The sequence below is a fragment of the Eleutherodactylus coqui genome, chromosome 1 (genome assembly GCF_035609145.1).
Source record: "Eleutherodactylus coqui strain aEleCoq1 chromosome 1, aEleCoq1.hap1, whole genome shotgun sequence".
Taxonomy (NCBI): domain Eukaryota; kingdom Metazoa; phylum Chordata; class Amphibia; order Anura; family Eleutherodactylidae; genus Eleutherodactylus; species Eleutherodactylus coqui.
In genome coordinates this window covers 475,501,758-475,573,846 of record NC_089837.1, presented here as the reverse complement: position 1 = coordinate 475,573,846, position 72,089 = coordinate 475,501,758, and the positions used below count along the sequence as shown (strand labels likewise).

The following is a 72,089-nucleotide window of genomic DNA, read 5'->3' as shown; positions in this document are numbered from 1 at the left end:
GGGATGATTTAGTGATCCTGCACTGAGCAGGGGGTTGGATACAATGACCCTGGAGGTCCCTTCCAACTCTACCATTCTATCCTGGCGATCTGTCCGTGCAGATGTAACAGGCTAGTGGTACGTATCCAGGTTCAGGATGGCACGGCGCTGAGAGACGGAGGCAGAGGCGACACAGTTTTACAAAAATATAACTTTTACTGAACTTTTGCATATATACAATAATTATTCTTGAAGGGAGAGTTCATGTATTTTTAATGTTGCATAATAAACTGGTAGCATAAACTCTTTCTTAAAGCGACAGTACTCTAATATTTAAACTATATGTTCTGATTAACTGGAATAAACTCATCCCTCAACAACAATTACTTCTTAGGAATAACTCCACCTTTCTTAGCAGCGGTAAGTCACGTGACGCTCCATGTTTGTCCAACATCACTATAAACGTCCTATACAACCTCTATTCTATGCAGCATTACCGTTACATTACAATATCATTACGGCCGAAGCCCTGACCTCAGATGCTCCATATGAGCAGCGTCCTTTACGCAGAACACAATTCACACGATGGATATCACTAATGTCCAGAGGTCATCACGCTTTATACATCACTAGCGGCTTAACTCCCTCGCTACATCCAGGTATACATGTCACATGCCGCTCAACATTTACTCTTTCTCTACTATGTGCCTTACTGTGCCATTACACCATCATCATCATCATCATCCACATGTGCATCACACATCAGCAAACACATTTTACATAACATTACGCAACAATAAAAGTCACTCTTCATAACGTCTGTTTAGCCATTAACCCTTTAACCACTGCAAGGCATTGTGTTATCTCAAACATGGCACCATAATCCCAATAACTATGTCTCAGTCCCGTGAGCCTGTTTACCCCAACCATGGCCAGAGATTTAACCTTTTGCAATGTATGGGGTAGTAGTCTACACATGCAAGTCCGAAATGCCTCTTGCTGCTCGTTTTCACTTCTTTCATTGGCACGGTCCGTAGTGATTCAGAGAGGAAGACTCCCTCTCCTCCAGCGCTCTGTGGGGCGCTTCACCCCAGGAGTCTGAATGGTCCATCTGGTACCCCATCGCGCTGCTTTGTTGCCCCTAATAAATGGTTGCTGCCATGATGCTCTATCCTCTTCTCCTTATCTGAATGTGCTCATTCTCTTTATCTTGTGTTCAATGGTGCCAAAAACTCCAATATTTGTAGGGAAAGTGGCGGGGGACCTAGGACCACCTGCTCCATTCTGTCATCACTGCTCCATTCTGTAGGGAGGATCATTGGGCAGTGCTGCCCCATTACATAGAGGTTCGCTTCTGTGCACCTCTTGCTGTCATTCGAGTTTGTTGCTGTTCTCCCAACCACTGCGACACGCAATACTGAACACATATCAGCCTACGGACGTAGCGATCTGCTGCAGTGATAAACCTCGGTCTCTAAGCTCAAGGATTCTGTTAGAAGTGGCAATTACTACCACGTCACCAAACAGAAGGCATCGCACAATCATACCACAAGACTTTATCTGATTTTTGTCTGGCTTTTATAACACTGAAGCTCCTCCCACATGCCACAGATTGGCGCTAGGTGTTTGAAAATTTTAATATTTGCATATTTTAATGACCCCTTTGGCCTTCTTGATTTGCATAACCTTATGACTTTTCCTTCTTGGTGTTGCAATTTCAATGTTGAGGCCGGTATATACACATTGTGGGGGTGGGGGTTGGAGTGGAGTTAAAAGCAGCTTAACATACTCTGGTCGTAATGCGACAAGTGTACTGAGAGATGCAAGAGTCTTAATACATTGAATCTTGGGATGTCCATGTGCCAGAAACTGGGCTCTATGTCAGCTGTCAGCTAGAGTAGATTCCAGGTATGTCCACTTCTTAAAAAGAGGTGCACATGGCATATAATTTAAAAAAGTCTCAAAGTTTTGTGCAAATGTAATATAGACCAAAATTTCCAACTTTTTTACACCAGTTTTGTGGTGCAGTACTTTGATAAAGTCCCTCCACCAACTCCACATCCATCGCTTTCAGTCATCACAGTTTCGTAGCTGTGCTTCCTCTGTGTCCCTTGGGTCTATTCTCACAGTTCTCCTCACTGTAGCGCACTTTTGGGGGAATCTCCTTGCATTACCTGCACATAGTAGGTTAGGTAAACATAAAACATCAAGATATGCAGAGATTGTGTACACACTGACTGCAGATCTGAGACTAGTGTAAGTGCAGGAATCTGAGTCTGTGAAGACATCTTATATACCAGAGAAGCCAAATGCCTAATAACAGGCAGTGGATTACAGAGAGACTGGAAGGGAAAGCCCTAGTGAAAGGCTCTTCAAACTTGATTTACAGTGGTAAAACAAAAAATGTGTTAATGAAAGTACAATATATGTTACAAGATCGAGGAGACATACAAGCTAGTACATGAGCAGAAGTTGTCTGAAAAGTTAGTGTGCCCTTAAAGGGGTTGTCTCGCGCCGAAACGTTTTGTTTTTTTTCCATAGGCCCCCCGTTCGGCGCAGGACAACCCCGAAGGGATGTGTTAAAAAAAAATAAAAAATACATATTACTTACCTGAATCCCCGCTCTGCGACGTCTTCCTTCTTCCTTCTTCTTCCTTCACCAAGATGGCCGCCGGGATCTTCACCCACGATGCACCGCAGGTTCTTTCCCATGGTGCACCATGGGCTCTGTGCGGTCCATTGCCGATTCCAGCCTCCTGATTGGCTGGAATCAGCACACGTGACGGGGCGGAGCTACGCGATGACGCGTAGAAGGGGGCGGAGCCAGAACGCCGCTCGTGCCGGACCGAGCAGAAGGGGAGAAGACCGCACAGCGCAAGCGCGTCTAAAAAAGCAAGAAGACATCAGAATTAGACGGATCCATGGAGACGGGGACGCCAGCAACGGAGCAGGTAAGTGAATAACTTCTGTATGGCCAATATTTAATGCACGATGTATATTACAAAGTGCATTAATATGGCCATACAGAAGTGTATAACCCCACTTGCTTTCGCGAGACAACCCCTTTAAATAAGAACGTCAACTAGTAGATAGAAGACAGACTTTCCCTGGAAGCAGCGACATACACAAGGTAAACCTTGTCTTTAATGCTTCTGCTTAATTCCAGTACTACACACCATGTGGTCATCAGGACCGTTGTAGGATTAGCAAAGTAATATGTCATAAGGATAGCCGCTCATTACCTGCGTGCCTTGGTGACGTATAATGTTACCCTCAAGAGTGTGGCAGAAACACATGCCGATTTGCCGATGCAGTGTTTGTTGCAGTTTTTGCAGTACTCCAACTACCCCATCTAAATACAGTCAAATGAATGGAATGCTATGAATCAAACCCTGGGTCATGCTATATTAAGCCGCTCTCACGCAGCCGAGTGCGAGATTTGTGCTTTGCAAGATGCATAAATCCTGCATGAATATAAACCCAATTCTTTCATTAAGAAGTCACGGTATGTCCTATCTTTGGGCGGAACGACATGCTCATTGTTTTCGATGGGGCTGAAAACCACATTTCACAGGACTTGCACGCGAGTGTGATGCAGGGTTTCCCTATTGAGAACAATGGGAAACACTTGGCGATCCTCTGCCGCACCGGAGGATCACAACTTCCTAAAAGTGATGGCAGGTGTTTTTGACATAAAAACGCTTTGCCTCTGTGGGGACATCGCTGGTGCTTGAGCGCAATTTCAAGCCGAAGTTTAGGGCCCAATATCACGCTCGGCCCCTGTGAAATTAGGTGTACATGTGCAGCACAGAGGCTCCTTCCCAATTGTTCCCTACAGAGCAGTATGGCTATTAAGGATGAGCGGATATACTCGCCTTAGACGAGTATCTTCCTGCTTGTCCATAAAGATTCGGGGACCGCTGCGGAGCGGAGAGCTGCGGGGAGCAGGGGAGAGCGGGGGGGGAGAGAGGGAGAGAGAGATCTCCCCTCCGTTCCTCCCCGCTCTCCCCCGCAGCTCCCCGCTCCGCGGCGGCCCCCGAATCTTTAAGGACAAGCAGGGAGATACTCGTCTAAGGCACATTACTCGGACGAGTAGTGCCTTAGCGAGTATACTCGCTCATCCTTAATGGCTATCCATGTGCTGGACAGGTGAGACAGCTGCATTTCTCTGCACACCGACTGGACAGGAGGAGTTCTGTGTGTAGAAAATTCTGAAAGGATTTTGACTCCTTCATTTCTGTGATTGGTGGGGGTCTCTGCGGTCATACCCCGGGGATTAATAAAGGATATACTTATGATATGCCTTCTCTTGTTACAACAGGAATTCCTTTCAACCGTTTCCAATCCAATTTTGGATTCAGGGTTTCCTAAAAGGCTTTCTCTTTTTGCTGTTATACAACGGTGCCATCTGCTGGCTAAAGCCAGTGTGTATGTGCACAAGAGAGGCTCCAACAGCGGAGTGGCTGGCAATAGACAGTAAGAATACCCTGGCGGATGTCTTCTGATATTGAAGCTGTACAAGCTTCATTTGGAATGTAGGAAGACGTCAGACTGTGAATTGGAAAGGGTTAAAAGCCGCTACGGAAGGTGACTGTAAGGATAGGGCAGTAATACAATCTGCAGGGCTCATCTGTGCTGGGACGAGCTTACTTACCGTGAAGTCTACGGAGAGCAAAAGTCAAAAAGCTCTTCTAAACTTTTGTGAAGCCTTAGGGTGCCCACCCACTAGCGTTTTTTTACTGCGAAATTCGCAGCGTTTTTTTTTTTTCTGCAGGGGTCTTTGGGCTATGGGACATGCAAAGCTAAAATCGCGATCGCGCAAAATCGCGATATCGCGGTAAATCGCGATTTTGCGCGATCGCGATTTTTACATTACAAGTCCCATAGACCCCCTGCAGAAAAAAAAAACCTGCGAATTTCACAGTGAAAAAAAACGCCAGTGGGTGGGCGCCCTTAGGGTGACTACCCACTACAGTTTTTTTTTTCCCTGCGAAATTCGCAGCATTTTTTTTCTGCAGGGGTCTATGGGACTTGTAATGTTAAAATCGCAATAGCGCAAAATCGCAATTTCGTGGTAAATTGCGATTTTGCGTGATCGCAATTTTAACATTACAAGTCCCATAGACCCCTGCAGAAAAAAAATGCTGCGAATTTCGCAGGGAAAAAAAAACTGTAGGGGGTAGTCACCCTTAAGCGGTAACGCACCCATTATTCTAAATATTCTTGAGGAAAAGTCCAATGAACAAATGAGATCGATGTGTTAATAAAACTGTGGGGAACGGTACAAAGTACCTTGCGCTTAAGTAAACAGAGTTATTGCAGGGTAAGGTACGCATTATATTACCAACCTTATCCAACAAGCACGCCTTTAACACTACGCATTTATGGCCAAGGTTATTAATGAGGGTTTTTGCCATTTTATACTATTAATACCAACCCTTATGATTGGGTATCGATTGTCCAATCAGCAGGGGTTCGCCGTTCTGGATCCCCGCTGATCATCCGGCCCACTATTAGCGATTTCCATGGGAGTGAAGCTGTCTATTACACTTCTGGGCCTGACCACCGAAGCAGTAGTCTGGCCGGCTGTCAATGGGGATCCAGATCCAAATCCGCACTGTTGTGCTACTAGTGACCGATCCTGAGGATAGGCCATCGAAAGCAAAACCCCTTTAAAGGGGTGGTCTCGCGAAACAAAGTGGGTCTATACACTTCCGTATGGCCATATTAATGCACTTTGTAATATACATCGTGCATTAAATATGAGCCATACAGAAGTTATTCCACTTACCTGCTCCGTTGCTAGCGTCCTCGTCTCCATGGTTCCGTCTAAATTCGCCGGCAGCTTGCTTTTTTAGACGCGCTTGCGCAGTCCGGTCTTCTCCATTCAGCACGAGCCGCTTCAGTGTGCTCCCCGCTACAGCTCTTCTGCGCATGCGCAGAAGAGCTGTCACTGCTCGGGAGCGCGCTGGAGCGGCCAGCGGAGAAGCCCAGCCCAGCCCAGCCCAGCAGCCCCGAGAAGCGTCCCAGGTAAGTGATGGGTCGGGGGGGGGGGCTGCCGCTGCGCCGGGCTGCGCCGGGGGGGGGGGGGGCTGGCGCCGGGGGAACTAGCGCTGCGCCGGGGGGGCTGCCGCTGTGATGGGGGAACTAGCGCTAGGCCGGGGGGGGGCTGTCGCTGCGCCGGGGGGGGCTGCGCCGGTTACCTTCTGCCTGGCGGTGGGTGACTGGTCGGCGGCTGCGGGGCGTCCGGTCGGCGGCTGCTTGGCGTCCGGTTGCCATGGAGACACAGCTGGCAGCGTCTCGGGCGCGCGCACGTTGGGCTGCAGCGAGCGACGGGGAAAGAGCCGGCGGCCATCTTGGGGAAACTTTTATAAGTTGCTGAAACGCTGGAACGGTAAGTAGAAACCAGCTAGAAAAGTAATTTACAGGGGTAATTAGTAATGTATGTTTAATTAGGGGGACTGGGCAAAAAAAAAAAATCACTGCTTCCTCGAGACATCTCCTTTAAGTATTCCCCTCTCATGGATTGGCTGCTTACTATTATCAGACTTTATGAGCTATATTGCATATACAGTCTAAATAACGAATTACTTTGATAAATCGGACTTTTACAGACGCAGGGATTCCAAATATTTTTTTATTTTGATTTTTTTTAATTAGAAATATGGGAAAGGGGTTTTATTAACTTTGATTACCTTTTATTTATTTTGCTGCAATACAGTAAAAGTGTCGTATAATGTGAGTCTTAAAATTCTATTCAGTCACATTGGGCAGATTTATGGTAAACTGAAAATGCCCCAGAAAACTGTATTAAGGGGTTTGCACAACATTTGAGATGTTTTGATACTTTTTTTTGTCATGTCCAATAAAAGGGGTGTGGCCAAAATGCCACATCATATGCAAAAACTGGCATAAAGTAAGCCAACTAATAGTTGGTATAAAGTCAGACAAAGGTGTCTAAAGATGCACCCAATTATCCAGCATGAGGTACTGTAATAACTCTGGTGCATTTTAAGACTATCTCATCTATGTTTGGACTGTTGGAGAGTATTGGTAAACCTGCCCGCTTCTATGAAGAACTCTCTCATGCCATGAGAGTACCTGGCCTTGAAGGGGCAGTTCGGGACCAATAACTGGCATTTATCCATTATAGAAAATGTTAATGGTAACTAATAAAAATATGTTGTGTTCCATCAATCAACTTGATGGTCATGTGCCAGGAATGTCAAATCTGTTGACCTCACATACACAATCCATGAGTCTTGGTGGCTGTATATGAGTACATCATCAGCGATGAACTTTGCATGCGCCAACATTCTTCCAAGTGCAAGCGCAGTTTACGGTCAGTGATGCAAGTGTGGCGTACACACGGAGCTGGGAAGCCTCATGGGGCTGTTCATGTCATCAATGGAAGTTCAGTAAATTTGACAATTTAGACAGTTGACCATGAAGCGTATTGGGACATTAAAAGTACCGTATAAACTCAAGTATAAGCCAACTTTTTCAGCACATTTTTTATGCTGAAAAAGCCCCCCTCGGCTTATACTTCAGTGGGAGACTAGGTAAAAAAAATAAGCCACATTGTCTGTGTCCCCGGCGGTGCAGCAAGCTGCTTTGTAATCCTCCCCGCTATCATCTCTAAGCTCGGCTTTGAATTGCCACGTCGTCGGCAAGTAAGCACTGTGATTGCATCGAGCGACAGCCAATCACAGCCAGCGCTCGATCATTCACAGCCATTCAGTGAATTACTTGCTGACGGCGGGGAAATTCAAAGCCAAGCGAGAGAGGACAGCGGAAAGGATTACAGAGCAGCTTGCCACACCGCCGGGGAGACAGACGCCGGCTGCATAGTGAGTATCGCAGGGTTTTTTTCCATCCTCTTACCTAGTCTAGCTAGGCTTATACTCGAGGGACCTAGGAACTGAGCTCCCGCCCCCCCTCTCTGCCCCTCTGCACTATTTGCAATGGGGAGAGGCAGAGCAGGGGCGGGGCTAATCTCAGCACTTAGCCCCACCCCCATCCAGCCTCCTTTCATTGCAAATAGTGCAAAGGGGCGGAGAGGGGGCGGGAGCTCAGTTCCTGCTCCTGGCTCTTCCATCCTCCCCTTCCCCTGCAGATGAGGACGACGTATATCGGCTCGGCGTGAAAACCGAGCCGATATACGTTCGTGGGAATGCACCCTAAGGGCTCCTTTACACAGAGCAATTATTGTTCAGATTGTTGTTTGTATTCTTCACTGACTTTTCTGAGCGATTGTTTGAACGTTTTTGCACAGAGTGAAGATTTGTTCACCAGCTGTTTGCTGAGATACTGTCCATAGAGGGGCTCTCCATGCAAATTAGTTTGTGAGTCGTCAAATACAAATGACTGAAACTTTACACCGGATGACTTTTTATTGACCAGCGACTATTTTTAGGCGAGCTGAAATTAAATGGCTAGCGAGCGAATTATCGGTCGTCACGCTCTTTGCACTTGATCTTTCACGCAATTATACAGAGGATAGCCCTGTGCAAAGCCATCCTAACACTTGTGTGCAACTAGGCTTTGTCAACAAGAAAAGCTTCATTTATGGAGCAAACAGATCATAAATACCCGGAGGAACCCAAATAGGGTATATTAGAAAATAGCTGAATTTACTATTTAGACAACCATTAAGGTTTATTTGCATAACAGTTAATCCCATGTAAGGGAAACCTGTAGCAGACTGGGTTTTCTAGTGTTAAATCATATTTTTTTTTACCCATGTGCAGCACTGTGCAAAAGTTTTAGGCAGGAGTGAAAAAACCGCTGCAAAGTTAGAATGCTTTCAAAAATAGAAGTGTTAATAGATTATTAGTATCAATTAACAAGATGCAAAGAGAAATCTAAGTCACATCACTATTTGGTGCGGTCGCCCTTTGCCTTCCACGACTCCATCAGTTCTTCCAGGTACACTTGCATGCAGTTTTTGAAATAACTCGGCAGGGAAGTTGTTACAGACATCTTGGAGAACTAAGCACAGATCTTCTGTGGATGGTGACTTGCTCAAATCCTTCTGTCTCTTCATGTAATTCCAGGCTGACTGGATAAGGAGATCAGGGCTCCGTGGGGCCAAACTATCACTTCAAGGACTCCTTGTTCTTCTTCATGATAAAGATAGTTGGTAATGACATCGGCTGTGTGTTTGGGGTTGTTGTTCCGCTACAGAATAAACTTGAAGTCTGACTCGTATATCATCCGGAATTTCGCCTCCGCAAATCCACCTACGGCCGCTAATCCAAGGATTAGCCAGCCATGTGGACGAGATTTCTCAGAAATCTCATCCACACGGGACGGCAAATCCGTCGTGGGAAAGCAGTCACTGCGGCGCGGATTAGCCGGCCACAGCATACGCATTCTTTTTCTTCCTTCGCTGCGGCCGCGCTCCCCTCTATGGGAGCGCCAGCCGCAGCAGAAGAGCAAGCGCTTGGGCCGCTTCAAAACCCGCGGCTAAGTGCCGCGGGTTTTGAAGCAGCGCTTCTTCGGCGTAAATCTCGCGGTTTTTCGCTGCAGCCAAACTACGAGATTTCCACCGGGATTCCGCTGTGTGGGAACCCAGGCTTACACAGTACTGTATCTGCATAGGGTTTTGTAATTAAGACTACATCCTTGCAATGACTGCAGGCTGTTCTCTAACGGCAACCAAGATAATAGCCGTGACAATCGACAACTCGGTGCTCAGGTTTTAGTGTAAGATAGGAGGTGCTGTAGGTGAATCTAGAGCTCCCCTTAAATGATGAAAGCATTCTTACACCTCTCTTCACCTCGCCCCTGTTCTGTCACTGGTTGCCTGCAAATCTGGCGGTTGCTGCATGGAGCAAAACTACAGAGCCGGTGCGCACATAATAAAGAGGCCAATGAGCCCATTACTTTAGGCGGCTCGGCAGGAGAGGAGTCCTTTATAGAGAATCTGTCACCTGCCTAAAGCAGCATAGACTAACCTATGGTGTTGTTGGGGCAGGCGACAGGGAGCAGATCTGACTCTTTTCAGAGTTCCAAGTGCGCACTGTCCTAAACAGGTTTATGGAAGAGCGCACACAGGACTGCAAAGAGTCCGTTTATGGTGCTTAAGACCTCATGTCCACGAGACGCACAAATTCTAAGTGCAGAATCAGTCTATGCGCAATGCATTTAAAAAAAAAAAAAATCTCCTGGGTTCCCGGCGCGTCAACAGTGACCACTGCGGGTGTGCTGCAGATCGGTTGTCTTCCATTGACTTCAATGGAAGTCGTCTGTGTGGTAATCCGCAGAAAATAGAGCATGCTGCAATTTTGCTCTGCATGCCAAGAAAAAATAAATAAAAAAGAAATTAAAAATCACATCCGCATGCTTTTAATTGTTTTGTGGATGCTAATGCATCTCTATGAGTGGCTTGATTTGTGGATTTCCGGCAAATCAAATCCGCCTGTGGACATTGGGCCTTAGGCAGGTGACAGGGCTGTCACTAAGGGGTTAAAGGGAACCTATCGTAAAACTATGTCCTGCTGTTGCAGGACGTGTATGGAGGGAGGTAGCGGCGCTATCTCCCTCCATACAGCGCGGGCATCAGCTGTTTATTACAGCTGATACCCGCGGGCAATAGCTGCGCTCGGCCGATCGCGGCTATTAACCCTTTAAATGCCGCTGTCAATTCTGACAGCGGCATTTAAATACCCCGAACGCTGTTCGGGGGTCCCACACGGCCCCCCCCCCCCCCCCGCGGTGAGATCGGGGGATCCGTGCAGGTGTCATGGCAGCCGGGGGCCTAATGAATGGCCCCAGGGCTGCCTTAGCAGACTGCCTATCAAGCCATCCACACAGGGTGGCTTGAAAGACTGCCTGTAAAAAAGCAGTATGACGTAATGCTATAGCTTTACGTCATACTGCAGGAGCGATCAAAGCATCGCATGTTAAAGTCCCCCAGGGGGACTTCAAAGTAATTTAAAAAAAATAAATCAATAAAGTTTTTTTAAATTGTTAAAAAAAAAAAAAAAAAGTTATGAAAAGTTTAAAATCACCCCCCTTTTGCCATATCCATTATTAAAAAATCAAAATCATAAAATAAAAATATGTATTTGGTATCGCCGCGTCCGTAAAAGTCCGATCTATCAAAGTAGCGCATTACTTTTCCCCGCACGGTGAACGTTGTCTGAAAAAAAAAAAAAAAATAAAGAACGCCAGAAATACACTTTTTTAGTTACCCTGTCTCCCAGAAAAAACACAATAAAAAGCAATCAAAAAGTCTTATGTATTCCAAATTGATACTATCGGAAACTACAGGACATCTCGCAAAAAATGAGCCCTTGCTCAACTACGGTCGACGAAAAAATAAAAAAGTTATCGCGCGCACAAAATGACCGCAGAAAATAATTGAAAAAAATTAAATATCTTAAAAAAAAATAAATAAAACTACTACAGCAAAAAAAATACTATACAAGTTTGGTATCATAGCAATCGTACTGACCCATAGAATAAAAATATCAGGTCGTTTTTGTTGCAATTTGTGTGCTGTAGAAACAGGACGCACCGAAAGATGGTGGAATGTCGTTTTTTTTTCCATTTCTCTCCGCTAAGAATTTTTTAAAAGTTTTTCAGTAAATTATATGGTACAATAAATAGTGCCATTGAAAAATACAACTCGTCCCGCAAAAAACAACAAGCCCTCATACAGCGACGTCAATGGATAAATAAAGGAGCTACGATTTTTTAAAAGGGAGGAGGAAAAAACAAAAATGGAAAAAAGCAAAAAAGCTCCGTCACTAAGGGGTTAAATGAACTTTAAGCAAATGCCTTAAAGTTTTTCTCCATGTTGGAAGTTGTGCAGTATTTATTTATTTATTTTTTTAAACATATCAAAAGGCAAAGCAAGCTTGGCCCAAGCCAGAGACACATCTAGAAAAGCTTTTTCTGTGCTCAAAACTTCATTTTGGCATCCTTTCTGAAAGTTATATTTATATACTTCTAGATACTAGTAGAGATGAGTGAGCATACTCGCTATGGCAAATCACTCGAGCGAGTATTGCCTTTTGCGAGTACCTGCCTGCTAGTCTCTAAAGATTCGGGTGCCGGCGGGGGTGACAGGTGAGTTGCGGAAGTGAACAGGGGGAGGGGGGAGAGAGATCTCCCCCCGTTCCCCCCCAGCTCTCACCCGACGCTCCCCGCCCCCTGCCGGCACCGGAATCTTTTAAGACAAGTGGGCAGGTACTCGCAAAAGGCAATACTCTCTCTAGTAATTTGCCATAGCGAGTACACTCACTCATCTCTAGATGCTATCCAAAACTTGATCATCAGACCCCACTGGTGCTGCATTAGAGGAACCGACTAACTCTTATCTGTCTTTTTGGGAAGCTAAAAATTAAAACAGATCTTCAAAATAAAAAGCATTTTTGTAAACAAACAATTCTCTTTAATAAAATATTTTACATTAACTCCACACAAACGTGTTGCTTTATGAAAGATAGATCATCTTAAAGACAAATTAAAAAAAACAAAAAAACACTCCTAGCAAAGAGGAGACACTTGTACTTTCATTCCCAAATGACCATTTCTTGGCTTAAAATTAACATTGTGCAACATTGACATTAAAAGATTTCCAGGAAACAACATTGATGACCCATCTATAGGTCACCGCCAAGGCAACCATGTCTGCTGCCTCAGATTAACTCCACCTTCATGGTGCCGACGTACGCTACCAGGCACCAACCACAAGGCTGCAGAGAATGGGCTGTGGTATTCCAACACGTTCTGCTGATGGGTAGTAGCTCTAAATATTGGACCCTCAGCATTCACATATTGATGACCGATTCTAATGATAGACCATTGATGTTATTTTGTGGAAAACCCTTATAGTCTGGAACCGCACATATATTGTCTGTGTCAGTTTCAATATATAGGACTGATACTTCCCTTAGCTCCTGTGTTTGAGGTTGAAATCACACAAGAAGTTTTTTGGCATTTTTTTTAAAGTCAGAGTCTAAAGCCCCATTTACACGCAAAGATGATCGCTCAAAATGTGTTAAAAAAAATAAGGTGATTGACAGTTTGAGCGATCATTTTGCATAAGCTGGTAATGGGTACTGATGCCCATTAGTAGCTTATTAGCTTCATTTGTATGTAAATGAGCCTCTCTTCGCTGTATGCAGAGAACAGCAGGTGGACTGCAGCTGAATACAATGTTATCAGGGCTCCTGTGGAGAATCACAGTGTGCCGTCCATGCTATCAGCTCTCCGGATTAACGATGGATTTTAAACTCAACTAAAAATCATCGTTCGGCCGAAAAGCCAACGGTAGCATTTACACACAACGATTATCACTCAAAAGACAGTGGTTTGAGTGAATTTTGAGTGATAATCGTCCCGTGTAAATGGGGCTTAACTCCATTTTGTGGCTGAATTTCTTTACACATCATCATTTAGTTTTGCTGTTCAAGGACATAAAGAACATAAAGTTACATCCAATGTGGACAGTAAGAGTATTTTCACATATATGGCTGAAAAAGTAAGAAAAGCAAGCAAAATTCTGAAAAAGTCTAGAAAAAAGCCTCAGACTTTAGAGTGAGTTCTTGCCAGGTTCATTTCAATTGTAATTCACAGTTGAAGTTAGAAAATTAACGGACGTGTAGCGAAACTCCGCACACATCACAAACAAAGTGAAAGTATAAAAAAAAAAAAAAAACCATGTAGCAGTCGTAACCTAGCAGTAAAGTTAGACATAAAAGGGATTTTCCAAGTCATTGAACAAATGGGCAAATAGCAGAAACCGGTTAAACATAAAAAAAACTAAGTTCTAGCCACTGTTCCGAACCCCCACGGGTCCAGCGCTGCCATACTTGTCCTCATCTTTATTTACTAGAGATGAGCGAGTATACTCGGTAAAGGCAATTGCTCGAGCGAGCATTGCCTTTAGCGAGTACCTGCCCGCTCGGGACGAAAGGTTCGGGTGCCGGCGGCAGGCAGGGAGCTGCGGGGAGGAACGGAGGGGAGATCTCTCTCTCCCTCTCTCCCCCCGGCTCCCTCCTGCCGACAGCCGCTACTCACCGCTCCCCCGCGCCAGCACCCGAACCTTTCATCTCGAGCGGGCAGGTACTCGATAAAGGCAATGCTCGCTCGAGCAATTGCCATTACCGAGTATACTCACTCATCTCTATTATTTACCTTAGCTGAAGCAGTGGCGTTCCATATACACTTGTCACTACAGCAGCTATTCACTGGCCTCCGTTGTATACGGCTCGAGGTGGCGGAGGCCAGTGGCTAACTGTAGTGGTCACGTGTCTAAATACAGACCACCACCACAGCAGTTAGAGTATACAGAGAGTGGCGGTAAGGATGAAGGCGAGTCGTTGGACCAGAGCAGTCAGTATAGATGTAACTTAAAGGGGTTGTACCAAGATTAGGTTATCGCCTACCCACTATAGTAGTGTTTCCCAACTCCAGTCCTCAAGGCACCCCAACAGGTCAGGTTTTCAGGATTTCCCCAGTATTGCACAGGTGATGTAACTATTGTCGGTGCCTCAGACATTGCCACAGGTGTTCTTGCTATAGAATATCCTAAAAAACATGACCTGTTGGGGGTCCCTGAGGACTGGAGTTGGGAAACACTGCACTATAGGGTAGGGGCCTCACCTCTGAAATCCCCGATCTCAAGAACAGGGGTCCCATGTCCCGTTGTTCCCACTACTGGGAGGGTCACTTCTCCCACTGCAGTGACATCAGACTCACTGGCTGCACTGGCTGATAATGCGCAGTGGGCACTCCATTTCAGTAAGGCTGATGGAAATACCTTAGCGCTTGCCAATCTGTAATCTTGTCTGTCCCATTGAAAGGGAACGGAGCATTGACGCGACCAGCCCTCCATTTAGTCTACTCCTCACTGCAAAGGGTGCAGTAACCCCGCAGTGAGGATGACGGGACCCCTTGCGGATAGGGAATAATTTGACATCTTGGTACAACTCTAACTTGACTATGATAACTTTCTGCGACAACAAAAATCATTGTAAACCTGTTGAAACAGTAAACTATGGCAAAAAAAGTTATCAGAATGCATTAAAAAGTTGGCATAAACTTTGCTACATCTGTATACACTTAATATTTAACCATTTCTAACCCGCTGTCCATTTGTTCAATAATTTGGAAAACCCCTTTAACATTAATAGACATTAGGGTTGAATACAAGTCTGGTACAGAGCACTTAGGTTATGGAACTGCCTCCAATACCATTTTATTATACAAAAGGGTAGACTTCGACAAAATCAGCTAACAAGAGTAGAGACAATATTTTGCATATAATTATGATTGGGAACAAACAAATCTTTGGTGTCTGGAAATAAGCCCATACATATTGCTTAGTGAATGGGAGCTGCTGCGTTCTCAGGACGATACATGGTATAGTTAAAACATTATGACCGGTGGTTACCCTTCTTCTCCTCTTCATCTCTTTGCCGAGTCGTATTTTGCATAGCTACATAAAAAGTGCAAAATTTTCCAAAAACTCAGGACAGGGATGTACAAAAACATTTTTTTCAATCAAAATTGTCCTTCATAAAGCTGTGGAGACCAAAGCTCCGGACCCTTGTCAAGTAGTTGGCTGAAATAAGGGTGCAGCCGGTATAAATTTTATGGCTTGTGAGACGTTTTCCAAGAAGTCTCAATTTTGTGAGGTCCTAAACCTGTTATTGGGCGTTTCTTGATGAAAATGAGAGTAGGACACGTCAATATCCTCTTCGTCGTCTGTATCCAATTCACCCCCAAAGACCTCTTCCTCCAAGAAAGATCCCCCCATGCCATACTCATGTTCATGAAGAGAAACCTCGTTGGATGTCAAGTGTGATGAACCTTCCACAAAATCAGCGAACCTGAGGGTTTCAAATAACCAAGAGGGTTGGTTAGAATAAAGTAATTAGTCAAGTTATAAGAAATGTAGGTGAAAGCCTTATACAAAGCCTGCGGACATCAAGGCTTTATCAAGGTGTGCATGAAATCGTAAAGAGGTTGTTTCAAGAAGGCAACCCCTCTGCCCACATCGTATGGATATGACTGAAGGGTGGTCACCACTCCGATGGACCTGCCTCATTCGGGTATTACCTTGTCAGAGGGTAATCCTAGGTCTCTGCAGCTCCTGAATGTAAACCGTATGGCCGGACTAGGCTCTCCCCAGGACTCCCCTTCCCCAGAGGTTACAGAAGCCAGACCCGGTTTTCTTCACAGTCATCCTTTTTTAAATGGTTTGGCCCACTTTATCGCACATAGCTTATCAATGCAATAAAAGCAAAACCAAGTAATACAATTTTGCTGTGGATCCATGTTACAAATGTGAGGTTAACCATTTCAGGTCTAGAGATTTATTTTTATTTCCATTTCAATTTTTTTACATCTTCGCCTTCCAAAAGTCATAACTGTTTAATTCTCCCACTGACATTCCGTATAAGGGCTTGCTTTTTGCAAAGCGACTTGTATCTTTTAGTAGTGCCGTTTAATATATACGGAAAGTCAGTGGGAGAATTAAACAGTTGGAGTAAGTTGGGGGGGGGGGGGATGCAATCGTGCCATTGTTGGTGGGTTGTGTCATTACAACATTCTCAGTGCAGCAAGAATGATATATGAACTCTGTTCTCTGGGTCAGTAAGAGTACGGCGAGACCAAGATTTATAGAGTTCAACAAAAAAACATGACTTTTTAAAAATATTTTAAAAACTTTAAACAAAAAAATTGCTTTTCATCGCCATATTCTGAGAACAGATTTTCTTTATTTTTCTGCTGATTGAGCCACGTGAGGGTTCTTTTTTTTGCAGGGCGAGTTGTAATTTTTCTTACTACCATTTTGGGAAAATACATCCTTTTGATCACTTTTTATTCACATTTCTTGTGAGCAAGGATAAAAAAAAAAATTTTTTTTAAATTCTGGCATTTCAAGTTTTTATGACTTTCACCGTGTGGGATAAATATTGTGATATTTTAATAGCTCAGACCAGTGTTTCCCAACTCCAGTCCTCAAGGACCCCAACAGGTCAGGTCTTCAGGATCTCCTCAGTGTTGCACGGGTGATGTAATTATTGTCGGGGCCTCAGACATTGCCACAGGTGTTCTTACCATAGGATATCATGGAAACATGACCAGTTGGGGTCCCTGAGGACTGGAGTTGGGACGTATGTACACAGTACGAAAGGGGTCTTGTTCTTTTTTAAACTTTTAAGCTTTTAAACTTTATTACATTTTGTGGTAAACACTTTAAATTTAGTCCACACGGGGGACTTGAAGTTGTGATAATTTCATAGTGAAGAATTGGAGAGGGAGCGCTGTATCTGCCGAACTCAGCTGCGGATACAGAGACGATTTTGAGCCAAACTCATTAGTTTCTGCGATTCAGTAGTCACTCGGCACGAAAATCTGACTCCTATACAAGTCTATGGGAGAACGCAAGCATGACAATCTGAAAAGGAGTCAGGTTTTCATGCGGTGTAGGGAATTCACCGGGGCAGCGCTGGATCGGGACATCACCCAGCTCCCTGACATGCACCCCAACAGCACCATAACCTAGTTTATGGTGCTGTGGGAATGTGACAGGCTCCGTTTAAAAACTTGACCTTCATTGTGTGAACTTCCCTTTAAAAAACATCAACACTAGGCTGGTGTATTACATATATATGCAAACTAATATTGAGGAAATTACAGGTGATCAAGTTAAATGTAAGAATTTGACCATTAATAGACATAAGTGAATCCTTTAGCCCAACTTCCAGGTTTACACTATCCTAACAAAAGTAATTGGACACCTGAGCAAGAATCGAAAGTAGTATTTATTTCCAGATGTTAATACTTAGTTGGGCTTCTTCGGCCCTAGTGACATCGTCTATTCTCTGTGGTGTACTTTTATCTGACATCTGATACACTTCAGCTGGTATTTCCCTCCATTCATCCTGCAAACTTCTGGTGAGCTCTCTCAAAAGAACGTGGACACTGTTCATATTTCCTAATCTGTTGTTCCAGTTCAACCCAAAAATGTTCAGCAGAGTTCAGGTCAGTCCAAATGTGGAACACCCATATCCTCAAACCAACGCAAAACAGCGTTGGATTTGTTGGAAGTATTGCTGACAATGTGACAATACTCTGAGAATGGTCGGCAGCACATTATTGTCTAGAATGTCAGGGGACACCTCCACATTCATGGTTCTCACCACTACAACAGACTAAGACCATGGCACCTAAAACATCCCCAGACCGTAACGGAACCTCTGCTATACTCAACTGTTGGCACAACACACTCAGGCAGAAGGCGTCCCCCATCAACCTCCACAACCAACTGATGTGAAGATGAAGTAGCGCGATTCGTCCCTCTATAGAACGTTCATCGATTGCTCAACTATCCAATGATGAAGCTCCTTGCCACATTGTAGACAGGCCGATGCATCTTTTTTACGAGAACTCACCAGACATTTGCAGGATGAGTGGAGGGAAATACAAGCTGAAGTGTATCAGATATTAGTAGAAAAGTATGCAACAGAGAGTATCCGATGTCATTGGAGCCAAAGGAGCCCCACTAAGTGTTAACATATGTAAATAAATACTACTTTTGATTCCTGCTCCGGCGTTTGGTGGGATAGTGTATAAAACGCAATAGAAGAATTTATTAGCTTGTTATCTTCTTAAGTTCCCCAAAATCAAACTGGCAACATCGATTCACCAACCTAAGGCTGGCTGTCCATGGGCGATGAGTTATCCTTAGGCAAAACGCCGCCCCCAGGAGCAGGAGTCACCGCCGAATCTCCGCCGGTCAGCCCTATGTAATAGATGGGCTGACCGCGGAGAATCGGGGCAATGATTCTCCGCTCGTGGACAGGTGCCGGCGCTTTCCATAGCAATGCTATGGGAAGCATCAGCCGGCGTGATTCGCCGGCGGTAAACTGCGGGCAAATACACTGCCATGGACAGGAGGCCTAAAGGAATGAATGCAAGATTTACAAAAAACTCAAACCAGGCAAAAAAAAAAAAAATCAGTCCTCTCAACTTACAAATATTAGTCATCCCAAACAAGAATTAGTCATACAAACTATCACCAGTTCCTAGCAAACTGATGAGCTGTGAAAGTGTGAAGTCTGGTAGCACGATAAAGCTACATCTATACATTGTATTGACACATACACTCCAGTTACAGGTTGACAATCATCAAAAGCAAGTACCATGTTCTCCCTTTCTCTTCTCGCTTTCCAACGAGGGGATATCATGGTCCTTCAATATTCTGGCCTAGCGAGCAATAAGATGATTGCAAAATAAAACTCACTATTTTGTAAAGATACTTATTTGTTCTCTTCGACACAGTCATGAATTCTTACAAAAATGATTAACCCTTTCCAATCTAATTTGTATCCTGGTTTTCCTAGGGGGCTTACTCTTTTTTTTGCCATTATACAACAGCGCTCTCTGCTGGCTAAAGCCAGTACTGCATGAGGGGACACGTTGTAAAGGCTCCGACAGCAGAGAGGCTGGCAATATACAGTAAGAGAACCCAGACGGACGTCTTCCAACATCGGAGCTGTACAGCCTTAAATCATAATGTCTTCAGAGGTCAGACAGTGGATTGGAAAGGGTTAAAAGGGTTTTCCGAGACTCAAAACTTGTACAGCTGTGGAGTGTTGTAAAAGACATGACAGTACTCACCTTCTTCAAGCGGCTCCCCAGCCAATGCCGAATCACTGGTCCCAACAAACCAGGAATAAGCCTACTTCAGTCACGGGCCATTCTTTGAATGTGACTGCTCAGCCAATTACAGGCTTCAATGGCGATTCTGTCATAACCAACGAAGCCTGTGTGATTGGCTAAAGAGTCACATGCACAATGAACAGCATGTGACCGCAGGCAGATTCCTCCAGATTCGGTGTTGCAGGGACCGGGGATCCAGCGCTGGATGTGGTGCGGCACAAGGAGGAAAGTACATCGTTCTTGATCACTTTACAGAAGTCCACAACTGTAGAGAAAACATTTTTCCCAGAAAGCCCCTTTAAAGTTTAGCTACACTTTCAGATGTTAGGACATGCAAAAAGTGTTGATCAGTGGGGGGTCCCGCTGCTGAGAGCCCCACTTATCGCTAGGAGGGCTGCAGCACTCACTCAAGTACTGCGCTCCCTTTCTTCCAGAAGCTGAAGACAGCCTCATAGAGGTGTAAAGCACTTTCTATACTGGTCATCTCCAGATAGAAGCAGCGGGAGAACCAGCAAAGCCAAGAGAGCACAGCGCTTGAGTGAGTGTTGCAGCCGCTCACTGCAGCAATAAGCGGGGGTCTTAGCAATGGGACTCTTAATATTAGCACACTGGTGCTATTGCTCATACGCACATTTGGACCTCCTCTTTTTCTGGAAGTGCAGTTATTTGGCAGATGTAGACTTTATCATCAAGGAGGAAATGGAAATGGACATCAGGCAATTAAAAAAAGAGCTACAGAGAACAGAAAAGCATGGAGAAGACTGGCCTACAGAGCATTCAAGAGTCGGACACGTCTATGTAAATCAACTGCAATCCCATCCAGTGTGCGGTCTTGCAGCTGGTTCTGGCCCAGGCTGTCATTTCCCTCCCCCGTGTCTATTGATTGGAACAATAGACAACAAATCATTAGACAAGGGGGAGGATGAGGATGGAAGACGGCTCAAACAAGAACCAAGCAAGACCACCCACTGAAAGTATTGCTGCTACATTACATGGAGTGCGGGGAACCTGTACAAGCTCCTATATCCTGGAAGGCTGCACTTACACCAAAGAGGAGGTATGATCATACATACAAACATAGCACCAACGGGCTGTTGGCCGCAGATCTGCGCCTGTTTTCCAGTAACAGACTTCCATTAATGAGATGACGACACTTCCAGTTATGCTAGATTTCGAATCTTCCAGAAACACAATATTTTCATACTATGCATCCAAACAAACTGGACAATGGATGAGCAAAATGCTGATATTTTCGTTCAAATAAGTCAATCAAAAAAACGTTTTTAGAAAAAAAGTTAAACCAAAAAGGTTCTGCTTCTTCCTCGAGTACAATGATACTGTATGGAAATTGGGAATCAGCAACATCCGTTAGGTTCCTGGAAACCTGATTATGTGTACATGCAAAAGACGCAGGGACTTGTAGTGCTTCATGGAAACCATATGCCAGATTTGACAGGCACTGGACACTGCTTTAACTCCAAACTGCCAGAGATACAACCGGTCAAGACTAGAGCTTATATCCTGGTATCATATTAACCCTTTCCAATCCAATTTGTATCCTGGTTTCCTTAGGTGGCTTACTCTTTTTCTGCCGTTATACAATGGCGCTACCTGCTGGCTAAAGCCAGTACTGCATGAGGGGACACGTTGGATAGGCTCCGACAGCAGAGAGGCTGGTAACATACAGTAAGAGACCCCCGACTGATGTCTTCCAACTTTGAAGCTGTACAGCCTTAAATCATAGTGTCTTCAGAGGTCAGACAGTGGATTGGAAAGGGTTAAAGCCAAACATTTTAGCTTTTGAATGACATCGTTACTCCAGATGCAATATTCACAATCATCTGAAGTCAGGGAGCCGCATGAAAAGCATTTTACTTCCCAGTTCTGTGTCTGTAAGGGACAGGTAAAGCTGCAAGGGGCATCAGGAAGAATCACAGCCACTTATCTGCACGTTATCATCTGCTTTACCAATCAGGGAAGATATGTGCTCTCCAATTGGCACATTTAGAGGGCCTATTTTTTCGATTATAGAAGTGAGAATACGAGCGGATGCACATCTGATCACCCCCTGTATCTAATTGGGACAATTTTTACCTCCATGAGTCAAATGTGTAGGGTACCTGTATCACTAATATTAGTTCTGGTAAATACAGGAATATACGTGTATGTGCACAGATGTAAGATGTCATGTATGAACTCTACACGTACTGATCTTTTATTATTAACTCTTTCCAATCCAGCGCCAGACCTTGTCTAAGAGGTTTCTAACACTATGAAGAAGAAAGCTCGGAGTACAGAGAATATATATATTACACACATATATTGTACATATAGTGTAATAGATCACTTCACATTTAAAGGTTTACATTTTTTGCTACAAACAAGGCTTTTCCTGCATTTTTTGTTTACAAAATGTAATGCTTTGATGCAAAAATTGCACAAAAATGCGCAAGTAAATAACTTAGGTTTCGGTTATATTTGACAACATGGTGAAAACCGTCCTGGCCACAAAAGGGTTAAGCCCTGCTACTGACCTATAGCGCTCAAAAGGAAAAAACAGATGCAGTAATACTCTTCACCACTAGATGTCAATATTTGACTGCAATCTGTGAACATATTCTACAACTACCGCCCCAACAACAAATGACGTTATATGCCTATCCCAATTTTAAAAAGAAACAAAAATATGTATCTTAGTTTCTCGCATCCAGTAACATTTTTCTAGATGTCCGACTCAAAAGTCATAGGAAATAAAAATGCATTACTTTTTTTTTTTACATCCAATACGTTTTCTTTCATGTATCCAATTATAAATCACTTCAGATCAGTTTCCTGCAATATATGAATTTGCTAATCTGAAGATATTGTCATACAGTAGAACCCATATGGGCACCGCAAGACCAGCCGCCATGCCCACGAAAACAACTAAACCAAGCCTTGCCTTAACCCCTGAAGGACCGGGATGTTTTGGTCCTGAGGGACCAGACACCTTTTAGGGATTTTACCCACGTGGTGGTTTACTGCCTTTTTTTCCCCCTTCAGCTACCAAAATTATTCTTGATGCATTTTTTGACAAATATGGCCATTTTTAAATATAATTTTTCACTGACTTTTTCTTCCATTAGGAGTAAAAACAAATCAATTTTTTTTTTTAAATTTATAGTAGCTTATTTTTTAAAGTTAGTATATTTATGCTACAATAAAGTACAGGAACGGGTTCCTCATTTTGTTTTGGACGTTTTGATATAAACTATGTATAGTTTTTTATTACCGGTCGCATGTGGCGACGGTTTTGATTGGAGTCAGTTGCTTATTTCCTTTCTTATGTATATAATTTTATTCTGTATTTCTTTTACTTATTTTTGTAACAATATTTTTACCATCTATCTTCCGCCTTGGCATCATATCAGACCTGTGGGGGACATTCACATTGTGAAATTAAAAAAAAAAAAAAAAAATCAATAGTCTAATGCTCACGGGAAAATTCAGGCCCGCATGGATTCTCCATGCAGAATCCCGTCGCGGAACCCTCCTTCCCTGCAGGCACAAGTCCAGAAAATCCTTAATACTCACCTATCCAGACGCTGCGGATCTCCCCTACGTCGCGGCCGGATCTTTTTTCTTCGGCCCGGCAGATGTGCTCGGCACGCCGGCAGCATGTCGCGTGCACATTTCTTTTGAACTGCTGGCTTACTGCGGTTCTGCAGCAGAGCAGAAATTCAGCTACAGGTGTGCGCCCAGATACGGACGGTTTCCGTAGGCTTCAATAGAAGCCATGGGAGCCGTCTGTGCGGCAGATCCACAGGAAAATGGAGCATGCTGCGAAAATGAAGCATGCAACCTGCACGCCAGGAATAAATCCCATTCGCATGCTTTTAGCTGCCCTACGGATGCTAAAGCATCCCTATGGGCAGCAAGACGCACGGATCTCCCGTGCGGGGGTCACGGGCAGATTTTATAAGTAAAACCTGCCAGTGGACATTGGGCCTAATGGAGCTCATCTGGGTCTGCTAGGAGCCTCCAGCTCTGCTGTGATAGGGGGCAGTCATGTGATCGCCAGGCTGCATAGCGGAACTAACACTTCACTCTTTAGTACATAGCGCTAATGAAGCACTATATAGCCTGGAAAGGGAAAAAGCAAAATTGGTTAAAAATCACTTCTCAAGGTTCTTGGCTGTGTCTGAGAGCCGAGGAACCAACCTGGTCCTGCTTGATTGCAGGAGCTTTAATCCCGTGCCATATATTTATCGCACCTTGTCCTTAAGGGGTTAAAGCAGCTTATGCTTGCAGATATAGACACTGCATATAACTCTCATACAACTCATCCCCATTCATCAGGGAAATGTTCAGACTTCATAATGAACAATGTGAGCTCCACATTTCCTGTGAAGATATTGCTAGAGCGGTCCCAAAACGCTCATGGTATTGGAGGAGACACTGCCTCACTTGGAAGATCTCAAGCAGAACCTTACCTTTTTGGGGACTGTATACGTGAAATCGCCCTCCACGCTTGGAAGTCTGGGCTACTGCAGAAGTTCCGCAAGTCTTCTAATGCTTTCTTGGTTTCCTCTTCGCTCTGCCTCATGTATTCTTCCTCTGACAGCAGCCGAGGTGGCTCAGGCTTCACTCTTGATTTAATGACGGATCTATACATTCCCAAACAAGAAAGTTCGCAAAACATTATTCACAATGCCTTCTGGACTTAAAGGAAAATAAAACAGCTTTTCTTAAAGCAGCGTAAAACAAAAACTGCAGTGAAAACTGAAAAACAAAAAAAACACCTAATAGAGCTGACCTGACCAGTACCTTTCATTTTTAAGGAGGGGAAAATTAAAAAAATTCACCTAGATGAGGCTCTAATAGCACAGTGAAGACTTTACTACAAAGCGCCACCATTTGTGCTGCAATACTCCCCCAGTACGCTAACGGGAGGTGGTTATCAGTGTCTTCCATCCTACAGATACAGCGATGCTGCAGCCCAGTCATGGTTACCGTTTCTACAAGTATGTTAATGGGAAAATGGAACAATACCTCTGCAGTGACACCTACTGGAAGGCTGCATTCCTGCAAGTCAATGTCAGACTTTTTAAACAAGCCTTATAACAACGACTGAGAATTGTGAGCCACAGCTGGAATAACCATGCACAGATAAGAGCTTTTGGAGCGACTGACTCATCAGTGTCCAGCGGGTAAAGTTTCTCCTTAAGAGGGTTCTGTCAAAAAAATAAAAATAAAAAAAATTCTATACTTACCAGATCTTCACCTCCCCCATCTTCTCCTGGCTCCTGCAGTCCGGGGGTGGGGGTGGATTGTCACCTCACCTCCAGCTGGCGGATTCTTCTCCTTCCTGTGAGGTGACAGTCACAGGCAGTCTTCTTCTTGCCAGCCAAAGTACGTTAAGTAACAGTTCACAGACCAGCAGGGGGGAGTGCCGATCTATTTCAGACTGTTCATGTGAGCTGTCTCTGAACTAGATTAGCATTCCTTCTTAGCCAGTGAACAACGTAACCTTCACTGACCGTCCCGGAAGAAGAATGTGAGAAATGCAGCCTTCATAACATGCCGGCCGGCATGTGGTGAGGTGACCCCGGAGGTACTGCAGAAGCTTAGCGAGGAGAAGATCTGGTAAGGAGACTGAAGGGGGAGTATTAGGCAAATATAGAATTTTTTTTTTATTGCCAAAACTCCTTTAAAGGAGAGCATCTAAGGTCTGTTTAAAATTGGCTCCCAATTCCCAGTCATTGTTATGATGCTTGTTTAACCCCTTCATGACACGGCCCTTTTTGCCCCCCAATTTTCGTTTTTTCCTGCCCCCCTTAAAAAAAAAAATCAAAAAAAAATCAGAACTCTATTTATCCATCGACGTCGCTTGTTTTTTGCGGGACGAGTTGTATTTTTCAATGGTGCTATTTAATGTACCATATAATGTACTGCAAAACTTGTAAAAAATTCTAAGTGAAGTAAAATGGAAAAAAAAAAACACAACATACCGCCATCTTTCAGTGAGTCTTGTTTCTACGACGCACAAACTGCAACAAAAACGACATGGTAACTTTATTCTATGGGTCGGTACGATTGCTACGATTCCAAACTTGTATAGTTTTTTTTTTTACTATACTACTCTTTTTTTTAAAGACATTTAATTTTTTTCAATTATCTTCTGTGGTCATCTTCTGTGTGCAATAACTTTATTTTTTATAAACTTATTTTTATTAGCCTTTTCAATGGATAGATACTGTACATGGCAGATGTTTTAAGAAAATCTATACAGAGTTTTGCATGATATACATTTCTTTTACAGTGATATTACATTGTTTAGGTACTGTCATATGCGTATTTCTCTCTGTAATCTTCCCAATTATTTTGCCTCCAACCCATGTATGATCCTTTCTTAACTTTTTTTATTTTTCCCTCGACTTAGTTCAGCGATGGCTCATTTTTTGCGGGATGTCCTGTAGTTTCCGTTAGTACTAATTTGGAATACGTACGACTTTTTAATTGCTTTTTATTGTGTTTTTTCTGGGAGACAGGGTGACTGAAAAAGTGCATTTCTGGCGTTCTTTATTTATTTTTTCCGGACGACGTTCACCGTGCGGGGGTAAATAATGGGCTACTTTGATAGATCAGACTTTTACAGATACCAAATATGTATTTTTATTTTATTATTTAGACTTTTTAATCATAGATATGGCAAAATGGTGGGCGATTTTAAATTTTTGCTTTTTTTTTTTTTTTTAACAGTTAAAAAAAACTTTATTGCTCTTTTTTTCACTTTACTTTTAAGTCCCCCTGGGGGACTACAATATTTGATACTTTGATCGCTCCTGCAGTATGATGTAATGCTATAGCATTACGTCATACTACATTCTGACAGGCAGCCTATCAAGCCACCCCACCGGGATGGCTTGATAGGCAGTCTCTCAAGGCAGCCCTGGGGCCTTTCAGAAGGCCCCCGGCAGCCATGACACCTGCACGGCTCCCCCGATCTCACAGAATTGACAGCGGCATTTAAAGAATTAATAGCCGCGATCAGCCGGGCGGCCGATCGCGGCTATTGCCCGCAGGTGTCAGCTGTACTAAACAGCTGACACCCGCGCTGCATGCAGAGAGGTCGCTCCGCGACTTCTCTGCATACATACCCCGACGCTCCAGGACGTAAATGTACGTCCTTGAGCATGAAGGGGTTAAAAAAGGTACTGTTCCATCTTGCATATTTCCCAGAGTATCAAGGATGGCCTTATATCCTTCCTGATACCAGTATGTTGGCTCACATGACACTTTCCACTCTTCCTCCTCTTAGTATATTGCTCGGATTAGTTCCGAATCTACTGCAATCACTTAAAAGGGTTGTCTAGATTCTAAAATTAGGAAATACTGAGTTATCAGAGGTGGATCCTCTGTTCAGGATCCCCATCTCTTGGCCAGAGCAGAAAGCAGTTATAATGAGCGTCTCTCCTTCTGCAGAACCTGTTCTGTATTACACAGGCAGCTTATTGATTTGAACAGCCGTTGTGCAATGCTTAACCCTTTCAAATTCAATTTGTATCCTGGTTTTCCTAGGTGGCTTACTCTTTTTCTGCCATTACACAATGGCGCTATATGCTGGCTAAAGCCAGTACTGCATGAGGCGACAAGCTCCGGCAGCAGAGAGGCTGGCAATATACATTAAGAGAACCCCGACGGACATATTTCAACATTGGAGCTGTACAGCCTTAAATCATAATGTCTTCACAGGTCAGACAGTGGATTGGAAAGGGTTAATCCTCTGCCGTGGTGATCCAGCGCCGAAGCTCTGCAGTCCTCCAGGTCTTTGCTGTGGAATGGATACGACCCGAACGCAGAAGCCAATCAGAAGCCGCAGCAGTTGTCTGCCATTCCCCTGGCATTGTGACTTCTAGTATCTGAGCGGTGATGCCAGGAGAACAGATTCTAACCACTGTGTTCGCCGATTAACTGCGGTGGTCAGGTAGTAACCATTCAGCCACAAAGACCGGAGGGACTGCGGTAGAGGATGGGTAAGGACTACGATTTTTGTTGTTTTAACACATTTGAGGCTCTACTGGGGGTGAGAGAGAAAAAAAAAAAAAAAGTTCAGCATCCAGATAACCCCTTTAATTTGCCTTGTGATGGGGGCTGCAGAAAAATTTGAATAGTTACTGGCAGGTTTCCCCCACAAGTTACGGCTAATTGCTGGGGTTATAAGCAGTGGGATGGTTTGTCATTAGCTTATTGTTAAGGATTCCTTCTAATAAGTAGGGATTCCCCAAAGTGTAGGGCCCTTTAACTAGTAAGTTCCCCCTACACACTTGGAATCACTGAAAAGGTGTTCAACGTATTTTATCCAATCTCTGTCTGATCATATACTAGAGGGAAATGAGGGCTTCAGTAATTCAAGTCTCCTCATACTCTGCCCCATAGAGCATACAATGGAATAGGTCACCAGCAAGGGAATGAACCAAATAGACAAAGTCTCATTTTTTTAAAATCCAGATTAGAAACTTTGATTTACGTATGCATTATTATATCACTGGATTCACCCTTCAACTAAGCTGTGGGTAGATGAAAGCTAAAGTCTTCTGCACGGACTCCTTTCTTAGTCAACTATTCTATGTCTAGAGGAAAATGGCTTTTGGCTATCTAATGTGTATGGTTAGCCAAAAACCTAACGCTCATTCAGCTGACCGCTATCTCACCTAACACCCCCATACACATGCCCAAGTATTTTCACTGCCACATACCTACAGCAGCGACTTCTATCCCAAGAGCAAAAGGATCTGGCAATTGAAATCCACCTGCTGGATCCTCATCTCCCCTGTCAAAGTAAAGGCCCTTATACACCACACAAATATTGAGCGGTTTGCAGAATAATTGCGCAGTGTGAACGCATGCAATGAAAGAACGATCAGCGATAAACTGCAGATCGGATCTAGCGTCGAGACCCAAAAAAAAAAAATCTGTGCTGGTCTGCGGCGCGCTCCACCTCCATTCTCTGATCATGATCGCGTTTGTGTGAAAGCACAGCAGCCAACATCGGTGGGATGGCTGTTGGGGACTTTAGTGCTCACAGTTGTCCCATGTAAGAGAGGATTACGTTTGGGGAAGTTCATAAAGGCACACAATAGGAGTTTACTCTGTGGTCCGAATTATTAGTGGTAAACCATGGAGAGTTCTAGAATCACAACACAGCGCCCATCTGTGCTGTGCAACAATGACTCTCAACTTCAATCAATGTTGCAGTTTATTGCTTTCTACAATACAAAGGCTTTAAAAAAAAAAAAAAAGCATCACAACTAGAGATGAGCGAGCGTACTCGGATAAGCACTACTCGCTCGAGTAATGTGCTTTATCCGAGTATCGCTGTGCTCGGGGCTAAAGATTCAGGTGCCGCTGCGGCTGACAGGTGAGTCGCAGCGGGGAGCAGGGGAGAGCGGGCGGGAGAGAGGGAGAGAAAGATCTCCCCTCCGTTCCTCCCCGCTCTCCCCTGCAGCTCCCCGCTCCGTGCCGGCACCCGAATCTTCAGGGACGAGCACAGCAATACTCGGATAAAGCAAATTACTCGAGCGAGTAGTGCTTATCCGAGTACGCTCGCTCATCTCTAATCACAACCTAACTTACCAATCTTATTCTATCATTTACACCAGTTTCTGGTGTGTATTATGTAGAAATGTGTGGGCCCAGGCAGCCACACCCCACAAAAGTTTAACCCACTTTTCAAAAACGTGAGAAAAGTTGCAAAAAATACTTATGCACATGTGGGACTTGTCCAAAAATTTGCAGCTTGTCTACACCATCATTCTGGTGTAAAGTATTTTGTATTTGTCTAGGTTAGTTCAAAAATAATATTACATTGCAAGTATTCAAAGTCCTATTAGTGCTAGGAGAATGTATGTAGAATTAGTACTGTATAACCAATAGCCAAAAAACTAATCATAGGCAGACATGAAGCCTTGATTTTAATCCATCCAGTACAAAGAAGGCAACTGTTTCATCATTACCTGTATAAGCGGTGTACCCATCGCACCGGGTACTCAATCTGCTTGGTACAAAAGGCAACCACTATCATAACTAGTGCCATTTTCCGCACTTGTATGCCAGTGTACATCAGCAGCAGTCCGATCAGCTGTAGAGTCCAGTTCAGCAGGTTTATACTCCGCTCATTTTCCAAAGGTCCATATTTATAGCAGACTGCAAAGCTCAGAAAGCCCACAATGCCAAGATAGCCTAAGGGGAGAAAAAACATGATTGCGGTAAGCAGGAGAGAGTTAAAATCATTCAACGTACAGATGTAGTAAAGTTCAACTTTAAACTTTCTAACTTTTGGTGCCAGCGGTTGTTTACTAGAGATGAGCGAACGTACTCGGATAAGCACTACTCGTCCGAGTAATGTGCTTTATCCGAGTATCGCTGTGCTCGTCCTGAAAGATTCGGGATGCGCTGCGGAGCAGGGAGCTGCAGGGGAGAGCGGGGAGGAACGGAGGGGAGATCTTTCTCTCCTTCTCTCCCGCCCGCTCTCCCCTGCTCCCCGCTGCGACTCACCTGTCAGCAGCGGAGCGCCCCGAATCTTTCAGGACGAGCGGAGAGATACTCGGATAAAGCAAATTACTCGGACGAGTAGTGCTTATCCGAGTACGTTCGCTCATCTCTATTGTTTACCCTTTCAATTGCTCTTACAATGGGTTACCCAGAAAATGGGTTACCCTGTCTCCCAGAAAAAAAACGCAATAAAAAGCGATCAAAAAGTCATATGTATTCCAAATTCATACTAACTAAACTACAGGACATCCCGTAAAAAAAATAAGCCCTTGCTAAACTACATTGACGGAAAAATAAAAAAAAGATATTGCGCGAAGAAGATGCAGCAGAAAATGTTAAAAAATTAAATGTCTTTGAAAAAAAAAGTAGAACAGCAAAAAAAAAAAACAAAAAAAAAAACAAAAACACCTATACAAGTTTGGTATCGTAGTAATTGTACTGACCCGTACAACAAAAGGTATCGTGTCATTGCTGTTGCAGTCTGTGCGCCGTAGAAACAAAATTATGGTATATTAAATATCATCATTGAAAAATACAACTCGTTCCACAAAAAACAAGCCCTTGTGCAGAGATGTCGATGAATAAATAAAGGAGTTATGATTTTTTTTTTTAAATGGGAGGGGGGGGGGGAGGAAAAACCGAAAAGGTAAAAAAAAAAAAAGGGGGAGGCGGCACGACATTAAGGGGACAAATCATATACCAACTTCCTTCTCTGGGTCTTTACAACACAGGAATACCACATGTGTAATTTTGTTTTTAATTTTTTACAAAATAAAGGGAGAACAGTGTTTTTATTTTTTTACAATTTTTTTTAAACATTTTTGTCCCTTTAGGGGACTTTCACAGAAACCCATCAGGACCTCCTGATCACATTGCGGAGGTCCAATGGTGTCAGCCCTTTACATGCTGCAGTCGCATAGACCGCGACATGGAAAGGGTTAAAAAGCGGAGATCGGAGGTTTTCTCCATTCTCTGCTGTGTAAGAGCTGGTGCCTGGCTTTCCTCTGACAGCCGATCACCAGCTCTCCTTGCCACAAAGACCATCGGCCGGCATCTGACAAGCCGATGGTCTCTGTGGCAACCGGAAAACAAAGCAGTGCAGGAGTTTAAAAAAAAAGCAAAAAAAAAAGCAGGAAGTTGCCGGCAGATCGGTAATATCTTCCTGCTCTGTTTAAAGTCCTGCAGTGTTGTCTGTGGGTATGTGCAGGCAGAGCACAATGCCACAGCTAGTGAAACATAGCCCGGAAAACCACAACAGGTTTTTACAGTCATGCAGACACCCCAGCAGCAGCTTAAGCCCCATTTACATGCAACAATTGTAGTTTGAATGAACGAACGACTTTTTTGCTTTCAAACGTTGAGCGTTTACATGTAAAGATAATCGTTTGAAATCCTTGCCATTTCCCTGATTAGCTGAGTAAACACTGAGTAAACACGGGAGGTTTTAAATTAGCGCCAAGAAAAAGCCTGTCTTCTTCTGCATAAGTCCTTGTGTTTATATGGGCAAACAATCACCCCTTCTCTCAAGTCATGTGAAAGACTGAATGACTGAACAACTACTGTTCAAACCTAAGAACAAGTGAACGAACTAATGACTGCTTTTATGCAGGCTGAAACTCAGCTATAAACGTCAAGTCAACGAATAGTGCCCGATGGCTTTGCGTTTACACGTAACAATTATCACTCGTTTGAACAAATTTTGAGCGATAATCGTTACGTGTAAATGGGCCTTTAGTCTTGAAGTGAAGGGCAGCGGGTGGCCGTGTCCGTGTACCACTGCTCCATTCAGTTCAAATGATCTGTGGCTGTTTCTAGCAGCTGACACTCGTCAATAGCAGAGATCTGCGCCAGTGCGGATCGTGGCTGTTAACCTTTTAGATGCCCCAAAATTTGGGAGTCCTAAACGGTCCTCATGCGATTAGATCACCATGTGCTGCTTGGCTATACCATGGCAGCCGGGGGCCTTCTGAAGACTTTCAGTTAACATGCAGTGTAATGTAATATTATGTTATCTTATATTGTAAGTGATCAAACGATCATGAGTTCAGGTTCCCCTTCGGGATTTAAAAGTAAACAAATAAAAACTGAAATTTTTTTTTTAATTACCCATTAGAAAACAACAGAAGGTAGCAAAAGCTTAAAAGAGATAAATACATAGAAAATCTAGTCAATAAACATACATAATTGGCATTGCCACATTCATAAAAGCTCAAACTATTTAAGTATCACTTTAGTTAACGCACTCAAAGAACACTGTCAAAAGATAAAAAGGGTCTGGGGGGGGGGGGGAATGATGCCTAAAGCCCAGCCATGTTCAGCACGTACGACCTGCCGAGTCTCCGGAATACTAAACATACCTAGTAGATACTGCCAATACTCTGTGCAGATTTCTTGGAAGTTTTTGAACACTAGCTGGATGATATAAAGCGAGAAGGACCAACCTCCGACCAGTAACATATAGAAAGAGCTTTTCTAGAGAGAGAGGACAAAAGCAAAACAGTCAGTTGAAATATTCGTTACATCACACCCAAGTGTGTACAGTTGTGTATATCACTTTAAGAGAGTAACTATAAGAGTTTTATATGAAAGTGTAGTGATCACATGACTAGATTGGATTATGGCGAACTGTACAACAAAGGTTGGGTTTATTGTTTTTCATAGGCTGCCCTACACCATCACATCAAGCCTCACAAATCTGGCGTAGTTACAAAAGACCATCTCCCCTTCCACTATTAACCACAGCAGAGTCTCTCCCCTCCCTCTGCAGTAGTCACAGTAAATTGTTTAGAAAAGGACACAGACACTCCAATCACAGTTACTGATGATCAAGCAGTTACTGTCACACAGTTATAGTAGAGGAGATCACAATTCATCCTCCTAATTGCATAGTTATGGTCTGTAGCTTATTTATTTAGGTATATAAGATACTAATTAAACTGCCCACCTGCAAGCAAAAATGGTATAACCTCAGCTAATGATTGACTGGAAGTGGAAAAAAAAACAAACAAACAAAAAACTCACTCAAGATGGTCCCTGATAAGCATCAGACAGGGGCTGCTGTGCAAAAAAAGTGGTTGCAATACACAGAGGAGACCTCCAGAGTGTGACAGGCAATCAGGTGAAGGGGGCAGGAATGAAAAAAAATAAATAAATAAGTTTTTGCTGAAGTGGCCCGTTTTTTCTTCTTCCCATTTTAGATTTTCCTCTCCCCTTACGATTCTTTGATCGCACCTGCAGTATGATGTAAAGCCATAGCATTGCATTACATCATACCGTAATGGCTTGCTAGGCGCTCTGCAACTGCAGCCCTGGGGCCCTTTAGAAAGCCCCCGGCTGTCATGACAACCATACAGCAACCCACAATCTCATCGCGGGGGGCCATACGGGATCCCTGAACATCGATCTGGGCAACTAAACGCTACTGTCAGAAATGTCTGTGGCATTTAAAGGATTAACAGCTCCGATCAGCGGAGTGGCTTATCGGAGCTGTCAGCTGTAAGAAACAGCTGGGACCCGCGTAGTACGGAGCAGGATCGACCCCCGATTCCCCTCCACACACACTTTGTGCACCTGCATCTTATACTTTTTCTATTACTTCTCTGTTATAAAGCCCAGGACATATGAGGCTGAGGGTTTGTGAGCTAAGCAGATTAGCCTAATCTGGAGGACACAAGTCTATATACCCGAATTTGGTTTACCATAAATCAATTGTGTAGATGTATTTAAAAAACACAGAATTACACTTTCTAGCACTACGAATATTGTAGACTGCATATGAAAAAATTAAGAATAAATGTAGCTGTTCACATCATGATGAGTTATATAAACAGTACCTTAGGCAGCAGCTTGGAGAGCATGAACACCAGTATCAGTATTGAAGCTAGAATCCCCACACTCATTCCTGTACCATAGTAAAAAAGTTGACTCCTGTGGAAAGACAGAAAATTCTGTAAAATGCAGATAACACCCTGCGATTGTAACGGAAAACACTTCCATGCTTCTATACAGTTAGGCTCTTGACATAACTGGATCATCAAAGATTCTAGCAGATGGGATGAGGAAAAGTAGTACCGCATGGAACGCTATACTTCCTGTCAAAAACCACCACCACCATGATGGAGTCCAATGTAAAACATCTTCACATCACTTTAATAAAGTTTCCTACTGCAAGATGTTCATGGTTATCTGTTGGTAAAATTGAAGGGGTTGTACCAAGTCATAAAGTTATTCCCTATCCACAGGTAAGTTATAACTATATGATCGGTGGGCGTTCGACTGCTGGAACAGCCATGGATTCAATGAATGGGAGTTTGCTCACTCCAAGTGAAGTGAAGGTTAGAATCATAGAATGGTAGAGTTGGAAGGGATCTCCAGGGTCATCGGGTCCAACCCCCTGCTCAGTGCAGGATTCACTAAATCATCCCAGACAGATTTGTCCAGCCTTTGTTTGAACACGTCCATTGAAAGGGAACTCACCACCTCCCGTGGTAACCTGTTCCACTCATTCATAACCCTCACTGTCAGAAAGTTTTTTCTAGTATCTAATCTGTGTCTCCTCCCTTTCAGTTTCATCCCATTGCTTCTGGTCTTTCCTTGTGGTCTATGACTCTATGCTTCGCTTAATACATCCCAGAATTGTGTTTGTCTTTTTTGCTGCTAGATCACATGTTCAGTCTATGATCTATTAGTATACCCAGGCCATCTTCACACATGCTGCTGCTTAGCTCAATTCTTCCCATTCTGTATGTGCTTTTCCCCCCATTTTTCTTGTCCAGAGGTAGGACTTTGCATTTCTCCATGTTAAATACTATTCTGTTAGTTGCCGCCCACTTTTCAAGCTTTTCTAGATCTTTTTGAATCCTCTCTTCTCTAGTGTTGGCTATCCCTCCTAGCTTTGTGTCGTCAGCCAATTTATTCAGTTTCCCTTTTATTCCTTCATCTACATCATTTATAAATATGTTAAACACTGGGCCCCGGACAGAGCCTCGCCCTTCTCATACCTCACTTGAGACATTCTTCCAATTACATGTACATCTATTTATGACCACTCTGAGTACAATCACTCAGCCAGTTGTAAATCCAACAGTTGCCTTGTCGATCCCATATTTGGTCATTTTTTCTTTAATAAAAGATGGTAAGAGAAACTTTGTCAAATGCTTTACTAAAAAATAAGGATATACTATATCCTACGCATTTCCCTGATCAAGCCGCTTGTCCAATCTTTCGTAGAAGAAAAATAGTTTGGCATGACTTGTTTGTTACAAACCCACGCCGGCTCTGGTCAATTATTCCATTTTCATCCAAGTACTTGCATATATGCCATTTAATAAATTGTTCAAAGATTTTCCCCAGTATAAATGTCAGGCTAACAGGCCTGTAGTTTCCTGGATCCACCTTCTTCCTTTTTTAGAAGATAGGGACGTTTGCCCTTCTCCAATCTCTGGTTTTCTCCAGACATTTTCATAGATTACGGCGTGTGGTTCAGCAATGACCTCTGCCGCTTCCTAGGATGTAAATCATCTGAACCTGGAGACTTGACTTCATCTAAGTTAGCTAAGTGTTCCCTCGCCATCTCTCTGCTTATTAGATAGCCTGCATTATTTTATCACTTCAATAATACAGGGAAGATCAGCTGATGTTACATTTGCTGTTTGAGAGAAAAGATACAAAATAAGTATCTGTTAAAAGTTCAGTCTTCTCAACATCATTTTTAACCAATTCCCCATTTTCATCCTGTAAACATCCAATAGAATCTTTGACTTTTTTTTAATTGCTTTTGGCCTCACTTGCAATTCTCAATTAATTATCACCGTTAGCTATTCTGACACTTGCCCTACAGTTCCTGCAGACTGCATTACATTAGTCTTTAGATATGCCCCCTCCTTTTAATAAGCATGTTTTTCTTCCTTTTTAGCATGTATTTAAGTTCTGTGTTCATCCATCCTAGTCTCTTTAAATGCTTCCCATTCTTCCTTCTTTTAGGGATTCTGAACGATTGCGCTTTGAGATATTAATTTAGTAGAATTTCCCATCGGTCTTGGACATTTCTGTCCTTTCGAACATCCAGCCATTGGAGACTTGCATACCTCTTTCTGAGTTCATTAACCCTTTCCAATCCACTGTCTGACCTCTGAAGACATTATGATTTAAGGCTGTACAGCTTCGATGTTGGAAGACATCCATCAGGGTTCTCTTATTGTATATTGCCAACCTCTCTGCTGTCAGAGCCTATCCAACGTGTCACCTCATGCAGTACTGGCTTTAGCCAGCATATAGCGCTGTTGTATAACAGCAGAAAAAGAGTAAGCCCCTAGGAAAACCAGGATACAAATAGGATTGGAAAGGGTTAAAATCTGCCCGAAATCTAACCCTGAGGTCCGAGTCCTCCTCTAAGGTCTTCCTTTTGTTATCCAAAATTCAAGAATAGCATGATCACTGCCTTCTAAGGTCTCAGCCACCTGTACTTCCTCAACCATTTCCTCCCTGTTAGTAAGAATTAGGTCCAAGATGGCAGATTCCCCTTGTTTTCTCTTCTACATTTCATTCCTGATGAGTGAAGCAAGAAGTCTGCCAAATATATGCTTATCTGTCTTTGTAAGGTGCAACCCGTCTATCATATAGACAATTCACTCCATGGTCTAGAAATCCAAATCTTTGCTAGCGGCACCATAGATGTAGCCAGTTCACCTGTTCCATCTTCTTATTCCATGGCCATCCATTGGCAGGATGGATGAGACGACTACCTGTGCTCCCAGTTCTTTCATTTTCCAGCCTAGATTTTCAAAGTCTCTGCAGATAGTTGCAAGGTCCTTTTTTGCAGCGTTATTGTCCCTACACGTATTAGTAGGATTGGGTGATGTTCTGTAGAACTGAAGAAACTTGATCGCCTAGCCTATCAGAAATCTTTGTTTTGTGCATCTGGAAGACAGCACACCTCTTGTGAGGTTATGTCAGGCCTGTAGACAGCGGACTGTTCCCTTTCAACAGGGAATCCCCAAAACCACCGATATCCTTTTCTTCTTCTTCACAACACTATTTCTATCCAAGAGGATTCTGAGTGTTTACTAGGCTGTTCTTTGTGGGTAAAGTTATTTCTTGATGTACCTTTTATTTTTTCTCCTGTGTGAGAGCCTGGTACCGGTTACTGAGCAGTATGGGTGCTGACGGACTCCTGATCCTCCGGCTTCTTTGGGTCACATGCTTCCATTCTTCTGCTTCTTTTTCTTCAACATTCTGAAGAGTCACTTCTGCTCTCAAGGAAGTCCTCATTTTCCTTAATGAGCAATTCTCTCCTGAAGACTTTGCATCTTTTCCTTCAGTAGAGACACAAGCTTGCATTTCTGGAAGTTCAAGTTTGGCTTCTCCTCTGGTAGGTCTGTAAGCATATAGCATACATTGCAGCTCACCATATGGCTACTCTCGCCTTCCATGCTGCACAGTTAGTTAATGTCCACTTCCAAACTTCTAATAAATCAAGAATTTTCGTATCATTTTCGTGCATCATGTGTCGGGGAAATAATAGTAAGACAAGCGCTTGAAATGCTTGTGTTAATAAATTTCCCCCAAAGTCTCGAAAAGTGTCATTGGTAACCGCAAATATTATGGCTTCTTCATACTTCAAGAGAAGTGAGCAGTCAGGAACCTGGAGCTTCTTTTGTAAACAGTACAACAGTTACTCATCAATTAATGTGAACTTCAAAGGGTTTGATATTAATAACAAATGTCTTTAAACACAAAACCCCATATAATATATGAGATGCTAAAATTACCCAACTAACAGCAACAATGAGACATCAGGCTGGATGGTGGGAGCAGAAACGGATTTCTCCATGTGCGCACACCGTTTAACAATGGTTGCCCTGTCCATACTATCGGTAATAAGAGCATTAATAGTTGTCCTGTCCATTCGTCTTTCAGTGTAAAGGCTGCCAATGATTGAACAATTAGTTTTGCAAGATTCAATGTTTACCTGAATGAATCATTTCATGTAAAAGGGTCTTTACATTCTGCATTTTTTCCTCTACAGGCTTTCCACGAACAGCACACAGCCCCATTATTACCTATGATGCTATACACATGCACAACTTTTCACACAGACTGATGATTCTCATGAAAAACACTCTTGGATTGTTCTATTTCCGTCCGTTTTCAAGAACAAGAATAGAACATGCAATGTCTGTCAAGTTCAAAGAGCACACGGATAAGTGCCCTTGTGCCTTCAGCCGAATGACTCCTATACACTGCACATAGAAAGAAGAGGAGATTCTGCTCCCCTCTGTCATGAACTCGCATAAACAGAGAAGCAGCAGTATGGAAGACATTAGAGGGCAGTACTGAGCAGTGTAGATGCGATTGCAGTAGATGTAAAATAATAAGAGACAGTTCACATCTGTGGCGGAGGCTGCATTAGGGACTTTCATCTCAGATCTATCACAAGATTTTGGAATAGCTTAGCTTTATTTTCTGGGAAAATACAAGAAGGCATGACAGAAGCCGGATGGACCCCATAATTGTCAGAGGCGTCAGCACCATTTGTTTCCGCAATGAAATGGATTCGGCTTTCTACTTTCCTGTCCTCATGACAGATGATGGTCATTTCAACCACTCTACAATTTAGGGTATTTAGCAGAGATCTGAGCCGAAAGCTTATTCCTAACTCCAAGTTTGAATTATTAGTAAAAAAGAGTCAATTAGTATATAGCACACATTTTTATTTTATTTTATTTTTTTTGGAGGGTTGCTTATTATGTGGCAAAAGAGCATCACATGACTGGCACTGCCTCTCTCTGCCTGACCCCTTCAAGTATAGTTTGTACTGGAAGAAGAAAAGATTTTGGAGGCCAGATCAACCATGTCCGAATGGGGCTCTTACATCTTCCTGGGCGATACTTTTAATATGCAGCATAATTTAGGATCTTAGGCTTGTGGCTGCTTTATTTTCATGTCACAGAAACAAACCATATAGTGACAGGTTCCATAAAACTCCAATTGGTCTCGTGGCATGGTCACCTAAAAAACACAGGATTTTCATCACTAAGGGTGCCTGTGCACGGGCGTGATCTTACCAGTGGTAAATCGCCGGCGAATCACGCCCTCTGAAGCTTTCAAGCTTGACAAAGACCTGATTATATGGTCGAAACGTCGCCATTTTTGTGATTATGCGGTGTACATCTGGCCTTCCAATGGATGCATAAAGTGCTCTCCACCTAATATCTGCTGCCTGATTTCACTTTATTGGTCAGCCTATCAGATAGGGATTCGGCGGCGGCTCCTGCTCCCAGGAGGCGGCTCCCGTGGCAGAGCTTCGCCGTGGGGTACCGCAACACCCGTGGACAGGGGGCCTTACCGTTAAATTCCTTTCTCGTCACGTTCATTGGGAGACACAGCAAGCCCTTGGGTATAGCTCCTACCACTAGAGCATAGACACTAAGCAAAGAAAGAGTTAGTCCCTCCTACCAGCTATACCCCTCCTGCCGGAACGGAGCTAAATCAGTTTATACCTCAGCAGTAGGAGAGAACAAATTAACGCACAAAGTCGATCAATACAGAGCAAAACTAGAAAACAAATAGTTCTAGGTAAACAAGAAAACAAAACAAACATGCCAGATTGCGGATTCCTTTTTCAGAAAACACCACTAGTTCTAGCAAAGAATAAACAACTGAGTGGGGGCTGAGTCCCCAATGAACGTGACGCTAAAGGGATTTTACAGTAAGTAACAAAAATCTTGTCTTCTGTCCTGCAATGCCTTATTGCTTGCATTAGCGATCATAGGCAATGGCAATGCAGGACGCCTGTGGCAGACATCCTGTTGCCGTGGCAACGCCTCACGCTCTCTGCGATTTCATTGCGAGAGTCTGAGGACGTCACAAAGGGAGCGTGCTCTCTGTTAACCCTTTACATGCCGCGATCTACACAGATCACAGCAGGGAAGAGATTAACAGAGGGGGGGGGGGGGGGGGGGCGCTGCTGCAGAGGCTGGCTATCGGTGACAGCTGACTCCCGCTGCCAGATCTCTTCTGATCTCACGCTATCCCCAGGGTGCAAATGTACATCCTATTGCATTAAGTACCCCACTGCCAGGACATACATGTACATCCTGTGGCGGGAAGGGGTTAAAGTTTACAATGAAAAAAAAAAATGTGTAAAACCTTAAGAATAACATTATTGTATAAAAAAAAAAAATAACTTACCGACTGAGAGAGTCTCCATAGAAGAACAAGAAAAGACCAATGAAGAAGATGAAAAAGAGCTTGGGATCAAAGCCTGCAACAAGAAGGACATGTCAGACCATGGAAAATATGAATGAGTTAAAGGGGTGTTCCGGGACTAAAATACTGATGGCCTGTCCTCGAGATCAAATCAGCTGATTGATGTTCATTGTCACACGTCCTGAGAGCCACTCGGTCCAATTCAAGTGAATAAGATTAAGCTGCAATACCAGGCACAACCACTATACAGTGTACAGAGCCTTCCTAGTATGCAGTGGGGATCCTGAGAGACAGATCCCCACCGATCAGATATTGATGACATATTCTGAAGATAGGTTACCACAATTAGGCCTCATATCCACGGGAGGGTCAGATTCCGCGGGCGGGAGCCCGCAGCGGAATCCCAGCCTGCCCGTGGCCAAGGATCCTGCGCACCTGTGCAGGAAGATGGTGGCAGACCTCTAAACTTCTGGGTTATCTGTACTGCAGACAGCCGTCTGACATGCGCAGTAGAGATTTTTATTTTTTAATCTCCTGCTTTCCTGCGGCCCATCCGCAGTGTCAGCTGCAGGCAGGCCGTCACCCCCATGCTTTAATTTGCGAGCGCCCATGCTTTTCCATGGGCGACTTGATTTGCAGATCTCCGGCGCGGATTCCGCAAACCAAATCCACCTATAGACATTGGGCCTTAGGCCCAGAAAACCTCTTTAACCCCTTACTGACATGGCTTATGTCAGACCTAAACACATGGCGATTTTCTGGGGATTTTCATCTCCATTTTTCAAAAGCATAACTTTCTATTGCCGTTGACTTGGTTTGTTTTTTTTGCGTGGAGAGTTGCAGCTTTTTTTGGGCACATTGAATAACTTCTATAAATTCTTTTTTGAGGGCACGGAGAAGGAGTAGAAAAAAAAAAAAATCTGCCATTGTTTTTTGTGTTTTTTTTTCTGTACCGCATTAGGCTGAGCTCACACAGGCGGATTTGGATTGCAGATTCTGCAATAGCAGTTCATGTGGACGATCAGCGGTAAAATGCAGAAATTGAAAGGCATGCATTTTCACTTTTTCATTCATACTCGCGTATTCCGCAAGCGGAAGAAAAATCGCGGCATGCTCCATTTTGCCGTGGAATCCACGCAGACAGCCTCCATTGATGAAAGTCTAACATTGCATATGGGCTGCAGGTACCCGCATCATTGCTAAGCAATGGTACGGGAGATACAATACAAAAAAAACAAAACACTGTAGTGCGCATGACCGCCGGCGAGCCACCACAGTCATTCGCAATAAAGTAATAGCAGGTACGCCAGTCAGACTCAGAGCCAGAACAACATGATACATTTTTTCTGTGGTTTGGTGAGATTCCGACAACACCAAAATTATTTATTTTTCCTTTAGGTTTTTCCACAATGAAAATGGTCCTATATATATGTATTATATCTATCTATCTATCTATATATATATAAAGCCCTCACTTACTGATACCTCACCGCTCTGCGCATACATTCCGAGCAGAGACTCCGCCTCGCCGCTCTGCGCATACATTCCGAGCAGAGACTCCGCCTCGCCGCTCTGCGCATACACTAAAAGGCCGTAAAGTACATAAGGAAGCGGCCATGGACTGCAGGGATGGAGCATTCCTTTAAGGCTAAGAAGGGGCTGCAAACTCCAGTCTGGGAGTATATATTTTAATTAAAAGGGGTATTACCTTGTTGGTTAATAAGTGAACGGAGTGGGAGGGGTGGCACATTCTGCAGAGGGACATCGGTACATGCAGTCTGAAGATAATCTAATGCTCATCTATGTTTATACATATTTTATTCCTCGGTTCCTCTGAAGTAACCACAACTTTATAAAATTTTCCAGGCAAACAACTAAACTTTGGTGAGATCGGCTAGTATGTGTATAGCCATGGCAGCTCTGGGGGCTTTCAAAGGGCTCTAGACTGCCATAGGAACTGAACTGCATCTTGCAGTCTAATCGTGGAGGGGATGTGGGGGTACGATTTGGGACCCCTGAATACCAATCAGAGCATTTAAATGCCACTGTCAGAACTGAGGGTTAACAGCTGCAATCAGCATTCATGCTGATAGTGGTTGTTGCTGACAGGTGTCAGCTGTCAAAGATGACCGACACCAGCTGTGTATAGAGTGGGATCGGCTCCTGATCCCCCTCCATACAAACCCTGCATGACCAGGATGTACACCCTATGGCTTGAGGGGTTAGTGGAAAAATTGGAAAACTTTTGTACTAAACTTGTAAACAGGCCACATAAAATGATTAATCGCTGCCTCATGGTTATGTGCAACTCACCTCTGGAAAGGATAACACTATAACGTGTGTCTTCTTCATTTACGTGCACATTAATGCAGGTTTTGTTGCTCTGGAGATCCACATTTATGTAGGTGTCATTTATTTTCTCCTTAAAAAAGGAGAAAAAGTCGAACACAGTAAAGCCTTCCAATTCTTTCAGCTTCTCCTCACTATCCACCTGCGTCACTCTGATCATTCTGGTACTCTTCACCCGGATCTACAGTCAAGAAAAAGACAATTAATAAAAAAGGAGGAATCGGCCTCACTGGTAATCCGGTTTCCTGGAAGTCCCCACGACAGCACCACCCGAGATTGTCCTTCCTGTCCTATCTGGAGGAGGAACAGAGGTTTAAAGCGCCCCCTTCCCACCCCACCGGTGTCGTCTCCACAGCAACATTACCTGAGAAGTACCAATGAAACTGAGTTATGGAGGGACTACTGCAGAAAGGACTTTGTGTCCAAAGGCGAGGTCCTCATCTAGACTGTAAGGTTTGGTAAAGGCATGTAATTTCATCCACATGGCCGCTCTACGTATTTGATTAACAGAAGCTGAGGCCTGTTCTGCCCATGAAGTAGACATGGCTTTTGTAGAAGGGGCTTTGCGCAGAAGCCCTGTGCGGCGCGAGCACGCCGGAGCGGCCCCATTCAACAGAACAGAAGAGGAGACTGCGCAAGTGCGTCTAATCGAGACAGAAGGCGGCTTCGGTCGGCGCCATGCAGACGAGGACGCCAGCACCGGAGGGGGTAAGTGTATAACTTCTGTATGGCTCATATTTAATGCACGATGTACATTACAAAGTGCATTAATATGGCCATACAGAAGTGCTGAACCCCACTTGCTTTCGCGGGACAACCCGTTTAACCTCTAAGGACACAGACTTTTCTTTTTTTGTTTTTCTACCCTCATTTTCAGTTATTCCTCTGCAGTTTTGAAAAATCATACCTCTTATTTATTCATCAACTTGGCTGTATGCGGGCTTGTTTTTTGGAGAACAAGTTGTATTTTTCAATAGTACAATATAATGTACCGAACAACGTATAAATTCTAAGTGGAGTAAAATGGAAAAAAAAAAAAAAACACAGTCCCACCATCTTTGGGTTTCACACTGCAGCAAAAAGGACATGATATCATCAATCTATGGGTCAGTACGATTACTAGGATACCAGATTTTTTTTTTTTGTACTACTTTTAAAATATCTTTGGAAAAAAATGAAATATATGCTGCCATCTTTTAAAAGACATAATTTATTTAGTATTTTATTAAAGCCCAAGTTTCGGCTCCCTTTGAACCTTTAGATTCCATCTCAATTAGAGCCTTAAAGGGGTTGTCCCGCGGCGAAATCAAATTTTTTTTTTTAACTTACCCCCGCATTCTGCCCTGTTAAAATCAGTTCCGTTAGTTATTTAAAAAAAAAAAAAATCACTTACCTGTATCCCCGTTCGCGCAGCATCTTCTTTTAAAGATGGCCGCCGGTCCTTTCCCAATGATGCACCGCGGGTCTTCTCCCATGGTGCACCATGGATTGTCTTCTCCTTCCTTGCGTTCCACTGCCGATACAGCCACCTAATTGGCTGATCGGCACCACGTGACAGGGCGGAGCTACGATGACGACGCGCAGACCAGCTCTCCGGCGCGAGCACACAGCAGAAGACCGGACTGCGCAAGCGCGTCTAAAAAAGCCAGAAGACACCGAAATTAGACGGAGCCATGGAGACGGTGACACCAGCAACGGAGTGGGTAAGTGAATAACTTCTGTATGGCTCATATTTAATGCACGATGTATATTACAAAGTGCATTAATATGGCCATACAGAAGTGCTGAACCCCACTTGCTTTCGCGAGACAACCCCTTTAAGGACCCAGTTTAAATTCCAAGACGGAAAGATTCTTAAATTCTAGGTTTTAATCTGTCTGCAGCTTTCAGAAACCTAGAAATCCATGACATCTGAAAGCCTAGTCAAACTACTAACGACGACCTGCACGTTCGTGCGTGGGTTTGTGATTGACTTACATGCTCCCCCCCCCCGACAATGACGTCATCAAAGGTCCTTCATTCCCAGTGAGGGGAGTTACATGCTTCGCCCCTGATCACATGACGGTGACATCCTCACAGGTCTAGTATGCACATGGACTGTCCATATGGGTGTTTGTTGGTATTCCGTAGCAACTGAGGCCGCAGGGGGTTTGTATTCCGCCCGTAATGTGCACAAGAATGCAGGACCTTTGATGACATCACAGTCATGTGGTCAAGGTCGGCTGTGTGGCGCGCACGCAGCGCGGGTGTGTGGCGCATTGCGCCACCAGAAACACCGGTACTATAATTACTAAATCCTAATAATTACTAGTATGATAATAAGCACTGAGTGCTGCTATCTGGACCCTTAATGTATTAGGGTAAAGGCCTATGCCCAGTCCGTCTTGAAGAATGTCAAGGATTGAAGAAATATGTGGAGTTGAGAATTGGAACCTTGTTTCAACACAATGACGCAAGTTTATTTTTTCCCACACTAAGGTTAATCTTATTGTCTTCCCTTCTAAATAGCAAGGTTTGTATCATTCTTTTTGACAGGCCCTTTCCTAAAAGCATGGATTTTTCAGTATGGCCCGCTGCTGATTGCACCACAGCATGGGAAGTAAAGGGAAAGGAAGTAAAGGACAGCGAACTACTGGCAGAATGTTAGGCTTACTACACGCTTCCTGCATGAAAGTGGATTGCAAACACTAGGGCAACAGAAATTGGGAAGACTGCCTGAAAACCGGAACTTACAGGCATGAAACTGTGCAAACAGCAGCAAATTCATGGGTAAGGAGAACCTGCTATGTTTTTGAAAACTGAGGGACACTTTAGTAATGAGCAGAACAAACAGCGTCTCCTGCTAAAACCTCCCACAATCATGTGTGGGGAAATTTGGCAATAAGTGTTTAATTTTCCTGCAGCATCTCCATGGGGAAAATTAAGGATTACACATTACTCAAACCAATGGGTTGTCTGTGTAAAGCAGGACAGATCAACAGAACGCTCTTTGAAACTCCAAAAAAAATGGAATATCCTGAGCAGAGAATCTCCTCTATTAACTTTGTTTAGCCATTTCTATAGTATTCCTCATAGGAGTTGTCTAGTTGGGTACATCAGTATCATATCTTTTAGCCAGAGCAGTATGCCACTGTCATTAAGACGCATCGGGAGACGTTAGAATTGGGATCTATTACAAACGTCTGGTTTAATCTTGGCTATAAGAAGAATGCAGCCTCCATTTATCACCATGTGTCCCAATGAGGTGTAGCAGGAAAATACATCAGCACAATCTACATAAACACTTATAATACACTGAAGTCCATTCTGAGTCAAGCACCAATTAAAGAGCCACTCTGGTGAAATTGTGTTTCCATTTGTTACGCAACTGTATTGTGGCAATGTCCGAGTGGGGCGGTGGGGTCAGCGACAACACAGCGGCTTACTCAGTCCATATAAGTCTCAATAACTTTATTTTCTTGAATATTCAGCAATAACACAGAAATCCAATGGAAACACAGCAGCCAAGGCAGCGCATACACTTCGTGCTATAAACAAATGCTTGACTGTCAAGGCACTGACTAAGCAGGAGTTTTCCTCACTCACTACAAAACAGTGGCTTAGCACCACTACACGTACCCAATAGGGGTGTCCTTCCCAGTCAGACCTGTGGCCCAACCGCAGCCTGGTCTCCAACAGACGTTAGGCTTTTAGCCTCCTCTTAGCCGCCCTCTCAGGGAGTAGCTCCAGCTCTCTCTCAGAGCCTGGCCTTGTTCTGGCTTTCAGCAACAGCTCTGCCCCAGCTTTTTAGCTTGTCTCTCGGCAAGGGACTAAATGTGTGAAAAACACGCACACGCATGCACGCACGCACGCACACGCATTACCTTGGTTAGTTATTTCCTTTCTATCTGAAACTTTCTGGAGTCCTTCTCCTGATGTAGCCATGTGATCTCATTCCGACTACTGGATCTAAGATTTACTTGGCTTTATGGGATCTCTGTTTTTCAGTGAACATAATTCCTGTGTGATAGACCCTACCACACAAGCTCTCTAAAAAGAGGGACATGTATCCCTCATATCACGGTTACTGTTGACGATTAGAGACTCTTGACTGTGTACTGATGGTCTGTAGTTTAAAGGACTATAAAAAGGTAATGATAGTTACATTGTACTCCCTGGGGGCTCCCAGGGAACGGAGGCTGAAGTTGTTGGAGGCCAAATGGATTTTCAGGTTAGATTCCCTAACCCCCAGGGGTCTTAATGTGGACTATAACCCTTTATTATATGTAGATTGATTTGTGCCATGATTTTTATAGATTGGTTTTGCATTGATTCTTTGCTTATTGTTTTTATCCTTCCGTTTTTAACACTTGTTTGTTTTTTTATAGGTCCCGTTGGGTGATGCAGCTTTCCCATGTCCGGTGCTACATTATATATAATAATATAATAAAAAATAAAAACATACTAGCATAACACATTATGCGTTGATGGTCTTTTGAGGTCTCATGTTGTTTAATTGATTGCCATAGGTATATAGTGCCAATGGTACATCAGTATGGGTCTGGGTATTCACTAGCGCTAGCTGTATGAGTCGACATGTATGTGCCGTAAGGTGTATATATGACATATAATTGATACTGTCCCTCAGGGCGAAAGCCCTGTTTTTGCAACCTATACATGAGGTCATGTGACTACATGTGTAAGGATGAGTTAATAATGGCTGTGAATTGAGGATATCCCTCTGGGCTTTACGGAGGGATCACTGATTCTGAGCCTGATTTGGGGCAATAATGTATAAACATGAGTGATAGCCAATAATGAGGATCACGTCAGGCACTTTTCAGCGACTGATGCATGTGGGGGAGGTCCGGTGGAGGCTCCGATCACGTGCTCTGTCAGTTGCAAGTGACGTATATTTGTTAAATAGACTGAAGGAGTCCCTTGACACTGCTGGGTACAGCGGCCGGATTGCGTGGGAGGAGCCGGGTGTGAGCTCCGATCATGTGTTCTGTCAGCTGACTCTGACGTATGCATGGGATTCTCACAGACTGAATTCTGTGATGCTTAGAATAGGAGTCCCGGACAGGAATGACGGCATCAGCGTGCGACCTCTCCAGCGCCCGTTGGCAACACACGTGAGGTTAAAAACACTATGGCTGTATTGATTTGATTATGCTGCACCGGTAATGTGAAACTGATTCACCCAATGAAGGTGGACTTAATGTAATGTGATGTTGTTTCTATGTATGTGATTGGTGGAGGCGGAGTTATGGTGACTATTTAATGTTGGCAGGTGTGTATGTAACCTAGCACTTGACAAAGACTCTTCTGAGTTGAAACGTTGTGGGCAATAAAGTTTTTCTGGAATCAACCCCTGAGTGCTGCTCTTATCTACTCTTCTGTACTCCCTGGGGGCAGAGATGGTACAGTCTCTATGTGGTCATGTGATGCTGTGCTGTTGGATCATGGAACTGATCACACAGCATAGTAAAAAGAAAGAAGGGACACATCTCAGCATCAAGATGAAATCTGATGACAATCAGACAGGAGGCTGCACTGCATGGGAGTGACTGCAATATACAGAGGAAACAGGCGATCAGGTAAACGCTGCAGGAATTGAGAAGTGTTTTTGCTGGAGTGGCCCTTTAATAATAAAGGCACCTTCTGTTTTTAGCCCACTATTTCTCAACAATGTCTTTGCTATGACAACAGCCTCGAGGACGTGCAATATTTATCAAATAGAGACATCACTAGGTCACTGCTACAATGATATCTTACCTGCACTTTAGTCCAGACGTCAAACCACTTTGGTTCTAATGTTTTCTTGTAGCAGAAGTTCAGTGAGGTATTGTAGATAGCAGACTTCCCCGCCACAAGTTGGATCACTTGTACTTCTTCTCCTTAAAGAAAATGGAGAGAACTTTTAAACAACTTAGAAAGCAACTGTGATGGTGGGAAAAGTAATCTAAATGACAAATGATCTTAGCCGAGAGGCTTCGGGCGCCCTCACATATACTGGCATTGAGGAAGCAGGAAACTGCACAGTTAGGGGCGCTCACGATCCTCAATGCTGCATCAAATCAAAAGAAACATTCCAAGAAAACTGGAAGATTCACCAAAACACCACAATGAGCGACACGTGCCGAACATATCAACTACTTGTTGCCATTTATATTACATTCTGCAAAGACTTCTTCCACAATATTACTAAATGTTGCAATCCACCTGACCACATTTGGCTAAATTAGGTTTACATATATGCCAGCCATCAGGTAAGGCTAACTTCACACGGGTGGGGAAGATATGGGGCAGTGAATCTCGCTCCCATATCGCGCTCCCCACCATGTGAATTCATGTCAAAACAGCCTTGCATCACTTCAGGGATCAAGGGAACCTCTAGCATGGCAGAGGTTCGCAGAGTTTCTCCCATTGTTTTCGATTCGCATCGTATGCGCCTAGCACGTGGTACGAAGCTGCCGCTGCCCCATTGAAAACAATGGGCGCTGCGACGCGGGAGCACGCAGATAGATAGAACATGCCACGATTTGTTTTTACTGCATAATGGCGGTGTCATGCAGGAAAACATCGCTAATGTGTATGACCCCATACAAAAGATCGGGGTTCATATTTGTGCGTCTCGCCCGTGTGAAGCCGGCCTAAAGAACGCAGCACTTGGAGCTTTTGGCTGGATCGGTTGCTATAATGTGATAAATGGGTTTCATTTTATTTGTCACTTTTTACTTCTTAAGAGGCGCGCACACACACACACACACACACACACACACTTTTTTAAAAATTTTTTATAAACAGGAATGTCAATTGGGGGGGAGGAAAAGGACTTGTTATTTGAATAGCGCTAACTTATTCCGCAGCGCTTTCAGGTAATTTTTATTTATTTATTTATTACCCCCCCCCCCAGCAAGCTGGGTACTCATTACACCGATCTCGGAAGGATGGAAGGCCGAGTCAACCTTGAGCCGGCTACCTGAACCATGCAGGGATTGAAGCCGCAACCTTCAGGTTGGGAGCGAGAGCTTAGGACTAAATACTGCTGCCTTAGCACTCTGCGCCAAGCGAGGACTCTCTAATGTTAAAAATACATTGTACAAATAACGGCAAGTTTGTGCTTTGCGATTTTTGTGCGATGCGTTTTGTACATTAGAAACATCAATTGACATTTGTGATATCACGGTCACAAGTGTGGAGGCCGCCTAAGGACAAATAAAATGAAACCCATTTATCACATTATAGGCGAAAGCTCCAAGTGCTGCGTTCTTTAGGCCGGCTTCACACAGGCGAGATGCACCAATATGCGTTGCCCTGTGTGTGTTTATGCCACTTTGAAAAGAATAAAGAAAAGGACATATTGGTGTCTGCACTGTCTTGATGCAAACTTGGATCGGGGAGGGAAATGGTTGGTCCCAGATCCCCCCAGTAAAGCGTACACCTTCTTGAAATTCTATATAAGGTGATAGTAGTGCAAGAGAACCTATACTTTTTTCTCTTTCTCACTCTCTACCAAGGCTCCATACCCTGGCTCTATGGTTCCTGCTGCTTCCCTAATTGGTATCACTACCTGAATAATATATCAAGGCTGAAGTGGACCTACCACCTGGTGTGGCGTTCTGCTTGACAGACTCCTCACCCTCTGAGCAAGTCCCTTTCCAAAAGTATATTTATACTATAAATTTATATTCTCTCTATGGTCGCCTGCACACGGCCGGGTCGGATCCCCTGTGAGAATTCTCGCAGCGGGATCCGACCCGCGCCCCTGTAAGGACCAGTGTGGGTCTCACCTGCTCCCGCGGCTCCGGCCCTGTGATGTGCCGGCACATGCGCAGGCGGCCTGGCACAACTAACATTTCTGTGCGGGCCTCTGCGAGACCGGCACAGAAATAGAACATGCTGTGATTTGTTTTCCGCGCGTGATTTCACGCACACAGATAGTGTCCGTCTGCCTAGGCCTGCATTTTCTAATGCAATCCTCTGGCGGCAGCCACGGGCGGAAATTCTGCGGAAAATCCCACCACGGAATTTCCACCCGTGTGCAGCTGGTTTATATCTGGAGCGCAGACACTTCATCTTTTTGCTTCATCATTTATCTCTATAGGGACTTTTGCGCAGGAAAATAGAGCATGCTGCGGGTTTTTTTCATAAACCAAAACGCGCAGGAAAAACGAATGGGTTTTATTCACCGCGTACGCAAATATTTTGTGCGCAAATCTACCCACGTGATGCAGGCCTAAGAGCTCGTTAACATGGGCGGACTCTTTACACACGGAATCCGTAAAGAAAGGAACATATTGACTTCAATAGATTCCTTTACTTGTGCGTATTGCTTTATATTCCTTCGCGTAAAAAAATATGCAGCACGTTTTGTTTTGATGTGTATTACCAACCAAAACAGACGATCGACGTGAAGAGGTGGGACAAATACACAGGACTAGAGATGAGCGAGTAGTGCCTTAGCCGAGTATCTCCCCGCTCGTCTCTAAAGATTCTGGGGCCGGCGGGGAAGAGCGGGGAGGAATAGAGGGGAGATCTCTCTCTCCCCCCCACTCCCGCCGCAACTCACCTGTCACCTGCGCCGGTCCCTGAATCTTTAGAGACGAGCGGGGAGATACTCAGCTAAGGTACTACTCGCTCGAGTAATGTGCCTTAGTGAGTATACTCGCTCATCTCTACACAGGACACTTATGCATTCAGCACATGTTCACGCAGCACATCAGCGGGTCCTTCTGCGCATGTTTTATAAGCGCTACATATTTACGTACACAAAATCCTGCTGGAAGCGCCGATATATGCGGGATGATGAGATTTTCAATCACGAGAAATATGCAGCGTATTTACATGACCGAGACGCCAGTAAGCTCGTGTGACCGGGCCCTAAGGGTATCTTTACAGGGCGGAATCCACCGTGGAAAATCCCACGCAAATCCCACCTCTACAGTTGGCATCTTTCTGCCGCGGTTTTTGGCACGGATCCGTACGTGAAATTTGCCCTTATGGGGAATTGCAACGTTTCCACATCAAGAAATGACGTCAGAAATGTTATTTTCCCCCATGGGAATCCTGCCAACAAGTTTTGTCCATTGATAGGACTACATCCACACGCAGGTCTGCGCCAAAACCCACTCTAGAAAGCCGCGGATTTTACCATGTGTGTTTTAAGCAGAATTCACCACAGAGAATTCCGCCGTGTGAACATACCCCTAATATCATGGCAGACTTGTGTGCGCGACGCGTCACTTCCTGAAGCGGAAAAGGGCAACATCCGCGTGCAGATCAGCGCCGAAAACCACAACCAAAAGACACTGTTTTTGGATTTAGAGGCGGAATTCACTGCGGAAAGTTCCACGGTGAAGTCGCTGTGTGAACAGCCCTTAAGGTGTTTTTACCACAGCTTTCCCAGAGCCCTGACCAGCTTAAGAGCAGAACCTGGCAGCCTTGTCACTCAGGATCCTTGGACAGCTGGGTGACAACTTCCTACCCAGAGACTGACAACGTGAAGAAGCCGCCTGGGGCTCCATAATATCTGCAGGACGGTTGTTGTCCCCCATGGTCACATTACACACTATGGGCGCAGACATCTTGCAGGAGGCGCCCCTTCCCTCCAGTGCGGCTCCCAGCAGGCACTGTACAAGCCGACTGCAGTGTGTACAGAGGTTCCTCGTTACCTGCTGCCGCAGCACATACTACCGGGGCCAGGAGCAGCACGGCCACCACCGCCGCCCTCACCACTCCACGGCCAGCAACTTCTCCCGCCATAACCACCGACTCAAATCTGTCATCCAACCGAGGCGTGGAACGCAAGCACCGCCGCTGAGAGAGCTTAGAAGGTGGGACGCTGTTTGATGACGTCACGGTCAAGTGACAGGTACTGGATGCACCACGTGACTGCACATTCAGACGCACTTCAGTAGCGATGAGCGATTCCAGCGACCTGATTGGTTGTTGGGTACACACCCCACTTTGGAGATGTGCAGGAGTGCAGCAGGGGGTTGGGGTTAGGGTTACGGGTTAGGGTTAGGTTTTTTTCTGATTTCTGATTTTTCAGATATTTTCCGCATATTAAACTAATGACACTAGTTGCCCATTTCAGTGCATGGATGTGTGTTTTTTTTTTGTGCGCACAAAAATTACAGCAAGGGCCCCCCTTCATATGAATATTTGCGCAAAATCACATAAATGCGCAATGTATTTACGTCATGAGTGATGCACTTTTGCGTACGGTTTTGCCCATATGACTGTACTTTCTGCACTCGCAGGACCAATTTCCATGAACGCAGAACACGCACCGTGATTTTAAAGGCTATTTAGCCTAATGAGTTCCAGGTGTGCTCTTCTCCCCACAGAATTGCGCAGTATATCGCACAATTATACACGTATTGAGCGTGCATTTGCATATCGCCCGTAAACTTCTACAGGGACTTCCGTTGTGCAAATTCGCACAAAAATAAAGTATGCTGCTTTTTTTTTGCGCTTGCAAAAAAGTAGTGAGAATGAACCCATTGAAACCAATGGCTTCTATTCTGTGTGCATTTTACACGCAACATGCCGTGCAAAGCCTATCTCAGTCTTAGATCAGTGGTGGCCAACCTATAGCATGTGTGCCAAAGGCGGCACGCAGAGCCTTCCCTGCTGGCACGCGCCGCTAGTGGCTGCTCACCACATTAGTGAAGGCCGGCAGGGGCTGCGGCTCCCCTGCCGGCGTTCACTCAGTAGCGCTGCTATCTGCGCTGATCTCCCCCCCCCCCCCCCCCCCCCCCCATCCCCTGATGCCTCCTACTTGGTTCCGCGATAGCAGGGGAGGAGGCGTCCGGCAGTGTGCACCAGCGATCAGGCAGAAGAGGCGCTTCCACGAGGAGGAGGGGTAAGTATGTGGGTCTCGGGGGGGGGGGGGAGCCGCTAGGGGGGTGTCACTATTATTACTGCTTGGGGCCGATGGGGGGTCTCACTATCATTACTGCTGGGGGGGGTGTCACTATTATTACTGCTTGGGGGCCGCTGGGGGGTGCCCCTATTACTGCTGGGGGGCCGCTGGGGGGTGTCACTATTATTACTGCTGGGGGGCCGCTCTGGGAGGTGTCACTATTATTACTGCTGGGGGGCCGTTTTGGGGGGGTCACTATTACCTCTAGGGTGGTGGTGGTGGTGGGGGGGGGGTCACTATTATATTGGGGGCCGCTGTAGGATGTCACTATTATCGCTGGGGGGACACTATTATCGCTGGGACTGCTGGGGGGGGGTCACTATTACCGCTGGGGTATGTTTACATGTGGCTTAAAAGGGCAGGGCTGTTTCAAAAAAGACAGCCTGCAGATTTTGACAGCTTTTTGGATGTGGGAATGCTGCAGAATTTTCCACAGAAATTTCCGCTGAGGACATTCTGCAGCATTTCTGCGTCCAAAAAGCAGTCAAAATCTGCACAATGTCTATTTTAAAACAGCCCTGCCCTTTTTATAATAACGGGGGTAAAATAATAGGTCATGATAACCCCCACCACCTGAAGTGGGTTTTGGGTTGCAGTTTGGGCACTCGGTCTCTAGAAGGTTCGCCATCACTGTCTTAGATGCTGCTGCCCATACTGACCCCGGCATCTAAATGGTTTTATAGAAGGGGGGCAGCAGTCACAGTGAAAATGAATAGAGTGGCATCGCTCATGCTCAACCGCTGCTCCATTCAGTCTCCTCCTCACTGCAGAGGAATACAGTGAGCCCACAGTGAGGAGACACGGGACCCCTATTTTGGAATTGCGGAGGGGGTCTGAGCAATGAGTCTTCAATTGATCAGACATTTATCATCTACCCTATGGATAGTAAATTTTGGTAAATTTATATTTACACAAATCAATACAATCTCGCATTGGCAAGCGCTAGCGGCGTACTGTATTTCCTGTATGTACCGCAAAATTCCACGATATAGCGAAAAACTCTGCTAAAACAGGATTATATAGGGTCTATCAAAAATCCGCGATGCGCTGAAGGGGCGGTTCTCGAAGTGCTGCTAACAACTCTCATCAACACAAGAAAATGGCGCTATAAGGGTGTTTCCATGAAGTCGGGCAACCTCTGACATCATTCCTTGCTTTTGTTTGTTTTTGCATGCGCACAAAGGCACACGTGTGGGTAAAACGCTGTAAATTTTACGCGGCGTATTATGATATGGTCATGTGAGCCCAGCCTTAGTAATCTTATACTGACAGAGGAGTTAGTAGTCCGGTAATGGTGAGTGTAACACTGCTGGAGTGAGTATAGTGGTAAGCCGTGATAGGCTGTGAGAATGGCGCAACGTACCCAAGAGCCGGACACTGATTGCCGGAGTCATTGTGGGCATATGCCCATATTGTGTGCATTAACTCCTCAGGAGTAGCTGGGTCTGACTGACGCCATGACCAACAGAGGGTCTAAGGTCACTTTCACTCATGCATTCACAAAACGCCGTGTTAGAAGTCGCGTTTTACCGTGATTTCGAGCAGCGTTTTGGAACGCATGTCACAGCGTTTGACAGCATTTTTTAAGGCACCCTATCATTGTGATGGGTGATGAAGTGTGTTAAAAAGTGTTGAAATTCGTAAAAATAGAGCAGATGGCGCTCGAAAATCGCTTTGTTAGAAAAAAATGGGAGCGTTGTACACGGCGTTTTCAAACGGCGCACTAATCGCGGTGAAAAGCGGGCTTGGTGAGAGCGGCCCAAGGGCCCATTTACAAGGAACAGTTATAATTAGAGATGAGCGAACGTACTCGTTTAGGGCGATTTCACAATCGAGCACCGCTTTTTTCGAGTAACTGACTACGTGGGCGAAAAGATTCGGGGGGCGCCGGGGGTGAGCGGGGGGTTGCAGAGGGGAGTGGGGCAGGGGGGGGGGGGAGAGAGAGAGCTCCCCCCTGTTCCCCACTGCTACCCCCCGCTCCACCACGCCGCCCCCCGGCGCCCCCCGAATCTTTTTGCCCAAGTAGTCAGTTACTCGAAAAAAGCGGTGCTCGATTGCGAAATCGCCCTAAACGAGTACGTTCGCTCATCTCTAGTTATAATCCGTGTAAGAGGAACCAAAGTCAGTAGGAGAGGACGCCGGGACTGTGGCTGCAGAGTCTAAGACGGGGGGGGGGGGGGACTCTACCGACTGACTCCACACCTGGTTAAAGTGGAAGTGAGCCACGGTCTTAAACCGTCACGCTGAGAACCGCTGCACGTGTTCCTGTAACAAGCACCATTAGGGGAAGTTATTATGTAATTCATCTGTGCTGCTGAAACTGTCTGGCCGAAAGTTGCGAGGACTTGGAAGAGACTGATCCCTCTAGGGTCAAATCAGGCCTTAAGACTTTCCCAGCGCGCCTACTTATGCTGGACTAGAAGTTCCAGTGAAGTTACAAAAACGTTGTAATCCTGTCTCAAAGTGTCTGTCATTCCCCGCATGACTCGCCTTGTAGAATCCCTCATTACAAGCTCAACAGCTGTAGAAATTGGACACCACAATATACCGCAAGTGTGGTATTGCACTTCATTTGCTCCCGCTTATATGACATAGAGCAGGGGCATCAAACTCATTTTCATGGAGGGTCGCATCAGCATTATGGTTGCCTTCAACCATTAAGGGCTCATTCACACAGGTGTATTTGCGCTCCGTATTATGCATGGATTTTGTACGTGTGGATCCTCAGAGGTACAAAAGCTCGCATTAACATCATGTATTTTTGTTAGGCATTAAAAGGTATCATAGCTACAAGATTACTTGGTTTCTCTTGCTGGGAACAATCACATTTTGCTCCACTGGCTAACACCGAACCTTTTTGGTTTTCCCTATTTAAACGCCATTGATTTTCATTTGGGCATTCAGAGATTTGTTTTTCATGCGTTTAAAAAAAGAAAATCACAGCCTGTCCTATGTTGGTCCGCATTACGAACTGAAATGGCTCATTAAAGTCCATTGGATTGTGCAAATCTGCATGGTACATTTACATTCACTGCGTATTTACGCATGAAGGCAGGAGACAACTATGGGACCTTGTGGGGTTTTGTACATGTGAAAAACATCATGCATGTACCCGTATGCAGTAAATTCACACATGTTCGGTCCATCAAAATGCTTTGTATGTCATGGACCATAACTGCACGCGCCTGTGTGAATGAGCCCTAAATATAACTACTCTTCAACATGACTATGGAGCTCTAGGGGCTATGATGGCGTTTCTACTAGAGATGGGCGAGTATACTCGCTAAGGCACATTACTCGAGCGAGTATTGCCTTATCCGAGTATCTCCCCGCTCATCTCTAAAGATTCGGGGGCCGGCGGGGAGCGGCGGGGGAGAGCGGGGAGGAACGGAGGGGAGATCTCTCTCTCCCTCTCTCCCCCCCGCCCCCCGCCGCAACTCACCTGTCACCCGCGCCGGCCCCCGAATCTTTAGAGACGAGCGGGGAGATACTCTGCTAAGGCACTACTCGCTCGAGTGCCTTAGCGAGTATACTCGCTCATCTCTAGTTTCTACCCTTCCACCTCTTCAGCCCTGAGCTTCCTGCCTCGGAGGATGGTAGGGTGCCCGGTAGGGGGTTGCAGCTTTGCCGCCACCTGTGAGCTGCTGAGCAGAGCAGTGTGGAGGTGCGCGCCGGAGCTCAGAATCCAAGATGGCACCCGCTGCCTGTGCTGGCGCTGCCACTCTGCCAACCGCTGGCTTTGTCCTCCAGGAAAGTGGAGAGACAGTCCTTCTGCGTCCGGACCTCGTTGCGACCATGTAAAATGATGTGGCGGGTTTCAGGAGCATGCGGCTGCTGCGGCGTGGAAGCGCCACCGTCATCTGTTTTCTGTCTATTTGGTTACGTGCATCCATAAATGGTTAAAACCTGAAAACCCAGGTAATTCACAGTTTTCATGACAAAGTACGTGGGTTTTTTTTTCTTAAAGAGAGGCTGACTGTCATTTTCTGCATGACAATGAAACACTGTGTGAACACTAGAGGGCAGTATCTCCAAGAACTGTAAACTGCAGGTTCTCTACTGCCAACTGCAGCATTGATATAACTTAGGGTCCTTTTAGACGAGCCAATTATCGTTTGGACGGGCGAAGAAGCGATGATATCACCGCTAGCTCGTCCGCTCTCGTGCCCTCTGGCAGATACATCGTTGGCTCGTTCAAAAGAGAATCGTTCAGCCGTTCATATTCTCTGTATTAGGCTAGTTACACACTGGCTGATCGCGATATCGCTGCGGGAAAATCATGGCAAAATCGAGTCTTTGTTCCCGCGATTTTTGAGCGTTAGTGCTTTTGCTCGCCAAAACATCGCCGTCGATTGCGATTTTTCTTGAGCAATTTTGCCGCAATTTCTTTTGCAATAAGTCTTTCTAATGTTAAAAAACGCATTGCGTCTCACAAAAATCGCAAGCGTGCGACGCGATAAAAAGGAGGCTCCATAGGGAAACAAGGGCGGTCAAAAAAGCGCGGAAAGATAGGGCATGCCGCGATTTTTCATTGCAACATCGCATGAGTGAAAACATCGCAGATGGGAAGGAATCCATTGAAAATCATTGGTTTCATAATTCTGCGTTCTTACATCGCACAAAAATCGTGCAATTTTATCGCCCCTGTGAAACTATCCTAAGTGAATGAGAATGACTAAACGATTGTTATTTAAACCGAACGGTCCCATTGAAAACAATGGCCAAGCTGTTCGGAGAGACCGCCGAAAAATAGGACATGCAGTGATTTTTTTTTTTTACCCTCGCAGCAAAACCGTGTGTGCAAAAAAATCGGTTGTGCGAAATAATCCACTCAAAATGATGGATTTCATATTTGTGCGAGTTTTGGACGTCTCGCAACACATAAAACTCACACAGGATTCTCGCTTGTGTGCATGTTACCTCATCCTTCTTGAAGCCCTGTATGCGAGGCGTTTCCGCAGGGAAACAGCCTCCCATCCCTGCTGGGCTGAAGGAATCTCCTGCTGTGGCTGTCACAGCGGCGGCAGGAGATAATGATCTCCCATTGATTTCAATGGGGCCGGCGGCAGCAGCGTCTGCTGGATTGAAATCAATGGGACATGATCGCAATCCTCTACCACTGCTGTGACAGCAGTGGCAGGAGACTCTCCGCGACAAGGATTTTCGGGGGGGGGGGGGGGGGGATGGGGTTGAAATATAAGCACCCCCTGAAAATAATCAATAACTGTAAAAAAAAACAAAGAAGAATATCACCTGGGAAGCGCTGTCATCTCCGGCGTGTCTTCTTGCCGGGCCCGGCACTCTTTTTCTGCTGCTCTTCTGGCCGGGAATTGATAATCCCCACCTCCTGAAGCGCTGCCTTTGATTAGCTGAGCGCTGTGACCAATCAGAGGCAGCGCTGACCAGTCATTAAAAGCTGAATACTGCCTCTGATTGGTCACAGTGCTCAGCTAGAAGAGCAGCAGAAGAAGAAGAGTGCCGGGACCTGCAGGAAGACGTGTCAGAGATGACAGCACTACTAAGGTGGCATATTCTTTTTTATTTTTTACAGTTATAGATTATTTTCGGGTGGGGGGGTGGGGCTTATATTTCAAGGGCCCCCTTCGTCGAAAATCCTTGTCGCGGAGAGTCCCCTGCCACTGCTGTCACACAGCAGTGGCAGCAGATCACTATCGTGTCGCATTGATTTCAATGGGGCTGGCGCTGCTGCCGCCGGCCCCGTTGCAGACGAAGGGCGAGATCGCAAAAAGAATGGACATGCCGCAATTTTGTTTTAACGCTGCATCGCAAGCGTTAAAACATCGCAAATGTGCATGGAGCCATTGGAAGCCATTGGCTTCATAATATTGCGATTTCTCAGATGCGAGGAAAACTCCTCGCATCGCCGCGTAAAAAGCGTGCTGACGACTGTGACATCTCGGCCCGAAATCACGCTTGCCCATTTGTAGGTAGCCACATGCAACAATGACTTCTCAGGTGCGACATTCTCAGGTGCGACATTCTCAGGTGCGACATTCTCAGGTGCGACTCGCAGCGCACAGACACAGCTGTCTGTGTGCCGTACGATGTGCGGGAGACGGCGCATCTGCACGTTCCATTTTTGTGCGAGACTCCAGTGAAAACAGAACACTGCAATTTTTCTGTTTCACCGCATCACCACGAAAGAGATCAAGTGTATGAAATGCGCAGTGCGAAAAATCACCAGTACAGAGATGAAATGCGTTTTTAAAGGTATCCAGAATCGCAATCTTAGAAGCGAGATTTCAGTCCGAGTCCTTCAGACTGATATCACGCTCGCCCGTGTGAATGTACCCTAAGGCTAGTTTAACACGGGTGAGTGCGATATCGCTGCGGCAAAATTGCGTTTTTGCTCCTCACATGTTTGAGCGTCAGCGATGTAATCGCCGCCACTTGCGATTTTCTCACGCAATAGAAAAACACATCGCATCGCATGAACATTGCAAGTTCGTGCAGTGCGATGCGATAAAGCGGAGGCTCCATAGGGAAACATGGGCGAGAAAAAAAGGCTTATCGCAGCAAGACAACACATGCTGCCATTTTTTTTTTCACGCCACATCGCATAAGTGAAAAAAAGGAAGACCTTGAAATACATGGGCTTCATATTACAGCGATTTCGTGTACCGTCACATCGCTGGAAAATCATGTGATTTTTATCGCCCGTGATTCTGCACACTTGCGTTTTTCTTGTGCGTTCTTTTTCACGCGAATAGGACTTTCTAATGTTAAAAACAAATCGCACAAAAATCGCAATGCGTTTTTAACTTTAGAAAGTCCTTCTGAATCAAGTGAAAAAACGTGCAAGAAAAAACGCAAGTGTGCAGGAGCCCTTGCAAAGCTTTTTGTAGTGTCTGCAATACAGTCCCGGTCACAGTCCCGCGCCGCTCTGTTCTCTTTCAGCTACAATCAGTGGTAACCACAGTAACTCCCCAGGGCTGGAGTCACACATGATTTAGGTCCGTGAAAAATAATCAGATTTTTCATGCGCAATTGCCATCTGTTTTCTATGCACATAAAAAAAACCACACACATAAATACACCGGCTCTACTTCCTGGCTGTATACATTTTTTATGGTTCCCATGGTTACATGCGTTAAAAGTAGATCACACGCATTGTGCAATCTTTTTTTTTAATGTACCCATTAACTTCAATTGGCGTTAGAAAAGCGGACAAAAATAGGAAATGCTGCCTTTTTTTTTTTTTTTTGCTCAGACTGACCGAGAAAAAAAAAAACAACCTTATTTTTCCATTCAAATCAAAGTATATGATTTCTGTCCGATTTTTTTTATTTTTATTGGAAATCACATGGGAAAAATCAACCCGGCCTAAGGGTTATTTCACACAGGCGCCGTTTTCAGCATAGCCACGTAGAATAATCGCGTCTCTTAGAACCAATGATTTACTATAGAAACGTTCAGAGAAAGAAATTTTGAACGCGCCGAAAACTCATACCTTCAAAAGATAGGACAGGCATGACTGGAATGAGCTATCTAAGGTCCGTGCTGCGTGAAAAGATAGGACCTGACCTATCTTTTGGTGCGAGCTGCGCAGGAGTCTCCATAGACTCCTATGGGAGCTGGATAACACGCACCACGCAGCTCCCGGTTGTGTGAATGGGCAATTTCATCACTAACTAAGCTCAAGCCTTGATACCTGAAAATTGCCAATTCACCCTATTTTTTGGTGCAATAATCCGCGATTTTTTTTAATGCGCCTATTCTACGTGAAAACGACACCCTTGGGCTCCATTCACGCGAGGCAGTTCAGTTGCAATAAAAACGGCACCAAAAAGTGCATCAGGAAAACCTTGTGTGCTTTTACCGTGCCTGTAGTAAAATGTGGCAAAAAACGCACGCAGTTTTGCAAATGCACTTTTTGATGCGGTTTTTATTGCAACCGAACCGCCCCGTGTGAATGGAGCCTCATCCCCTTTGAGAAGCAGCAGGAGGGAGCTCTCTCCTAAGATCTGTGTCACAGGGTCTTAGGCAGTCAATAGAACCCATTGATTTCAATGGATTCGTTCACATGCACATATTTTGTGCGCACATTTTGGTCACACAAAAAAATACGCAGGATGCTCTACTTTCCTGCGCTTTTGCGCAGAGACAGAGCACATAGTGAACTAATTTCTCTGATTGCCCAATTCAATGAATGGGAGCATGGCTGTGCTGTTTTTTTTTGCATACACAAAAACTACAGTAAAACACACGTGTGCGTGAGAATCTGATAATGGAATGTCCAGATCTGTGAGGTTCCACCGTAGATCTGCCTCAAAATACTTGCATCGCTTTTTCTTATATCTAAAAGCCGGACGGAAAGCGGGCGGACCCCATTATAGTCAGTGGGGTCCGTCCAGCGCTGTTCAGTTCCATCCAGAGACGGAGCCATTCAGCCATGGGGATTCCCCTTTCCTGCTCCCCGAATGAAGCAGGAAGGTGGGTCCCCAAGCACAGGTGTGAACCCACCACAACAGGGAGAGCGCTGCCGTGAAGATCTGCTTCCACAGATGTCAGATATGATGCCAATATTTTTGTATTTAGTAACATTTAGGCCGGCTGTCCACGGGCGTCGCGAAGTCCCGCGGCAGATCGCCGCGTGAAGCCGTTGCCCAGGAGCAGGAGCCGCACACGTTTCTCTGCTGGTCAGCCTAATCTAATAGATAGGCTGACCGCGGAGAATCAGGGCAATTCGCAGTATGTTGCAAATTGTCCGTCGCTAGCAGAGAATCGCAATGATTCTCTGCTCGTGGAAACGGGGCCGGTGCTTTCCAAAGCAATGCTATGGAAAGCTTCAACCTGCGCCAGCCTGCGTGATTCGCCAGCGGTAAATTCATGGTTGTGGACAGGGGGCCTTAGGATAAAGCTATTCGCTGCCTGCCCTCTGTGTCCATCTTGGGGTCCATTTAAACCCGCCGAGTTCGCTCGTGCGGCCTGTTTATACAGCAGACACATCATTGGTTCGTTCAAACAAGATATCGTTCACATTAGCTCTATAAGTGAATCAAAACGACTAAATGGTCGGTATTTAAACCAAAAAATTAGCGAACGAGCCAACACTGATTTTTAGGCTGCATAACATGAACGAAAACCGAACGATTTATCATTGATCGTTACTGCGCAATCAGGCTGCGGTTATCGTTCCCTTTCGCTTGTATTGTTCCTGTAGGTGTAGGCCAGCTTGCTGCACTGTATGTCGTCATCCCCGGAGTGAAGGGACCCTGCAGCTCTGGAGCTTTATCTACTAGGACCTCGAGAAGGTATTTGAACTTGAGACCAGCTTGGCTCTCCACAAGCTGCATGTGCGCTACCTCTAATACTCAGTTGTGATTAGTACTGATAAAGTATTTGTGCATTACAATCTGCAGTGAAAATAATGGACCGTAGAAACTTCAATTCCTGAATTTTTAGGACATTAAAGGGCTTTTAATGTCCACAAGATAGGGAATAATTTGCTGATGATCTCAAGAAAATGGGGTCCCGCATTCCCCTCTACCTGTCACTGGTGGGGTCACTTCTTCCATCAGATTTAATGGAGCGTTGGCCGAGCACGCAAATCGGCACTCCATTCATGTCAGTTGGGCTGGTGGAAATACCCAAGTGCTCGCCAGTCATGTAACTCAACAGTCCAATTGAAAGTGAATAGAGTGCCAGCTCGCTTACACAGCCTCCTCTGCAGGGGGCGCAGTAATTCCACATCGAGAAGAACAAGGGACATGCGACCCCCATTCTTGTGTTTCCCAACTCCAGTCCTCAGGGAACCCAAATAGGCCACGTTTTCAGGATGTCCTCAGTATTACATAGGTGATGGAATAATGGCCAGTGCCTCAGACATTGCCACAGGTGTTCTTACTATAGGAGATCCTGAAAACATGACCTGTTGGGGGTCCTGAGGACTGGAGTTGGGAAACACTGGCTTAAGGCTCTTTGTTAATATAGATCAGTGTTTCCCAACTCCAGTCCTCAGGGACCACCAACAGCTCATGTTTTCAGGATATGCTATAGTAAGAACACCTGTGCAATATGGGGGAAATCCTGAAAACATGACCTGTTGGAGGCCTGGAGCTGGGAACTACTGGTGTAGATACATACAGACCACTGATATAAGTTGGCATTACGGTAACTGCCACCAAATACGAGAGAGGAAAATAATCTGATGTTTTCAGAAAGTTTTTACTGCTAAGTTTTCAGTTACTTTCTAGAAATTAATAATTGACTATTTTGACGTCTCATTTCAAGCAGCGAGAGTCTAATCCTGCGGTGCGATCGTAGTTTCAGGTCACGGAGGGTTATAAATGTGGGCAGATGCTGACGTCACGCACCTGCTAAATATACCCGCTCTTGTTTTACGTAAATTCAGTCAGGACCTTTGTACTTCCTGCTTGTGTGTAAACTTCTTGGGAATTTAGTCATCCGCTCCACCCACTCGTTTCAGCGCCGTCTCCCTCATTGTCACTGACAGCCCTCATGCTTTATCTTCATGCAGTGTGGTTTTACCTCTCACACTCCAGAGTGTCATGGGAATGTATTTGCGCAGCGTTTTGGGATCACAATACGCAGTGAATAGAACCCATTGATTTTAATAGGTTTGTTCACAAAAGCGTAGCTTGCCTGCGCATTTCGTCTGCGCAAAAAGATACGCAGTGTCCTCTATTTTCCTGTGCATTAGTGCATGACAATAGCACATATTGAACCAATTTACTTAATTGCTCATTGCAAAATTTGCATGCAGAGAATAGAACCCATTGATATCAATGGGTTTGTACACATTTCAAGTTTTTTTGCTCGCATCGTGCGCCAAAAAAAAAATAAGATGCACTCTATTTTCCTGCGCATTTGCACAGTAAAGGTCCCTATAAAACCCCATGAAAGTGCACAAATGCGCAATTAGCCACCCAATTCCTTGAAAAAAAAGAACACATTTACACTTAACGATTAAACATTAGATCCTATCCCTCCTTTCAACCTCAATCACAAGGCCAACATGTATTTTGTCTGGTCGCATCGCAGCCAAAAACACATACAGTCGAGAAAGATCAGCGTTTTCTCACCCTTTCACACGGTTGGGTGCGGCGTATAGATGCCACAGCCTGCAATTCCTTTGGCGGGCATAAAGACTCTATAGTTTAGTAGCGCTAGCCGCTGCTAAACTCCCTCGCCCTCCCTTTGCTGGCAGCTCCCATAGAAGCCTATAGGGGCTGCCAGCTGATCGTGGCCGAAAGATAGGTCAAGGCCTATCTTTTCTGGCCACGTCAAAGCATTGGCCGGCATATTCAATTATTGCGGTCGCGATGTTTTGGCGAGGCTAAAAAGCGGCCATCTGAATGAATGCATTGGGATCCAGCGCTTCAGATGGTCTCGCTTTTTGGCCAACTGAATAAGGTCTAATCGTCATTCAGGCCTAAATGTAGTTTAGCCCCATTCATTGAGGCTACTCTGTGTGGAAATACCCCAAGGCTTTTCCTTGCGGAATCCGGAAACATATAAGCATTCTTCTTGGTGATTTTCTTTCTGCAGTGCAGACAAAAATCTTTGTGGATTTTTTCTGGAGCCAGTAAATATATATAAAATATCCCACTTCCTTGTGTTTGATGCATAATATCAGCGGACCTGAGGTGTGGGATACGGTATGCAATTATAATCTCAGATTCTGAATATGTAGGTACCAGGGGCGTAACTATAGAGGATGCAGGGGATGCGGTTGCACCCGGGCCCAGGAGCCTTGGGGGGCCCATAAGACCTCTCTTCTCCATATAGGGAGCCCAGTACTATGAACAAAGCATTATAGTTGGGGGCCCTGTACTATGAATAAACCGTTATAGTTGGGGCCCTGTTACAGGTTTGCATCGGGGCCTAGGAGCTTTAAGTTACGCCTCTGGTAGGTACGCCTTACATTTGTGTTTTATCCACTATGTATTTACTGTCATTTACAATAATTTTTATTTCAAAATTAGGGCTCATTCACACGCCCGTGATTTTGGCGCATATTACGTACGTGATGCACAGCCACGTGATAAGCGGTAAATGCAGTCAGTGAAAGTAAATGGATTTTCATTGATCGATTGACATGAGCGCGTAGATCCACGCTAGAAAAAAAAAATCGCAGCATGTTCTATTTCTCTGTATCACGCAGCCATATTGTTTTCTATGGGCAGCATGTGCTATGCTATCTATACGCAATACATTGAGTATGGGTGGCGATTCATACGCAACCTCGCTATGAAAAAAGCGGGGAATTAAAAAAAAAAAGACAAAGTCACACTGCGCATGGCTGCGTGCATGAGATACGTTGTCAGGACTAATGCACTCGCTGCCATATGTGGTGGTAGACGGCTCACTGTCAGCATTACCCAGACCGGTAATACGCATATGGTCATGTGAATGAGGCCTTAAAGAGACATTGTCATCTCAGACAATCCCATAAACTATAGTAACAAGTGGAAGGATGCAGAGTTCAAATCTGTAATTGTATCCTCATCTCCCTCACATCCTCAAGTCGTAAAACCTGTCTGCAAATCAGCTGTGTTGACGCATAAGGCTCACATCTCATTCGGACTCCTGTCTGAGGGTTCCATGTGAACCTGGCTCCATAGGCTGTCATTTTGAAAAGCGAAGACTAAAACTTTGGTCTCCTTTTTCAACATATTTCCATTACTTATTTTGGCTATACCAAACAGTGTAGCAGGAACCTGCTGAAATGGAGACCAAAAGTTGTAGGTTTGGTCTCCATTTCAGTAATGGTAGCCTATTGAGCCTACCGGGGTTCCATGCGAATATCATTTTGGGCATGTCAGATGAAAGCCTCGAGAAGGAATCCTAGTCAGACAACTAGACAAGGTGTGGATGTATTTTAAGAGAATGTGGTTCGGGTAGTCGGCTCAAGCTTGACTCAGCCTTCCATCCTTCTGAGGTTTGTAAAATGAGTACTCAGCTTGGTTGGGGGAGTAAAGGATGACCGGGGAAGGCAATGGCAAAGTCACCCAATTAGTTAATCATGACTCAGTTCTTGCACCAGGGGACTTTACCTTTACCTATTCTCCATTATGTGTGACATGTCACAGCCAGCACACACATACATCAGTTAGTCCTGACTAGTTAGGGTTAAATATTTCCCTGCTGCTGTTTAGCTGAAGTTCTAGCTGGTGATTGTGAGCTAATCAGTATCCTCATTAATTATGTCAGCAACTGTGCCGTCTGTAAGGATTGATTGCTCTGTTGGCCAATCAGCAACTTCCATTTCAATATATAATCCGGCTCTTCCTGGCTAGAAGTGCCAGTTATACTTCTTGTCAGCACTCACAGTGTACCTGGCTGTTGTCTAGCTCGCACTCTGCGCTTCTGTCTGTTTTGTATTCTCTGCATTTTCATCTATTATCTGCAGTCTGTTCGTTTATTGTCAGTTTTGCCTCCCTCGAGCAGTGGGGTCGTCCCTTTCAGGACGGGTGTTCCACTTCGAGTCGGGTCCTGTCAAAGAAGTTCAAGGGGTTTCGCTCAGATCTGTACCCCTTTGTCTGGTCCGCTCCTGTGACTAGCCATCATTAGTCTTGTGTACACACACCTGTCCAGACTGCTCCATAGTTTTGTTAGCAGTCTTGGACAGCCGTGACAATGTGTATGTAAACATGCACCCTGGTGTCTCAACTTTGCACAGGTAGCATCTGCACTCATAAAAATGTTCTTCTTCACTTTCTTCAATCCATGGGAGGACCTAACTGCTTATTTCTAAAAGCATTATGGTGAGTTGAATAAATCATTATTTCTTGCACTGAAGTAAAGGGAAATTATTCTTGCTCTCCCAGTTGAGCATTAAGTCAGAAAAGGGTGGGAGTGTTAGAGATTGTTCAACTGATTACAAAACCTTACTCTTGAAAACTGTCTAGCCAACATCTTGAATATCTTGCCTATGACGCTATATACATAATACTTCAGGCCTCCGACTGATTTCCAGTGAAGCTTTTTATTCTCTCTGCCAATGAAGAACTTCAAATTCACTTAAAAAGTATCTAACAGACGCTCCAAGTCCTTAGAAACTATATTTATATCACCATTAACTTGGTTAAAAGAACAAACCTTGAATAGAAACATTTAATATTCAAAAGGAAAGCGGTAATCTTGTAATCTTGCAAATAAACCCTTGCGTGCCACAAGTTGTCATAAAGGTTTCCTAACTGGTCAAGGACTTAAGGCCCATTTGGACACAACGATTATCGCTCAAAAAGATGACTTTTGAGGTATAATTGTTGTGTGTAAATGTGCCCATCTTTCACTTTTCTGCCAAACAAGGAATTTAAGTGCTGCATGATAAGCTGATAAGCAGGACCGCAGGCTGTGTTCTGCCCAGGGAGTACTGATTACAGCTGATTACATTGTCTCAGCTGTCAGCCCCCTGGCAGAACAAAGGGAATGTAATCAAGGAACAGTGGGAAGTCTGTTTCCTGATTACAGCTCCCAGAGGCGCAAACGTTACTAATTGGTACTAATAGGCATTAGTACCAAGTAGTAGTTTATGCAAAAATGATTGCTCAAAAGCCATCTTTTGAGCAATCATCTTTGTGTCTAAATGCACCCTAAGGGTGCATTCACACGAACGTATATCGGCTCGGTTTTCACGCCGAGCCGATATACGTTGTCTTCATGTGCAGGGGGGGGGAGGCTGGAAGAGCCCAGGAGCAGGAACTGAGCTCCCGCCCCCTCTCTGCCTCCTCTCCGCCCCTCTGCACTATTTGCAATAAGAGGAGGCGGGGGCGGGGCTACGTTTTGGGAATTAGCCCCGCCCCCATTCCGCCTCTCCCCATTGCAAATAGTGCAGAGGGGTGGAGAGGAGGCAGAGAGGGGGCGGGAGCTGAGTTTCTGCTCCTGGGCTCTTCCAGCCTCCCCCCCCCCCCTGCACATGAGGACAAGGTATATCGGCTCGGCGTGAAAACCGAGCCGATATACGTTCGTGTGAACGCACCCTTAGAACCATCATAAGGGTGACTACCCACTACAGTTTTTTTTCACTGCGAAATGCGCAGCGTTTTTTTTATCTGCAAGGATCTATGGGACTTGTAATGTTAAAATCTCGATCGAGCAAAATCGCAGTTTACTGCAAAATCGCGGTTTTGCGCGATCGCGATTTTAACATTACAAGTCCCATAGACACCTGCAGAAAAAAATATGCGGCGAATTTCGCAGTGAAAAAAAACTGTAGTCACCCTGAGGCTGGTAACACAATATGGTCGCATAATATGATCGTGTTTTACGATCTGCCTTACGTCCACAACACCTAGAGACCGACAGAGGACCGGAAGTGCTACACTACAGTTCAAAAGTTTTAGGCAGATGTGGAAAAAATGTTGCAAAGTAAAAATGCTTTCAAAAATAAAAGTGTTCAAAGTTTTTTTGTCAATTAATAAAATGTAAAGTGACCGAACAAAAGAGAAATCTAAATCACATCAATATTTGGTGGGACCACTCTTTGTCTTCAAAACAGCAGCAGTTCCAGTTGTCCTGCTGCAGAATAAATTCAATCGCACGTCTTCGATTTTTGAAAAAAAAATCTTAATTTGAGCATTTGTTCACACCTGCTAAAGCATTTTTTACACAGAACTGTAGAAAGCTGCTTCTACATCAATGTGCCTTCTTCTGGCAATAAATTTATGGAAAAAGACAAAAAAAAGCGCTCCCTCTTGTGCAGAGAACAGATAGCTGATATCTATCGGAATGAAGCTCAATTTGGGGAGTTCCGCTTTTCCAGACACAACTCTGCAACTTTGCGTGACGGCGAGGCTGATTTCACACAGGCAACGTGATATCGGCGCAAGAAAATCGCAGCGACAGTGCATCAGTAATCCGTGCGTTTTCTCGTCGATGTCATGATTTTGTGGTTTGAAAAAAAATTAAATCAAACCGGGGCCTGTAATATAGGCCCTACCCTGAAAATAAGCCCTAGCTGCATAAACACATACATCACCTAAGAAGCACTGTCAGCTCCGTTGCGTCTACTCCCTGGTCCCCGGCAGCTGTTTTCAGGCATCTCTTCTGGTCAGGGATTGGAAAATCCCTGCCTCCAGGAAGCGCTGCCTCTGATTGGCTAAGGGCCGCGTCGCTCACCCAATCAGCGCCAGCGCTCGATGAACCAATCATTGAATGGCTGTGATTGGTTCATCGAGCGATGGATTGGTTCATCGAGCGCTGGCCATAATTGCCTCTCTAGTGCCGTGGCTCAGCCAATCAGAGGCAGCGCTTCCTAGAGAGAAGGATTTTCCAATCCCTGACCAGAAGAGATGCCTGAAGACAACCACCGGGGACCAGGAAGAAGACTCGGCAGAGCTGACAGCGCTTCTTAGGTGATGTATGTGTTTTAATGTTTTTTCTATGCAGTTAGTGCTTATTTTAGAGCTTGCATAACACAGCATGAAAACCTTGTTTTTATGCAATGCAACACAAAGGAAGAGTTCATAGGGAAACATGGGCTACAAATCATCGCAAATGGCATAACATCACTCGTGGGAAAGAACCCATAGGAAAGAATGGGCTCTACATACATGCAATTTGTAGCGATGTCGCATTGCAAGAAAATCGCCTATGTGGAAGCAGCTTGATTATAATGGATTATCAGCTACAGCCAAACCACTCAATCGGGTTAGTGATGACACCGCCGTAGTAAGAACAAACCAGAGTGAGTAAAACTACTGCCAACAATGTCAGCCTCTTAACATGGGCTTAATATAACTTTTTATACTCATTTCAGCATAGATCTGATGCCTTTTTCAGGCTAGGAAATCCCCGCATCACACGGAAATCCTAGCAGGAGAGGGAAATAGCAGCAATTCATACACCTTTCTACTCTTTGTTCTGACTTGAATATAAAGACCTGAATGCTGTTATTGTCCTGGAAATATCAGTCAGTAGCTCTCTGACTATTTCAGCAGGGAAGACACTTCCAGAGATCTCTAGTAGTTGTATCATAGGTTCTCAGGCAGTTCGAGGAGAGACAGGATGCCTTGGGCAATTAACAATACATGCATGTTCTTTACTGGGCAGATGGTTGCAGACAAAGCCTTTATACCAAGCACGGTAATGCCACCTCATGAGTTAAGGTACACCACCGTAAAATGCAACTACAGGCCTGGTGTGGCTCTGGGGGATCTCAACCTCAGAGTACGGGCATCAGGTCCACAAATTGGAGGTCCTCACTTCAGGCTTCTCCGTAGTTACTTCATGGAATCATAGAATGGTAGAGTTGGAAGGGACATGCATCGGGTCCGAACCCCTGCTCACTAAATCATCCCAGACAGACGTCTGTCCAGCCTCTGTTTGAAATTCAATATACGCATTGCATTCTGATTACAGGGGAATATATCTACCTTTTATAAAGGCTGCCTAGAAATTTTCTTTCCTAAGGAGCGCAGAGATTTTTTACTTTTTCTATATTGCATTTATTTGGACTGTGCCTATTACAGTATAGTGGGTATATACTCCTTTAGAGCTCTCCTGGTGTCGCAGGATATGGGAGAACACGAGTGGAGCCTTCCTTTCTTTTCTTTGAGCCTACTGGGATATGGAGGTGCTAGTGGAGTTTCCCAAATGAGGGAGCCCCACTAGACACCAGGTATGTCCCTCACATATCTTTTCTATCTTTGTTGGTCTATACAACCTGTATAAAAGGCTTTTCTGTTCCATAATTATGGAGCGCTGTCCTGAATCCTATTCCTTGATTCAGCCTCTGTTTGAACACTTCCATTGAAGGAGAACTCACCACCTTCCGTGGCAACCTGTTCCACTCATTGATCACCTAATATCTAATCTGTGTCTACTCCATTTCGGTTTCATCCCATTGCTTCTAGTTGTTACCATGCAGGGCGGCGCTGAGTCCTGCGACCGGCGCGCACCGCTCCGATGTCGGCTCCGGCGTCCCGGAGCTCTGCAGTCGGGGCTCTCCCGGAGGCGTGGGGCAGCCAGCGTGGGGCAGCCAGCGTGCGGCGGCGTGGGCGTGTCTGCCCGTAGGGTGCCGCCCGCTCTCCCCCACCTTCCTTATGCACAGTGGGAGAGTCGGCTCCTCCCACTCTCCACCCCTGGGTGGGGGCTTGAAGTTAAAAGGCTGGGAGTGACCTGAGCTCACTGCCAGTTATTGGTTCTGCTAGCCTCTAGTCAGGTCTGTTCCAGTCTGCCCTAGTTGCTTGTCAGTATCCTTGCGTTTGTCTGTGAGCTCCATCTCCAGCCTTGATTTACCTAGTAGTTTTGTTGGTCTGTTACACCTGCCTCTTCTGTCGGCACTCTGTCCCCCGTTAGTTAGTTCCATCGTGGTAGTCGCCAGGTCCCTAGCCAGTACAGGGACTGCCGCCCAGTTGTCCGCCTGGGGTTAGCCAGGGCCGAGGCAAGTAGGCAGGGACAGTGGGGTGCGGGAAGTTCAGGGCACCCC

The 72,089-nt window shown here is 44.9% G+C and overlaps 1 protein-coding gene across 2 annotated transcripts; it reads right to left on the bottom strand.

Moving 5' to 3' along the window:
- Nucleotides 1–13,909: 13,909 nt before the first annotated feature.
- NEMP1 (nuclear envelope integral membrane protein 1) lies at nucleotides 13,910–52,582 on the bottom strand. Of its 2 annotated transcripts, XM_066584454.1 has the most exons (10): nucleotides 52,416–52,582; nucleotides 48,517–48,638; nucleotides 42,724–42,940; nucleotides 40,393–40,465; nucleotides 34,035–34,128; nucleotides 32,559–32,673; nucleotides 29,664–29,889; nucleotides 25,659–25,697; nucleotides 24,141–24,314; nucleotides 13,910–15,827 (listed from the first exon to the last, which is right to left on the bottom strand). In XM_066584454.1, the coding sequence occupies exons 1-10, from the start codon at nucleotides 52,504–52,506 to the stop codon at nucleotides 15,620–15,622; spliced, it is 1,359 nt and encodes a 452-aa protein (XP_066440551.1). In that variant the 5' UTR covers nucleotides 52,507–52,582; the 3' UTR covers nucleotides 13,910–15,619. The 2 variants fall into 2 exon arrangements, with proteins under 2 accessions (XP_066440551.1, XP_066440552.1); XM_066584455.1 differs by lacking the exon at nucleotides 25,659–25,697.
- Between the last annotated feature and the right edge of the window lie 19,507 nt (nucleotides 52,583–72,089).

What these genes read in the sequence shown, in the direction of transcription:
- NEMP1 (XM_066584454.1), bottom strand. Translation starts at nt 52,506, where the DNA reads ATGGCGGGAGAAGTTGCTGGCCGTGGAGTGGTGAGGGCGGCGGTGGTG. An exon ending in AGTATGTGCTGCGGCAGCAG is followed by an intron (nt 48,639 to 52,415) that starts GTAACGAGGAAC and finishes ATTTTCTTTAAG; the next exon opens with GAGAAGAAGTACAAGTGATC. An exon ending in TGGGTACACCGCTTATACAG is followed by an intron (nt 25,698 to 29,663) that starts GTAATGATGAAA and finishes TTTTTGTTGCAG; the next exon opens with TTTGTGCGTCGTAGAAACAA.